The sequence below is a fragment of the Vanessa atalanta genome, chromosome 12 (genome assembly GCF_905147765.1).
Source record: "Vanessa atalanta chromosome 12, ilVanAtal1.2, whole genome shotgun sequence".
NCBI lineage: Eukaryota > Metazoa > Arthropoda > Insecta > Lepidoptera > Nymphalidae > Vanessa > Vanessa atalanta.
Window position 1 is genome coordinate 9,509,347 of NC_061882.1, and position 72,089 is coordinate 9,581,435.

The 72,089-nt window shown below is 32.7% G+C and overlaps 3 protein-coding genes across 3 annotated transcripts; 2 read left to right on the top strand and 1 right to left on the bottom strand.

Moving 5' to 3' along the window:
• Positions 1 to 22,616: 22,616 nt before the first annotated feature.
• On the bottom strand, positions 22,617 to 31,549 carry LOC125067720 (TP53-binding protein 1-like). Its single transcript, XM_047676447.1, has 11 exons — positions 31,254 to 31,549; positions 28,972 to 29,096; positions 28,854 to 28,887; positions 26,678 to 28,781; positions 26,089 to 26,242; positions 25,701 to 25,791; positions 25,467 to 25,628; positions 25,022 to 25,215; positions 24,736 to 24,890; positions 24,367 to 24,586; positions 22,617 to 23,946 (listed from the first exon to the last, which is right to left on the bottom strand). The coding sequence occupies exons 1-11, from the start codon at positions 31,306 to 31,308 to the stop codon at positions 23,614 to 23,616; spliced, it is 3,627 nt and encodes a 1,208-aa protein (XP_047532403.1). The 5' UTR covers positions 31,309 to 31,549; the 3' UTR covers positions 22,617 to 23,613.
• A 5,348-nt stretch (positions 31,550 to 36,897) lies between these two features.
• On the top strand, positions 36,898 to 39,332 carry LOC125067721 (probable E3 ubiquitin ligase complex SCF subunit sconB). The gene is made up of 3 exons (XM_047676448.1): positions 36,898 to 37,003; positions 37,415 to 37,629; positions 39,116 to 39,332. The coding sequence occupies exons 1-3, from the start codon at positions 36,900 to 36,902 to the stop codon at positions 39,199 to 39,201; spliced, it is 405 nt and encodes a 134-aa protein (XP_047532404.1). The 5' UTR covers positions 36,898 to 36,899; the 3' UTR covers positions 39,202 to 39,332.
• A 7,176-nt stretch (positions 39,333 to 46,508) lies between these two features.
• On the top strand, positions 46,509 to 47,769 carry LOC125067791. The gene is made up of 2 exons (XM_047676558.1): positions 46,509 to 46,818; positions 47,585 to 47,769. Exons 1-2 carry the CDS (start codon positions 46,618 to 46,620, stop codon positions 47,723 to 47,725), a joined length of 342 nt encoding a protein of 113 aa, XP_047532514.1. The 5' UTR covers positions 46,509 to 46,617; the 3' UTR covers positions 47,726 to 47,769.
• The last annotated feature ends 24,320 nt before the right edge of the window (positions 47,770 to 72,089 follow it).

The following is a 72,089-nucleotide window of genomic DNA, read 5'->3' on the forward strand; positions in this document are numbered from 1 at the left end:
GAAGTTACAAGATACGAATATTTATATACTAAAACCTTCTCCAAAACACGCTGCATCCTCTGATACTAGTTTTATGTATATTGGTTTAGTGGTTTTAAGTAAAAATTCTCCTCTTTGATTAGTTCTTAATATTTGAGGAGGTCTTACTATTTAAGATATAAGGTATCTATTGGTAGATATAACATTAACTCAATGTATGTGCTCTTGTAAGCACTTTGGATATTCTTTTTATTATATAGTCTGTTGTATTAACCATTGGATAGTCGTCTGACCTCTTATTTTTTTTAAATTAACAATTGTCGAAAACCCGCTTTATTCATTTAGATTTAGATTTGAAATTGTTTACTTTTATTATCGTGTTGCTTAAGCAAACATCAGAATTATAGCAATGTTTTCTTGTATAGGTATGTATGTTTAAAGATTTTTATGTATTCCATGTATTGGGGGTTAAGTATGGAGGAGTGACTAAGAGGATTTTCTTTCCGTTTTAATTCTATTGCGGTACCACGATACAATTTGTACGATGGCCATATTGCCGTTTCTTTTTTTTTTAAGTTGCTTGGTAAAAATTAATACAGCCTAATTTATACTGATATTATAAATGTGAGAGTAACTCTGTCTTTCTCTTTGTTTGTCTTCACTTTCACAGCTAAACCACTGAACTACTTTTGATGAAATTTCGTATGAAACAGCTTGAACCCCAAGGAAGAACATAGTGTACTTTTTTATACCTAAAACCTACGAACGGTCCCATACACGCAGGTGAAGCCGCTGTTCAAATCTAGTATTTTACAATTCACAGTCGTTTTAATAGTCTTTAGCTGACCTCTACGATTTATGCATTAAGATTTATATATTAAATATTTTAATGTATTCAAATGAACATACGTTATGTAGTAATATTTTTTAACATTTTTTTTTTAATCTTTATATACAGTTTACACAGATTTAAAATCATTGTTACCCTTGTTAAGAAGCCAATGAGCAAACGGAAGTCTCCACCAAAGACGGAAAACGAAATTCTTACTTTTCCTATTACACCCACATACTTGAATCTTGTGTGGCTTCTTGAATTAAGTTGGATGACAGCTATTGGCAACAGGAATGGTTTATTTACCGCTAAGAGAACTTGTATTACATACCGCGACCATTCTTGATACTTTATTAACTTATTTTGTATACCTGAGATACTTATAAATGTCATAATTCATTAAACTTCACTTTTATTTCTTTACAAAATCTACGTACATATTTTTAGTATCGTACTTATTTAATTTTTTATTCCATAATATTATTTTCAAGTATCTACATATAACGGCCATAGGAGACAAAATTTTTATTTTTATACTTAAATGAATAACTTAAGACAATTATAGCGCGATTTAAAGAACTATTAACGCCATCTATTAACAACGAAATAAACCAACATTTTTTTAACATAAATATGAACAATAACTAAAGTGTTTGATACATATTAACCGACGGGCTTTAGTCGTTTGTGGAGTCCTAACTGATATGGGTTACATCCGAAACGTATGCAATTCATTGACAATTTACCGCTAAAAGGAAACAAATTATTTTGCAACAATAAATTGGTCGCATGCCGTGGGTGGACCTTTGAATATGTACAAAAAAAAAAAACAGCGGCGCAGCTGTCAACGTGATATTGAGACGTCATATTGACAAATATTTTTATGCTTGTACAAATTACTTTTAAATCCTTATTCCTTTAAAAATAAGGTTGATTTTTAATTGTTTTGTACATTTTGAATTTTATATTCAGTTTGTGAGGACACAAATGGGACAGTGGTCATTATTGTGTAGTAATTTGGGTGACACGGGTGTGAAAGTAGCTCACAATTAATTTTATGGACATTACGTAATTGTCGTGGAAAAAAAACTTATGTGGGCGGCGGCTTTGAGGGATCCGACAGGATAATAAAATAATTATTATACTTTTTCACTCCGGCCATTGATACTTTGTAATTGATACAAAGTTAGTTAACAACTAAGAAAAATGAAAAAAAAAAAGCAATGATGATATATTATTTTTACAATCTCATAAATCCATGAAAGCATAACTGTCTTTTAATATACGAAGCGTAGATTTAACTGAAACTTCTCGAGGAAACAGAAAAAATCACAAATTTATGCATTTTCTTAAAATCCACCCGCGGGACGTAAAATCGCTACCGCGCGGAAGTCCAGGTGTAATAAATCAAGCAGCGTCGTCGGTACATGCCACCAGATTAATTTCATTCCATGGCTAAACTTCACCATACTAATTTAAATATAAAACTTAGACCAATCGAAATTGAACCTTGTTACAATGAGACAAATATCAAAATCCTTTCAATTATCTACTAATTTAAACATATCAAACCAATTTGAACTTAATCTATTTGCATTAAGGTTTTGTTTCGTATAAAGGATGGAATCAGTCAGTAATTCCACTAATAAATATTGGGACTCGTGAAGTCACGTATGCGGTGCATTCGGATTTACGTACGAGTCTCTGACGTCAATGAGGTGTGATGGCCCAGTGGTTAGAAGAAGTGCATCTCAACCGATTCATTTAGAATTCAACCCCAACTTTAAAAGATATATTTACCGATGATTGTTGCTTAAAACCTAGATGAGCACTATTCAATAATCATGAGCTTAGTTTGTATTTTTAATCCATCTCGTTCTCGGCGGTGTAGGAAATGATCGTAAGGAAACCTACACGTGTCATACGTTAATCCTGCAATTTATATGCCTGTGTCAGGTAACAGGCCATCGCTATGTCAAATATCATTGCGATCGCTTCAATCTTTCAATCGTGATATTAGAAAAAAACAGGTATAGTTACTTTCGTATTTAAAAATATTATTTCGAGTGCCAGTAACTTTTGTATGAAATGATTTCCATGTGACTTTTATATGATAACTGAGTATTCAATCCGTTTGAATTTATTTAAATTGAATTATTGAGTCGCTACTCATATAGCTTGCTTCTAAGTTTACAGATCTCGAGTTCTAGAGTTCAAACCTCGGAATTGTACAATAAAAAGGTATTGGGTACAATTATTTCCGCTCGTTTACATCTTATTGGATTCTGTGAGGATACTGGGAATGGAATGAGAGTGTTTAAGCACATACTTGTGTAAAATATGCCCTGAGCAGGTTGCGCAGCGCTTTAGAATAACCTCCGTGCCCAAAATCGGTCACCAGGACATCGTCGTAATACATAATTATATTTTTTTAGAACCAGAAGTAGGAATTACTTAAAAAAAAAACATACAGGCTAACCCCTAAAAAAATGATTTTTAATTTACAACAACCATCAATCAACAACAAAAGAAAAACATTTAATCTACAACACAAACAAAAATCACACTACACAGTAATAACAATAATAACGAAGTATGATACGTCCTAATCCTGCTAGGTGATCTAACGTATCCGCAGTACAACTACCGCCTCCTTTTTAAATTTAATTTCTGTGACGCCACGGAGATGTCGCTCGGCTAAGATGTTTATTCCAACAATATCTATATTGGCATTTACAAGATTCATTATTGTATATATTACACTATCATTACCTTTAAAGGCAGAATAATTCGCACTAATTATAATTATAATTATAATTAAAAAAAAAAACAAACATACAAAGCCAAGCACCTGCATAAATCACTAATAATAATTAGTCGTCTAAATCACAACTGCACGTGTGTCCGTGGGAACGCGAGAACAGGTGTCGCCAAAACGTTCCGACTCACCAGGAAGAGGGTGGTGAGCGGGAAGTGATATTATTATAATATCATTACACAAATCGTGACTTTGTTTTCTCGTATGTAGAAATTGTCTGTTACTCCGCTTTGCTCAACGTTTTTATTTATTTAATACATGTAAGGAAATGATCACTTGATGGTAAGTAAGGTTGTATTATAGTCACGCTGATAATAAATTAAAGATAAAGCGAAATGCTTACTTACTTGGTGGTAGGGCTTTGTGCAAGCCCGTCTGGGTAGCTACCACCCACTCATCAAATATTCTACCGCCAAATAACAGTACTCTGTATTGTTGTGTTCCGGTTAGAAGGGTGAGTGAGACAGTGTATTCACATGCACAAGGGACATAACATCTTAGTTCCCTTATTAAGGTTAGTGGCGCATAGGAATTCCCAAGGTTAGTGGCAATAGATGTAAGGAATGGTTAATATTTCTTACAGCGCATTTGCCTATGGCCAGTGGTGACCAATTACCATCAGGTGGCCCATATGCTCGCCCGCCAACCAATGCCATAAAAAAATAAATAAAAAAAATACATTTAAACGGGATATATAATGGGAGTCTACGTATTCCCAGCCTTGAAACTAATATATTTTACTGTTACTTAATCAATCGTAACTATGTCATCAAATCCTTAGAGATAATTAAGCGCTGCCATCACTAACGCTAAACTTTCACATATATGTCTGACCTTTATCGTTTGAAACAATATAAATATTAAAAAGTTTCCAATTGGTATTTGATATAAGACTTATTCGATTATGAAAAAAAAAATACAATTAAACTATCTGCTAGGCACTAAGCTCAACGTTTTTATTTGTTTAAAAATGTGTAAATGTGCTTCCGTATGGTCACTTTATTTTAATTGTTGAATTTATATTTTTACAGATATATCTTCCGTGTCCGTGCGTATTCATTTCTTATTTAAGTGTGCCTGCATATTTTTAGTAACACGTCAGTGGTCACACCGTCCACAGATATTAACACTACTTAAAAATATTAACAATCCTTTATCGATGCGCCAACAAGGTTGGCAACTAAGATGCTGTGTCCTTGTGCCTGTGGTTACATTGACTCATTCACCTTCAAACTGGAACACAGCAACACGAAGTATTGCTGTTTAATGGGAGAACATGAGATGAGTGAGTGGTATGATACAGCACCAAGTAATAAAAAGCTATAAAATTAATTTGGTAATTTTAAGAACAAAATACCAATCGACGGCTTAAAAGAATTTTATTTCGAATACTAAAAAATGTGTCCGTGATGACGTATTTGTAAAAGTTTCTCTAATCAACAAAATATGAACAATTCTGCGAATTTATAACGGTTACGATACGTTCTCGATTCTATTTCGATCCCAGTTCAACAGCACTGGATCGTTGTGTAAGTAAAATAGAAAAAAATGCTATACGAGAACCAAGAAGTGGCAATTTTATAGTAGAATTGGATCCAGCTATCTACTAAATTTGATACACATACTTATGTCATCAAAGTCTTCAAAATATTAAGCGCTGTTATTACTTACGCTACATTTGCGTACATCTGTCTGATCCTTTATCGTTCGAATGAATATAAATCTTTATGAGTTTCCATTTGGTCTTTCATGTAGGATTTATTCCAGTTTAAAAAAAATGTATATAATTCGAATATTCTAGTACTGTCGAATAGATTAGTAGTATTTATAAAAATATAAATTAAATATGTTACCAACTTATCTACTAATTAAACTAAAATCGCAGTTTATAAAAATATCTAAAGTTCGCTTCTGTTCTGTTCAATGTCTGACATACATCTAAGTTAGTTTCAGGTTTACTTACTTACTATCTTACTTTTGTATCGTGTCGTATAAACTCAAAAAGTCATAAGCGACATTTACTATAATAATTTTATCATCTTAAGATACACGTATCGAAATAGCGTAAATTTTTAAGTCGATTATCGACGTTTCTCAACTGGGATACGAAGTGAGTTCTCATGGAACACCAAGTCTATCCAACCAGGACTCTAATAAAATTGATACAATTGTCGTAAAATAGTACAAATATAAGATACTTTTTTATGTATATTCTTAATTTAAATAGAGAATGTTATAGTCTAATTAAAGTTGAGTAAAATAGCCGGTTACAACGAGTTACTTAAAGTGACTTTACGAAGAGGAAATTTCGAATTTGGAATCGCGAAGTTTTCGTTTTAAATTTCCATATATTAATCGAATAGACTCCTCTTGTTAATTCTAATAATATATAACTTCAACTAATGTTTATTTAAATTTAAAAATGTAATCCAATAAGATATTTAATTTATCACTGAAACAGGAACAAAAACAAATATTTCCTGGTTGAAATGGAGTATTGGAAGCGGTGAGTTCCCACGGGGTCATGTTGTTGTATACAGCGTGTTTTCTAATGACGCTTTATAAACATTATTATTTTATTTTATTTAATTATTATTAATAATTAAATATTTTTAAAATTGGTTGCGTTATTATTAATTACATATGTAATTGTTGCATTAGTTTTTTATATTTCTCAACAATAAAATTATTAATGAATACTTTCCTTTTTTTGAAAACGATGAATAATCATTTTATTGCATTATGTTTTTTTTTATTATATATATTGGTAGAGTGGTAAATATATAGATGTTAGAAATTATTAATATCTCTAACATCGCCAATGTTACATCTACTATGGAAGCTAAAATGCTATGTATCTTGGGCCTGTACTTACATTGGCTCACCCGCCCTTCACTTCGCGATGTTTTTAGTATTTGCAACAGTATTTATCAAACATTACTTTTAGAAGCGTTTAGACGAAAATATGTTTTTAATTATAAAGTATACAGTATACTTTCTAAGAATTAAAATATTTATCGAGAGTATTATCAACAGCCTGTATATGTCGAAATAGTAGGAATTTTGGTTGAGACGCGAAATACACAGGTGGTTCCGCCCCTCGGAATTCCGCGGTTTTTGTACGAATTCCATTAGAAAAAAACATTGACGACATCCTTAACTCCCATAGAAATACAACTTATTGGTTTATTTGATTTTTTTTAATAACAACGATAATACTTTATTGATTGAAGTGGGTTAGTCGCTATTTATAATTTAAAGAAACTTATTACAGTAGATTTATATCTATATAATATAAAAAAGTCAAATTAGACAATTCATTGGCCTCTTCTTAAAAGCAGAAGGTTTGAAGATTATTCAACTATATAATTCCGTTAGAGATCTCAGTCGATAGAACGTAATATGTCACAATGGTGTTTTTGTAAAATGAGGTTTATCAATTAAACTTTAAAACTCGTTTTCCATAAGTACAATTTTGGCGCTTTCGTCTTTCTTTCGTTTTCATTGACAATCAGATTCTTAACCGAATGTGGTTTTAAATCAGGGTGAGCATTACTGAGTTTTTAAGTCCTTAAATTGTGTTTATAATTCAACTTGAGTAAGAATGGTGAAAGATTTTTTTTTAGTAATAGCCGTATGCCGGTAGGCGAACCGGCATATGGGTCACCTGATGGTAAGTGGTAACCACCGCTCATAGCCATTGACGCTGTAAGAAATAATAACCATTCCTTACATTACACCAATGCGCTACCAACCTTGGGAGCGAAGATGTTATGTTCCTTCTGCCTGTAGTTACACTGGCTCACTCATCCTTCAAACTGGAACACAACAATACTGAGTATTGCTGTTAGGCGGTAGAATATCTTATGAGTGGCTACCTATACTGGCTTGCACATAGTGCTGCCACCGAATGAAGAGGTGTAATAACTACCTCAATTTATTCTCATAAAGGAGTATATCTCAGTATAAATTTATTATATATTACTTTACCTTTTGCTACATAAAATAAAATTTGAATACCTATTTAAACCAATTATATACCATTACAGTGTCAAAGCGAATGTTAAAATGATTCACACCACAAAATATTTGCCTCACTGAATACATCAATTTACACAAACTCTTAAATCTCATACGCAAACATTTTAAACACGAGCACTGATCGAAAACGAACGGGGTGGCATTAAGTATCGTGAAAACCCGATATTAAACCACATTCAGCATAACCTGGCCTGTGGATTGACGTGGCATTACCTCGATCTCCCTTTATATTGCAGGGCAAAGGGAGAGGTAGGGGACCGTGATAGATTGGACAGAGTTTTGATTCGAATTGTCGACTCGTCAAGAGGCAGAAAATCGCATCAGATCTGAGCACGTAAGGGATTTGTGATTTTTTTGGCGCTTCGTTTGCACTGGAAGTCTATTACATATATACACATGATATACAATAATGTCTAAAGACGTGTAAGTCGGTTGCAATAAACACGCCGTTTCGATACCGTGGAAAATGTACATACTTATATATATCTAAAACTTCAGTAAATATAAAATGTAGTAATGAAAACTATGATATTTTTTACCTTATATTTTTTAAGTAAAAAGTGTGAAACATTTAAATTTTTACAATTTTGTATATTAAATTAGTTCTAAATTTGTTTCTTCGGAGGTGACGTAGACGAATTTGTGTAATCTGTTGTGTATGATGTTTTAATAGCTAATGAGTTTGCTTTATGTGAGAATATCAATTTTAGTTTTTGTTAATAATTCTATATATAATTCTAAAATAAAAGTAGCCTAAGTTACTCCTTATTACATCCGCTATCTGCCAGTGAAAGTCCCGTCGAAATCGGTTCAGCCGTTCCAGAGATTAGCTGGAACAACAAAAATTGTAAAAAAATATAAAAAGTGTATACATATATAGGCATTTAGTAAAAATGGCTTATTTTAATATTACAAACAGACACTCAAATTTTATTATATGTATAGATGTATAACTAACACTATAATATTATCCTACTGTATAATACAATACTAATTACAATATACTAACAAGTAGATGTTTGGGTGATGCTTAAGCACCAATACCGTATTTTGGAAAATAAGATTTAAAGTCCAAACATTAAACCTCATTTTACAAAACTACCGTTTTGGCGCTTGAGCTTTTCTTCCTTTCCACTGCCGATATATAATACATATATCAATAGTCATGACGTTCGGTTGAGAGCTACAGAAGTTGATGTGCCGGTATAAACAATTGGGCGGGTATAAAAATATTTGAAAATAATTAAATTTTATACGTTGCCATTTTGATACGTGTATCCTATACACGTATCAAAATGGCGTGTCACCTTACGTCAGTTCTCAACGTTTAACGAATAAGATACGAAGCGAAGTCTTACAGAATCGCATGCTGGAGGAGAGCGTTTTCACCAATTACGCGGTTTTCGTTTTTCATCATCATTTATTACTTTTTCTTGTATTAAGATCTTATGATTTATATATTGTAAATTATTAAAATTATTAAATATTATTCCTCATCTTTCCATAGTAGGTATATTTTGATATATGACGCTGATATTCTATTTTGCCACATAATTCAAACAAACAGTTTGTCGACTTTGCTAATCAATCTCGTAAACTAGCAGTGATAGTAAGGGTATAATTAATACAGCCGTGTACACACATCGTGTTCAATTAGTGTGGATCGGTCCGACACAAGACTCGGATGACTGTGAACTACGAACATTACTACGAACATTTATAAAATATATAATATTACATTTTGTTTAATTTTTTGTAACGATTTAAATAATTATAAATTTTATATAATGTCCTTATAAACTTTTTCAATGTTATTAAGAATATTAAATTAATTATTGCAGTTTTAATATTAAATTGTGTTAGGTACTTGGTAGTAGGAATTTGTTTGAGTTCGTTTGGTTAGGTAACACACACAATCGCCAAGCAGTGATACTTCGTATCACTTGTATTGTTGTTCCGGTTTGACGGGCGAGTGAGCCAGTGTAATTACAGACACAGAGATCTTAGTTCCCATGGTTGGTGGCACATTGGCGAATTAAGGAATGGTTACGACATATCGAATTACCGAATATTTCACCATTAGAAGTGTACTTTTTTTATTTTATTTATATGAAGTATGTAACTCTTGAACTATTATCTAACCATTATTACTAGATTAATCAATAATATTAGCTTATAAAATGTCAGTTATCAATTGACATACAAAGTAAAATAATAGAAGTTGTATCCCGCTATTACGACCCTGCATGCTCAGGCTTACCGGTGATTTTATTTTCAATTTCAAATAGGAGCAAATAGGTTGATTAATAAAGAATCATTAAATAAGTTCACGTCCGGCTTCTTGCTGGCACAACACTTTAGCTAGGCTGTTGTAGCACATTGATAGTGTAAGTAATTAATGTATTATTATTGTCAGTATATGGATAAAAATCGGCAGAAGGTTTCGTCGTCTGCTTTCATTGACTAAATAAGAAAAAAAAAATACTAAATATTAAGTAGTGCCTTGTTCTGAACTATAAAGGTTTCAAGCTATTTGTAGACCAAATGTCATACAGTATAATGAAAAAAAAATGAAATATCAGACGCATTCATAAGTTTGCAACTGTTAAATGTCAATTGTTTAATATATTTTTCACGATCGGGATTATGGAATTTCTCTTTTATAATGCTTTTTTTGTAATGTACTTAAGTCCACAGTTTCAGTCGATGGGTTAGATTTGGTTAGCCGATGCATTAGTCAGTTGGACGGCGTTTGTGTTCCAATCGAGATAATTAACTAAACCGCAGTTTATGTATTATTTGACTATGCAACTAGGTAAACGAAAAAATTAAGAAACTAATTATTAGTTAACGAATTTTTTAAGATAATATGATTAATTTTAAATGTCTTTTATGATAAAGGTAGGCATACGGGCACACGGGCGAACCGGATGGTAAGCGATCATCACCGCCCAAAGTCATTGTACAAAATATTAACCAACCTTTACATCACCAATGCGCCATCGACCAACACTACTGAAACCAACACGATATTACACTACTAGGTATTATGTTTGGCTGAAGAACCATCAAGTAAAACTGGTGCAGTTTGGCGCAAAAAAACTCCAAGCCTATCCCTAATAGATAAGGAAATTTTAATAATATATATGTTGTAAATAATAAAGTAGGCAGTGCCGTAAAACATATACAACATGACCTTTTCAGTACTGCATATTAGCAATATTATATTTTATTTTTCGTCAGTCAAGTTACTGAAAACAAAAGAAAGTGCACTGACTTCCGCACACAATTATGAATCATAATTTCAACTATTTAAACTTCTAACATCAATCCTATCACCTATGTATAATTAATATAACATAAGCCTGTTTTAAGCTGTATTTAAAAGATGCTTAAAAACGAATAAACGCTAAACGTATATTTTACAAGTAATTAATTATTAAATTATAAATATATCAATTTAATTTAATAAAAAACTTATAACATTAATTTATGTTTGTATATTTTATTTTACAAAAAACATATTTTTAATTTAGAGGTGGTCGGTTCGTAACATAGGGGCGGTTAAATCGCAGCCTTTGGTAGTCGGCGAGATCAAAGCGGAATGAGAAAGCTTCAGAGGTCTTTCAGGCACTAATGAGGGCGAGGGTAGTTTTTGTTTAGCCGTCTCTTGTTTGTGTTCGTTTGATGTACTGTTTGGAACATTTTTTTATGTGTGTTTGTAATTAAGCCCTCTGTAAATGGAAAGTAAATATGTATTTCCAAAATAAATATATTTCGACGACACTTCATGATTTTTTTTTATTATTTTTAATCATTTAATTGACCATTACTACCTAATTACTGACGTAGAGATTTGACATTTGATTTTATTTAAAACTTAATGTACGGAATTATTTAAATTAGGACCAGCCTTTATGACTATTTATTGTAAATAATAACTACATTAAAATCTTGCATAGGGATTTCAAGCGTTATCTATTTTAAATACGAGATTGCTAATCCTACGTATCTACATTGTAAATGTGAAAGTTTTTTTTTTAATTTTGATGCTTGTTACTCAATTTCGTAAAAACAAACAGACGGATTTAGATGAAATTTAGAATATGATAAATAGATAGCTTCATTTTTTCCTGACTAATTTCTGCCACGGCAGAGAGTTTCAAGGGAGGCCAGCCGACTACGCAGGACATATTATAGTACTAGTACACTACAATTCCTTCAAGATTAATTTCAGTTCATTCATTCATTCAATTCAGTTCAGGCAAAGGAACAGCGGCTTTACGTATTTGTTGATATCTACACACTTCCAAATTTTAGACTCCGCACAGTTAGTGAGAATTTGTGTCCCAACTTAACAGTCTACCTAATCTAAAACCTCCCTCGCTCCTGCGACGCAGGCGACGCCGCGGGCGGAAGCTAGTATATAATATAATCATATTTTAATATATTTCAGAGATATTTTGTGAGACTTCAAAGAAACAAAAGCCTTTGTTTTATTTTTTTGTGTAAAATAGAAAAAAAAAAGCATTTCATTCATTAATAAAGATTGTTTGGTCAATTAAATAATTTCTTCGATTTAATTTTTTTTATCTTTTTTTTACAGACCAAAATCAAAATATAGTACTTTATTTAAGTAGGCTAGTACGAGTACTTTTGAATCGTCATTTTAAATGATTGTATTAAATGTAAAACAACCACCGGTTAAGAATGTTCAATCTTTTGAGAGAAACAGATCAGTTTTTATCGGCAGTTACTCTTTAACACCAATTACATAAAATAGGTATATTAATAAGTAAAGTTAAATTTATATATTCTGTCCAAAAATCTAAATAATAGCTCCAATATTTTTCGACATCGACATAATTCTGTGTTGAGTTGCCTTATTTCAATTTAATTAGTTTAGTCAAAACTCCTACATACATGTAATAAATTAAACATGTATATCTTATGTATATAGAGATAAATGAACAATATAAATAAGGTGTAGTCTAGAAGGAAGGCAGCGTGGCAGTCGGCTGTCGTCTTGCGCGTCCTAAAAATCAATAGAGCGCCCTCCGCCTCCCCTTCTACCCCTCTACCTTTTGTTTTATCTCGTGTTTGGGTCAAGCGGGCCTCATCGTGGAATGAAAAACACTTGAGTTTTATACTAGAGAATATTATGTGAAAATATATATTGCCGCTAGTTTTATAAATAAAGCCAGAAGCGAGTTTTATAACGTTCATTCACACGACAATAAGGCTATTCTGTTACAATTGTATCTGATCACAAATTTATCACGTGGCTGTAAAATATAGATTTACTTTATTTAACGCAAGTAGACTCATAAGATTCTATTAAGGTTTTGTTTCGCTAAAAGACTAAATTCGATGTAAAACTATTCCCAGTTCGGAATTTAGATTCTACTGAAAACCAGCAATGATCAGTAGTTATTATTTTTCTCAAACGAAACGAATCGATACAATAATTAGTTCATCAAACGTCTCACCGACTAAATCTCAGTTCAAATTCAAATCGGCGACTTTAATCACTTCCGTATTACGAATTTATTCTGTTTATTAGTAAAGCGTGTTTAGTTTTAACAGTTAAACCGCTGAACAAATTTTAAATGAAATAATTTTACATGAAGATTATTGACGAGTCTACAGTGATACGCCATTATGATACGTGTATCTTATAAATTTTATAATTATTATAGTCAATTTAGTATATCACATTCTGATATTGCGAGTTGGTGATCTGCGATGAGTTTCAAGTTTGTTATTACAGAATAGCCTAACTGATAATAGACTATTCGTTTAAATCAAACTATAAGTATTATAACATAAGCCTGTGTTTTAGCTACTAGTTAGATCGGTATGATACATTTCAATTCGTATTTTTCAAAGTTAATATATGTAGCTCACCTCATATATATGGATATCTCATTGCTCATTTATGAAAAAAATATTAGACGGATTTTGATAAAATTTAGAACAGAAATAGCTGATTCCCTCATTTAATATATTGAATATCTAATCGTTAATTCCATGTGATAGAAAACGCGTGCGCAAGCTAGTAGGTAAACATATATCTGTATGTTGAGGTGGGCCGTGCCTAAGCAGGTCAAAGACTGAAGCCGCGTTGCACGTTACAAAGCTTAACATTTTCCTTTAAAGACGTACAACGCGTACTCTCATTATGTGGGTATAACTTGTACTTAATAACTAAATCTTATTTGAGTTGAGTTGTAATGAGGTAAGTGTGTTACATTATTGTTTTATATACGATTTCGTATAACGTCGCATTGAATGGTGAGTGTATTACCAGAGCCGTCTCATGCTATGCTGGGGCCCTTGAGCACCCATGAATTTGGGGCCCTTTTGCTATATATTTTTTGGTTTAATTTGATAAATTGTTGTTTCTTCGGGGCCCTCTCAGGATGGGGGCCCTGGGCACGTGCCCTATGTGCCCTATAGTAAAGACGGTAATGTGTATTACAATTATGAAGTCTTTTACATCCGCAAACACTTGAATCTATTACAATACATATTTTAGATCTGGTCACTTACAATTAACAGATGTATTTTAATTTGTATTTTTTTTCAGTCTCGTTTACACAGTCACCTCACGCACGCGAAGATATCTTGTAAAATCGATTCTCACTCATTATAATGTATTGATAAAATTTATAGATAGTGGAGGGGCGCGCCTTCTCGACTGTATAGATCTATAACACTCATACGGTAATACTATTATCTTAAGCTTCGTATAGTGTTGCCAGAGCGATTATATACATACTGTACACCGTGTTATATAATTTTTCAGTCGTCACGTAGAGTTATGAACAATTAGGGCGGGTACAACACGATTGGCGGGGTCGTGACCCGCGGTATCAACCAATCGGGGTGTAACCCGCCTCCTGAACCCGCTGAAACAACTCACCTGGTAATTAGAAGTTAGAAATACGTGTTTATTAAAATAAGTAATGTATAAAAACGGTTTCTTGAGAACGAATTCTTTATTTAAATTCATCTTATAGGCTCGATTATAGTATTCAAAGAATACTTTCGTTAAGTAGCACTACATAGTATAAAACAAAGTCGCTTCCCGCTGTCTGTTCCTATGTATGATTTGATCTTAAAAACTACGCAACGGATTTTGATGCGGTTTTCTTTTATTGATAGAGAGATTCGAGAGGAAGGTTTATAATTATAACACATGCATTATATAGTTGAGAAATACTGATAATTTTAGAGGTTTCTAATGTGATGTCTTAAATAAACACATTTTTTGCGCTTAAATTGCAAACGTGGGCTTAACCCTACGAGATCAAAATAATGTACTACAGTAATCTACACCTTAAAACGATCTTCAAAAAAGTCCGCGATGGTATATGTCTATTTCTTAGGTCGTCTATTGACAGACCGTTACAGCTGACGTTTTCATATATGTAGCTTCCTATACAAAACTTTCTGATCCATAAGTAGCAAGCCAATGTAACTTTTGTACTGTTAGCAAAACGATAATTACTTAAATATTGTAACCCAATATTACGCAATGACGATATAATCTATTTTCAATTAATACTAAGTATTGAAACCTTTACTTTAATTGGAATTATTGTATTGAACAGCTGGTCTGAGGCTCCAGATCATGAAAATGATTTTCATTTTGATTTCCTTACTATTTAATCGTCGGAGTTACCCGACGATGTTTTAAAATCTATGCTATTGTGTTCTGGTTAGACTTTATGATAGCTACACTCTCTCACTCAGGTTGAGTGAGCCAGGCTATATAGCTCAATTACAATGAGCTACAATATTGCTTTCCATGGTGCTCGTATCATAATATCAATGTTTGCTTAACACATTATTTACCACGCATGAAAAAAGTAAAGAGATATTATTTTACGACGAACGAAGTAAAAAAACAATCATCTTTATCTTTAGTTATAAAAAAATGCCATTATCATAAACACAATATTTCTTAACGCTTATCTTAGTCGATAATTCGTGATGAGTGATCCCCGGGGAGTGTTTCCTTCGGTAGGGAGTTTTTTAGTGGTAACTTAGGTTTGCCGAATGTGTTTTGTACTCGTATCTTTGAGATGTCTATTAAATACCTAATGTGTTTTTTTTATTATTTATGGTATTAAGATTTAATTTGAATATTTATTGAATAAAACATTTAACTAATTCATATTTTAACCTGTAGTTATTCAAAGTTGAATAAATTATGACTATTAAGTAGTTTAATTATAAAAAAAGGATAATAATAATCTTGAACAAGCCATGATGGTTTTAAAGCCCTTATTTTTTTATAATTCATATCGGTTTCTATGTAGAAAAACATTGTGGAGAAACGTATATTAAATTCCAAATCATCTCCTCGAGTGGACTGGAAGTCTGTGCCCAGCAGTGAGCGATTTACAGTGGGTGAAAATTCGTTGTCTCAATTTTATCAGATAGACAAATTTTAGTATACTAAATATTCTTTGCATTGAGTGTTATTGAAATAATTAAAATTATTTTTTTATAACATAATTTTCTCGTAAGTGTACTTTGCTTTAAGACGCCACAGATAAGCGGGATGGCCGACAATAAATGGCCTTGTTCATAAACAAGTGTGCAGAACATAGTTCTGTTATCAGCTACGATATGTGTGTGAGATCATTCCTCCTTATAGATTCTAGGACCGCCAATATATGTGGATGTATTGATGTGGAATGAATTATAAGGTGCACTTTACTCGTATATAATTTATTATAGAATATTATGTCAATGAACTCCAAGACAAAGCATTCAAAATTCGTTCATATTTATTTATATACAATGCCTATCTTTCGCCCTTAAATTTTGTATAAAATAATTTTCATATTCTTAACTAAATTATTTTAAATTATACAAATCCATCCATAGTTTCATACCATTGTTAAAATGTTAGGTATATCTTTCTGTTAAGTTTTTGTTTTTAATTATGTATTATGTTAATAACATACGTAATGCTATCGTATCGTTATAAGGTTTTAGCATAATAAGGGGTAAACAACGTTTTCATTGTTAACATATCAAATAAAACTTAAGTACTTATTCAAGACCGGATTTTAAGGTCTGGAGGCCCTGACGCAACAGAGCAGTGGAGGCCCCTAATTATTATTTTACAAATTAATTCGATCAATTTCATTTATGTCAGTAAAGTTTGTCAATAATTTATTTTATCTTGGTAGCAGTAACTTTTAAAACAGTAGAGTTTGATACATATTAAATTATTAATATATACCTAAGACGAAATTGACTAAGTATAAAAAATAAGTATATAAACAGATATACAGATATACAGTGATACCAACAAAATTATACTTGGTGGTAGGGCTTGTAAGGTTGGTGGCGCATAGGTGATGTAAGGAATGGTTAATATTTCTTACAGCGCCTTTGTCTATGGGCGGTGGTGACCACTTACCATCAGGTGGCCCATATACTCGTCCGCTAACCAATGCCGTAAAAAAAAAAATTCGTCCTTAGCCTTGTATAAGCCGCACTTGTGTCTTGTGTCTCAATAAATGCTAAAGCAGGCTAGTAACGCCTTCATGTCTTGACAATTCAACCGAATAAATTTTGGACACTCGTCTTCAGGGGTGCAGATACTAAAACCTTCAGTGGAGAGTGTACTTGCGTTTGCGCACAAACACGTGTGCACTCTTGTGCATCAATATTTCTCGGGCAGTTACTTTTGAAATTAGTCTCCGTGGCCACAAAAATTCAGAAGGACGGTTCAACTATAATAAATCTTTATTAACAGCTTATTTTCGATAACAAAACGCTACTATGCGATAATTTGTTAGTAAGTAACGCTACTATTTGAAAGGTTGTTCTATCCAAATTAGATACACACTATACACTTCCGTGCATCAGAGAGCGCGTACGTTGGTTACGTTCTGAACTCTTTCCGGTCGATTCGGATTTAGCCTCCCATCGGACTATGAGAGATTCATAAATAGTGCACCTGTATTTGTGCACACACTTTTGCATTTTAATATGTCCTGCGTATTATGTTAGTCTTGAGATTTGACCGCCGTGAACGCAATCGGTCAAGTCGGCATCATCATCATCTCCAAGTAAACTTTTTACATTTGTGTGCAGTATAATACAATAAAAGAATATGTATTTGTTTTAAACTAGGTGAACCTGTGCGAAATTTATAAGGATTTGCATATACCTAGCACACAAACTGTCCCATTTTACTCTCTCGACTCAAACTATCTATACATACTAAATTACATCTAAATCGGTTTAGTCGTTTACAGACAGAGTTACTTTCCCATCTATAATATTAGTATAGTTGACATATACGCGATGTATTACGTATCTATAAGTTGTGTTTGTATGGCTTTAGGTATCTACGCGATCTACACCGCGAGCCTAAACTAAAAACGACCATCTTAACTTGTATGTATTACACTTCGATATTCATTTGTTACTTGCAATGGCCGCTCTCATTGAAGGTAATCAAAATCACTTGTTCAAAATATCGAGGATGTTGATCATGTGTCGCATCAGTGCAACATGTGACCGATTACATCACAAGTCGTGATAATGAGGTTCTTTGATAAACTTCGACTTGCTCTTAATAATACCACGTTTTAGTGATAAAATCATTTCGATCATAATATTTATATTGGAGCAACTAAAATATGATTGTGTAATAAATTCCAATGTTTTATTTAAACATATAAAAACAACATATTATTATCAGCTTTGTGCTAAATTATGTCCAATTACATATTGTAAAAAATTATATACAACTGTACTGTGATAATACGCGAATATATTGTATTATTTGACGTAAACAATAAAATATATGTAACGATGCTTATTATAGGTATTATATGTATTAAATAGTACAGTGGTCACGCAACTCGCTTCTGTGTGAACGCTCGCAGGTTTAATAGCAGCTCATGATAAAATATTTGTTACTTAATTTATTTTCTAAAGACCGTTTTCATAATTTATTTATTTCGTTTTAATATTTACAATAAATATAACGTAAGCTTTTGAGCACCGAAAAATAATATGCCATAAATACTTACAAACTATAAATTATAATGTTTCATCGTAAAATTAAACTCAAATGTAATTTCATCGACGTATAATAATAGGTATTATTAAATACGTAGGTTTCATGTAAGAGCCCACTCGCTACGATTATTTCTAATTGATACTGTTAAAGTAAAATAACACTATGTTTACCGAGAACAAATGGCATTCCTTAAGCGTTTCCGAACATACACACAATTAGGGAGACATCCGTAATCCTCATTCATATCACTGACCGTATAATATATGACCCACGCACATTTTCGATCACAAATTAAAAAAAAAACAGGAAGACAACTTCAATACCAGTGACGACCAGTAAAGAGTCTATAACTGGTGTCTCAAATAATTATTATTTGCTTTTATATATGTAACCTTTAACAGCCCTACGTTAAACTAGGGTTAAATGATACACTTTCGTGAGAAGTCATCACATTCACCCCTAGGTCACAGCGTATTGTTCCAACGATAAATTATTAAGTAGGTGCTGTTTAATGTATGCTGTGATTGTATGGTAATTTTAATTTGACATGCAAAATACCTAAAGAGAAACGACTTACGTATACTATTGGAAAATATCGAATGAGTACTAATAAATGGGGAGACGACTTTTTTGTAATTCTTAAATGAAACTAAACTAATATACTTAAATCTTATACTAGATGTACCGTTTTTCGGTGAAGGTTTAAGAATAAAATATTATCATAAGCAGACTGCTGATGTTGAGAATCGAGAATTACATATTGTTGTATTAAATATATAGGAACAATTTACTTTTAATTTTTAAAATATTTCAAAAACGAATTAATTTTATCTAGTTTTCCAAAAAAAAATTAAGTGAGAATTTCGAATTGTTTGGTAATCAAGAAAATTTTTTAATACCTATTAAATGGCAACGCCATCTATTAATTAATATTGTAAGCTTTTCTTATTCGCTTGTTATTGTTCAAGTAACGCCAACACTATAACACAGATGGCGCTATTAATAATTTAATTGCTATAATTAGCACTAAAATAAAAATAAAATTATACTTTTATTATTTATTGATATTTAACATAATACAATGTCTACCTGATTTCTTACAGATACCTCTGATAGAACGCAAAAATATATATAAAAAAAATCGTCTGAAATGCAACATTTTAGCAGTCCTAGTGAAAACGAACACATGCATTGAACAAAAGCAGTAAGGGCGAGTGTATATTTTAACAGCAGCGCTAAAATTTAAACCATCCAGTGTTGCCAACAATCAGAATATTACGGTTGTAATTTTATTCACAAACATAATTTTTGTACTCGCCCTGAGTCACATAGAAGAAACTGCACATCAATTACTACTACACACATTTTTTTTTAATTAACTATGATTATAATTATGTCTATTCAAAATTTAGTATATTCAACGTTTTCGTCTTATATTATTATTTACAACAGATCATAGCTGCTTACCCGAACCTTTTAAATTATACATTCAAAAATTGAATCGAAAATGTACACTGATTCTTAAGATTATATAAATTTTGTTTTTAATTTGAATTATACATCAATTTACAATAAATACCTTATTAGTAACATTGATGACAAAAATGATTAGTTTCTATTTCATATAAAGTCACACAGACAGTCATTCAGAACAATAGCTTCACTACTTACCGAATAAAATTCTTCAAAACCCATTTCGTATGGGAAATAAACATAAAAAACAAGGTTTCTTTGAACGTAATACAATTATTATACAGCGTATGAATGGTGAAAAGATAAAGCTCGGTTACTATATGTAAAAAAAAAAAAACTAATTAAACATTTATCAATAAACCATTTTAAATCCTGGTCATCTGATATTTGTTCGAATCAAGATTTATGATATGATACAGCCTGTATGTAAACCTGAGCATTATATGAAAAAGGCATCTAATTAAACTTTATGGATTTTTAATATTCAGGATTTGATAATTTAAAAATACACGTCAATACTATTCTTATACATACATTTTCTATTGACACAATACTCCATGATTTTTTTATATCTAATTATTTTAATATACAATTAGCACTTTAAACTGTATTAAGAGATTAACCGAAACTTATTTGCGTTATTAAATAACTTTCTAAGAAATAATAAATACTGTTGACACCAAATTCAAGAAAAAATATATATATTAGGCCCAAAACATTTTTCGTGTTAAAAATTTGGCTATTTCTCTTCATCTTCAATTTATCCAGATTGTAAGCGAATTTTTATGTGATTCGAGTACTAATAAATATATTGTAGTGCAATTAATGATTATGAGAGTAATTTAATTCTTTAGGTTACGGAACCAAAAAATCCTTATTTATTTTGAATTTAGAACATTGATATATGTTAATATATTACCTATTGAGGTATTTTACTGTAAACAAAGAAATCCTAGTCTCTTAAACCATAATTGAATTTTTAGATTTTTAATTCAATTATCAAAAAACAAAGATGAATACTCAAAATATTTACTTTAAGTTAATTATTTTTAAACTTTTTAGGCTCAGTAACTTAATACCATGAATTAAAAAAAAAAAGCAATCCTAGTTATTTGATATTTTATCCACCTTCCGTGACTACCTTAAGTCATATACATATCCCATAAGGCAGTCTCTTTTAATAATCACGCTACTGTATAATTATTACACTGTATAATATTGAATTATTATTACGAATAGTAGTAGTACTTCAAAAATATTGTTATAATAAATAATAAATCTGGCAGAAATCGTCACGTAAGGAAAAAGAGTTTTGCCCTCTCTTTCTTTATCTATTATATAAGGTTTTATATATTATTCAAACTTATTTCTTGTCAATGAATTATTATCAATCGTTGTTAATTAATTTAATTGCGTCTGTTATTTAATATATTGTGAAAGCTACTTCTTTCCAACTGGGTGTCCCTCGACACTCTTTTTAGATATGATGGAAAGAAATATATTATATCATATTGTTTAGAGGCTTTCTATAGGCTTCGTCACAAAGGAAACTGGACAGGTTTAATTTATAGTAGATTTGTAGACTCAGTTATAGTCACTTATCAAGAACACAGATTAAATATAACATTTAACATCAAGTCTTAAATAAATCACCGACTATTCTACATCTTAATCTAAATTGTAATATAATCTAAATGAGACCATTTACAATATTAGTTACGATAATAATATTCATCAAATCTTTCATATTATAATGTCTATATAAATTTTGATTTATAATCAATAGCCTTTATTTTTTCTTTTTAATTTCCGGATACGGGTGTATAAATAATACGAGTATAGAATAGAACCTCCTTTGTGCGTGTCCAAAACGTTAATTTAACTCCCCCCCCCTGTATATCGTTCTCGCTCTAGCCTACAGAAGAGTTCAATCATTCATTGTAATATCTAGCACAGTTCAATTTTTTTTTACATTAGCAGCCCGTAAATGTCCCACTGCTGGGATAAAGGCCTCCTCTCCTTTGAGGAGAAGGTTTGGAGCATATTCCACCACGCTGCTCCAATGCGGGTTGGCGGAATACACATGTGGCAGAATTTCGTTGAAATTAGACACATGCAGGTTTCCTCACGATGTTTTCCTTCACCGCCGAGCACGAGATGAATTATAAACACAAATTAAGCACATGAAATTTCAGTGGTGCCTGCCTGGGTTTGAACCCGAAATCATCGGTTAAGATGCACGCGTTCTAACCACTGGGCCATCTCGGCTCACTGTCACAGTTCAATGTTAGTACCGAATTGGTTTCTTTTTTTAAGGCCCGTCTTGTGGGGTTTAATTCCAACTCGTATTATTTTATTTAAATGGGGCATAGAATGTAGTATGCCGAAAACACTCACGTCATAATAAATGTACATATGATAAGTTAAATTTTGATTTACTAAATGGAATGAGCTGATTCCATTCATATAACACCTAGATACAGATTATTTTGTCACAGATACAATTAGACTTACATTAATTCCTAGAACACACATTAAATTCTTTGATACAAGAAAACTTTTATGTCATAACAACATTTTAAATTATCCACATATCGTCAACCTGCAATGTAAACCTCGTAAAGTACAAATTCATTGTTTTATATCTGTTGGATTAAAATTCTATTAATTAATAGTGACAAGGGATGAGAACAGCTTTGAATTGCATATAATAGACAATGAGAGTATTGAGAATCATCAATGTTACTCACAGTTGGAGTTCATTTTAAGAAGTCAACGTAGGTAGCATACAATCAACACTGTATACATTTTTTTGAAGACTTTTCTTTTTGGTTTTCACTGAAGGGCTACGATATGAAGTTTCTTAATGCTAATAACTTAATTAATAAAAATTCAGCCTCAACCATTGTATTTTGTCTTTTTCTACCTACATGATGTAAGTAATGTGTGAAGGGGACAAAACATTTTCTAAGGCTAATATTTTTATTAATAAGTCCATATAAGTTAAAGTCTTGTAAAGTCTATGGAAATATGTGTGCATGACAGATAAGTTCTCATTTGTCCACACTTAATTAAACTCTATTACTTTTAATGCATACCTTATTCTAGTAGTCAAGTTTAAAAAAGTAGGTAAATAACCTTTTATTTTAATTAACAAAATTTTGGAAAGATTATGAATTTTTAGTATAGATTCAAACAATCTATAAATTGTTACTAATATAATTATATAGCAACTTCATTTTGCGAACCTCACATGATTCTTCCAGCATAAACAAAAAAACATCAGTTGGTAAAATTCAATGAGAAACAACCTGTCACTTGTCATAATCCTTAACACTACACAGCGTCTTATCGCACACTCACTATGTGTCAATATTCACGTATAATGAGCACTTTCCTAAAGTCCCAGGATCATTCTGGCTCTGCATACATAAATGAAAACTTATCGTGGCTGGTGGGAGCGATCACTTTAGCTTCGATCAGGCACTGGACGACCCAGGTTGTTGACACTAGAGGTATGTTGTCTTGGTTTGCTTTGTTCTGTACTTCATGCGGGCAATCCCATTCGGTGACTAGACATATTGCTCCAGACATATTCAGGTCTTCTTCGTTGACGACTCTCGTGTTTGCTCCGGCGAGAGTGCAAACTCGTTCCCAGAATTTGACAAATGTGTCTTGATCACCACATAAGAGTATAGTTTTGTCTTTGAAGAATGTGGTGTTGCGTTTTCCTGATGATGGGTTCTAGAACATCGAACACAATTTATTAATGTATTTTTATTAAAAGATTTGTAACATAATTTAATCATACATTGCATACATATTAAATACTTGTTTATTTATTACAAGTTTATTAAATCAACAATGTTTAGATATACATAATATCTTTGTCTAATTAAAGGGGCCAATTGATGCATTACGATTGCGACATAAACACTTTCAAAGTTTTTATACCTTTTATGTTTAAAACTTAAATGTTGTATAGTGTTGTTTTGAATAACAATTATTGCTCTTTTTAAGAACTTAACTACTTTAAATTCTTCATGATAAGTTTTAAATATTTAGTAGAAATTATATTTCTTTTGTGGGTTAAAGGACATACTAATTGTACAAAAGCATTCAATTATTTGAGTATTATATAATATAGTATGATATAAAACTAACCCAGTTAATAAAGCACTTCTTTAGTATTGACCAGCCTGACGGCAGTACGAACGCGTCAACATCGACCAGTCTGTTGTTGGTGCAGCTCATAATGACCCACGCGTGGGAAACCGACCGGATATCCGCTGCTAGGCATTGGATGTATTTGGCAGTAAGGCAAGGACGTGGTGCAATCAGCTTGCAGACAGTATACTTGTTCTTTGGGACATCGTCGAAATGACTGTAAACATACATTTTTTTAAATTAATAAACCTTTAATGACTGTTTATTTCCTTCACCTTAAGCTTTACTAGTATAACAAATGGCTTTTACAGAGCAGTGTTACATTGAAAGTTATTTATTATGCAATGCTTTTGATCTAATACATACCTATATACAGTACCACCACCAGCTTCCAGCTGTTCCTTGAGACGTTCCTTATTGAAGGGCCGATCGGTGAACTCCAGGTCTTCAGTGTCAGTACCAGCCATAGTCGACGTAGTTTCACCATCTTCTTCAGATGAGTAGTGTCGAGTTTCTTGACACTGAGAGGAATTTACAGACATTAGATATTAATTAGGAAAAATATTAAATATTTAAGGTCCTTAATGATTCATCGGACTACGACTATTAGGTAACACTGATAACAGAGAGTTTTCAATGTAGCGGTACATACCTTTTCAGATCGAGCCGGTCGCGGTGGTTCAGTACATGTAAGTAAGAAGCAAAGCCCCGCAAATATCTTGCTATCAGCGCTAGGGATTGGTCCCAATGTAGAGACTGTATCTTCGTCGTTTTCAAATTTCGTCAGCTTTGAGTTTTTCTTTCCTATATTCTGTTTTGCAGCTCCTTTTAGTTGTAGAGGTCCAGCTGAAATTACGTAAAATGGTTAATTTTTATTTAATTGGTGGATTTTATATGTGAGCTCGTCCGGTTATGTTCACCAGCTATTCATCACAACAATTTCGACGATTATCAAAACGACATTTTTTGTGAATCCATAATGAATATTTTTAAAATTATTATTCAAGATCTAGACTGATGGTATCGACAATTTAATGTCAAAAATGTTTGTTTTGCTATACTCCGCTCGTACATGGCATAGATTAGAATGTACTCACCCTTAACGCCGTCGATCTTCCTGGGAGTGCGCTGCACCTCGGGCTCCACGCCGGCCACCTCCTCCAGCCGCACCGGCGGCGCAGAGTTGCTGCTCTCACTCATCTCGCTGCTCTCACTCGCCAGACGCTTCCGTCCGACTGGGGTGCTCTTAGTTTTGACACCTAAATTAAATAATTAGATTATTATAATTGGACATTTTAATAATTAATAAATCACTAACAATGGTGAACGACCTGAGGTAGATGCTTTTGGACTCTTTGGTGATGCTACCCGTTTCCTGGCACTCGAATTCCCCTTGTCACGACTGCGGGCGCTTCGGGGACCCTGAAATCGTAACCAGCGATAAACGTGGGTTGTTCACCCTTTAAAAAAATATAAAAATGTTGTATATATGTATGTAGTCTTCTATGCGGAGCTCCATAACAACTCTGCTATTTACATGGCTTTGTGGACCCGCAGATATACATAAAAATTATAGACTAATAATTTTTTATAAAAAAGTACGAGGCATTATGAAATAGACATTTTAAAACTCATAATCTAAACTCGACGAGTGTGATGATTTATCAAAATCAGTTTATTCAATAATGGTAGCAATCGGAGAGGCGAGCGGGCATCGACCTGTATGATGTTGTCGAGGTCGAGCTCGCGGTGGTGGCGGCGGCGCGGCGTGGCGGGCGCGGCGGGCGAACGGCAGCGCGACGACTCCTTCAGCGAGCGCGCCTGGTCCTCCGTCAGGTACAGCTCGCTCGCCGTCACCAGAACTATCGTGTCACTGGAACCACGACGATCCGAATATACCGACTTTTATTAGATAAAAAAACTGTAGATCCCGAGGTCCTCGATTCAGACCAAAGGTCGAGCCGATAAAATTTTATTGGGTTTTTCCAATCGTGTCGGATTTGCCGTCTCATCGGAATATGAGTGAGGGAATAGTGAGTGCGCCTGTGTTGCCCTGATATGCCCTGCGTGTTGGTTGGTTGTCAGTTGGTTTGCGTTACTTGATATTGATGAACGTGGTTAGGACGAAATTATTATATCTCTCTATCATATATATTACCAATCATGAGGAATGAAATAATCCTATAATCGGTTGAGTAATTTTTGATATAATGGATAAAAATAAAAACGTAATAGGGAAATAAAAATACTAATTTCAGTATACTATAAGAATAGATTAATGTTTTCTTATAAATAATATCAATCTTACCCATCTGTAGTGCAACGGTACGTCACAGTGCCGTTTTCATTCTCTTCGATTCCAAGAACTAGACCTGGCTCATAGTTTTGTTCCTCATCGACCATAGCGTAAACAGACTGGCCTTGTAATGGTAACTTTTTCATATCTCCAAAAATTATAAAATCATCCAGAAGCACTTTGCTTTGACCATCATCGAATTTTATCAGATATTTATTCAATTCAGTTATTTCCAAGACTTTCCCTGAATAGTAACGTTTGTCCACCCATTTAGCTAGCACGACCGTATCTGGTGCAAAGCCTGGATATTCCGGCTTCACAACTACCTTTTCAACTGGCGTCGCCGGTCTGGGAGATGTAGGCCGTCGCTTTTGTTTCAATTTCGAAACAGATTTTGGTGTGCCGACTAAAGCAGACAGCGGTTTTTCTTCCTTTGGAGATTTTACAGGAGACATTTTTCCACTGTCGCCGTTAGTAGGAATCATTTCCGGAGAATTCATACCGTGCATGTATTCAGCCTCTTCGTGCTGTGTTGGTAATAAAGCGCGTTTAGTTTTCCCAGCGATTGGTCGACGTCCTCTCACCCTCGACTTTTTGAGAGAACTCTTTGGAGTTGTCTTGTCACATTTGTTGACTTCTTCTGGACTGGCGTTACCATTGCTAAAGCCTGTGTCAGACAATGTCGCCTGAATACCAACTGATATTTTGTCATCATTCAAGGAACGGTTAATATCAGAAACTGATGCATCCCGAATGTGTGAAAATATATCTTGGAGTTTTTTCATTAATGAGTCGTAGCCTTTGACTGTAGTCGAAGGATTGGATACAGATTTCCTTGGAGGTTGTGGGACTACAAATGCTCCGTCACTGGTACGGTTGCTAGATGATGACGCTGTGCTAATATTTGATGCAAATGACGTTCTGTTTTGTAAGTTAACCATTCCGATACTGGTCACGCTTGAGGGAGAAGTGCTTACGGAAACATCGCCTAAGTATGGATCAATAGTAAAACGTTTCGAGATCCTCTGGTATTCTTTACACATATCCATCCCGACATCGTTATCAGTTCGAACTACATAAAGCGATAAAAATTCGCAGTCTTCATTGTGGCTGACGTGAACATCAAAAACTGGTATTTGAGGCGTATTTATGGGTAAAGAGTGTCCGTTTTGTAAAGGAGATATTGTTGAAGGTGTCGTCGTATTACTTGCTCTAAACGATTCATTTTTAATTCTTTTTTCTTTATTACCATTCAACTTCATCATATCGAGAGTATTTTCTTCAGACCCGTGTTTATCATTGTTTGTTTCAGTTGGCGTTGATGAATTGCCATTTGACAATTTTGTGATCATTTTCGATGCGACAGTCGGAATATGTTCAGGACTATCTAGACTGACGGAGCATATACTATCCGTACTTTCTTGGTCCGTAGTTTTATCCTTCGATATGGATTGGGTGAAATTAGTCAGGTCTGAGTAGTTATATCCATCGCTTTTTGTTTCAAGAACTTTCTCAGCAGCGAGTGTTTCTTCTTCGTCTTTAATTTCTATTGGCTCGCTATTATAGTTAGTTTCTTTCGTTTTATCTTCACTAGTGCTATCTTCAGGAGATGGTGATAGGACTAGTTGAAAGTTCTGTGAATCATTCAGACTTTCAGCATTCTCCTCCGCAATGGTATCAGGAACTTTTGGCTGAATTTCTCTAACAAATTCTAGACTTGAACTGTCAGAGTTTATTTCATGAGCATCACCTTCTATAATCTTAGCTTTTTTAAAATCTAGTTTCATTTCGCTCGGAGTGTTTCGACTTTTAGTTAAATCAACACTAGCTGATCGAGATTTAGTCTTTGGTGTTTTTGGAGTAATATCAGCACTGTTGCTTCGTTTAGTAACTTTTCTAGGACTTGAGCGCCCGGGCGTACGAACGCGAGATGTAGACGGTATTTCATCTTCTAGTTTTCGTTTCGCCACACTCGTTATCTCAGATACCTCGTTATCTAAGGTCTGAGTTGAGACAGCTATTTCCTCATCTTCCAGATCTAGCTTTTGAATTTTTGCGCTGTTGTCAGGGGCTTCTTCAGATAACTTTCTTTTAACGTGACTGACTGGATGGTCATCTGTAAAAAGTCATGAATTATTTCAAATATAGTTTTTACCCTGGAATATTAAGCAAATTTTAAATTATTTACCTTTTGTTTTCGATTCAGCTGTAGTACTATCGACCTGAGGATAAATTATATTACATTATTTTATCCATAATCTGTGTAAAACTAATATTGACAGATGAAATAAAATAAAAAAACAAACCTCAATATTTTGTTCTATAACTTTAGGTTCTTCTTCTGGTTCATAAACTGGACTCTCAGGGAATAGATTTTGCGATGTGTCCTGAACTTTCACAGGACTAGGGTTGGAAACTGTTTGTATACTCCCTGTAAAAATAACTGATTCTACATCATTCAAATATTGACAAAAAATACTTTTATTATACATAAATGCTTATATTACCTAACAATGACTTAAGTGTGAAAAAATGCATTTATTCGTAAAACCACTTGACTGTTAATAACTACTTTAATTTTACTTGCAAATATACAATAACAACTTTGCTAAAAATATTTTTGCCACATACAAATACCATAGATTATTATTCAAGGTTACATATCCAAAGACATTATCTATTCAATCTCCTAGTTTTTTATTTGTCTTTCCCTGTCATTGGATTGTTATTAGTTATTATATGCCGTTTAGAAGTTATTATATGCATATATATATAGATATCCTCTCATTAAGGTATTAGGGTACGTCCCTAACATCTTTATACATAGCTTACCATAGATACCAAGTGAATCTTGACAGAGACATTCATATATATAAAACATTGTACTCTCTGATAAGTAAATCATTAATATATCTTGCTTAAATCCTACATGAAATGTGCATATTATAATAATATAATCATACATTATTATATTACTTAAAAAACAAGCCCTATCTGATATATTACCCCAGTAATATGTAACATTAGCAAAATCAAAGAGCATTATGATTTATTATTATATAGTGTGTTAATATGTTATATATTATTTGAAATATAACTTATTACGCTGATGTAATCTTTAATGCAGTAGCAAAGTATGTAAAAAAAAATCTTTAGTATATACCAATAAGATATAAACATTTTAACCTTTGTATTCAACAAAATATATTGGATGATGCATAGTCCGGACTTGTTCCCAGTCTTTTAATAAAATTGATAAGTACAAAGATAAAATAGATTTCTTTCATAGTCTAAATTGTTTTATTTAAAGTTTTAATTAAACCATTTGTTTTGATAAGCTATCAGTGAAATAAAAAGAGTTTTATATAGATACAAGCCTAAATACAAATTTCCATATTTGTAAGATCAGATTAACAAATTTCCATACAATTATATGCCTTATTGACCCTCCTTAAGAGATGAATTTAGAAAAAATTCAAAAGCTCACTTAAATACATTCCAGCCAGCTTAGGCTGTGCAATATTTAGTGGTGCTTGTTTTGGTTTGAACCCGTAACTTCCAATTACGAATTGAGAGAAAATAGTCATATTATTTTATTATAGTTAGTGGGAATATGTTTTATAACTATGTATTGTATTACTTTATTTCACACACAGAAAGAAAAAACAATCAATTAAATAAACAAATAAGTTAATTGCAATCCTTTATAATTACATCAAATTAAAAAGATTTGTGACCAATGCATATTGACAAAACTTTGTAAGTTTTTTTTGAAGTGCTGTTGCATGTGTGCGTTTAACTCCATTTCAATATAACCTCTTATTTAAAATGAATTAAAATATTAAGAAAAGGTCAAATTCATCATCATCATTTTTACAGGTAAGTATTGGTTAAAATCAATGACATTGACTAGGCTAAGGATTTTAAATTTGTTATTTGTATGAAATAACCTTTATGTTATTTTTTGTACTTGTAATAACCATAATGTACCTTGGACTAATATTTTGTTATTAAAAAAAAATTATTAAATAAGTTTTTTTAAATCACAATATTTATAATGGGTAATAATCTCTTCCATAACCTAAAACAAACATTAAAAAGATGTATACCTTATCTTATTATAATAAGACACAAATTTGTATGAAGTATTTATTCTTAGACAATAATAATGAAATTTTAATATAACAAGAGTTAAAATATTAGATAATCTATTTCCTATATCGAATGGTTCTCGTAATGGCTATGAAGTATCTCAATGTACGCTCTGTACTCCATGTCGGTTTCGTGCGCTTATTGATATTTGGATAGATTATAACGCGACCAAATTAAGATGCAATGAGAATGTTAATCCTGTTACGCAGTAAAACTGTAAATGTTGTTATAACGGTATTAGGAGTTAAATATGAACGATATTTTAGCGTTTTATAATGAAACTAAAGCACTGAAATGATTTTTAAGGTATTTAATACCCAATAATGCAAAAACCGTAGTATGTCAAACGTAACTAGTCGTACTAGTCAACTTTGTCGGTTTACATAAACTATACCGAAAAATTATAAACGATAGGTGGAGGAAATATCACGCTTACCTGGTTCTCCTGTTGTAGATTGAATATCAACGAGCTTTTCACTGGTATCCTCCATTTTTAAGAAATAGTTTCACTTTATTTGATTAAAAACTGGCGCGTTTTAGCGAAGAAACATCTGTCACTTGAAATCGGCCAAAATTACTAGTATTTCCATACGTGAGACTATAGTTGACACTCACTAGAATAACTTTAGAAATATATAGGAATAAAAGTCATCAGAAAGTTGCAAAAACAATTTAAAAAGTCCTAATTTTATATTTTTGCAAAAAGGTGAATGAAGCACGGCCGCTTGTTGATTTGGCCTGTGTTGCCAAACTAAGCTAAATATTATACAAAACATACTTAATATAGAACAAATATAAACATTTTAATTTCCACAGTTGTTTTAAAATTAATTTTAAAACGTGGGAAAATAGTCTGTCCTATATAATTTATTTTAAAATTATATAATTAAATTTTGCAAACATTCATTCTCTATCATGTCAAATTTAAATTTTTGTTTTTGTTGTACAATTTATAAAAGTTCATAAAATTGAACTCAAATCAAACACTTAAAATTATAATATTTTTGTTTACTTTTGTTTATATAAAATATATTATTATAATTGTAATATCGAAATGTTTCTGTGACATGCGCACTAAGAATTGTAAAAATTAAAATTTTGTAATTTTTATTTTTATCTTCTGTTTTTGACGGTAGCATTCATGTTTAGCTATTGATGTCGTACATTATGTTATTATGTAGGTAATTTTCTTATACTGACATTGTAAGTATATTTAGTATAATTATAAGCTAATATACAAGGATTTTTAGAGTCATTCGTCACATGAGAAGAACACCTAGCGTTCCTAGCGGTGCTTAGCAGAAATAATCTATGTGATTATGACTTATAGTTACGGATACGGATAGGTAATGCGTAGAAGAAACCACTAGTTATCGTTTACGACTTACTGTTTTTAAAACAGATTTATGTAAATTTCAAATAAACTTTTCTGATATATAAATAATAATTGTTTAAAGAAATACAAGAATCGAAAACTGACGCCATAAATTTTCAATGCCACAAAAATGGTATACTTTTTCGTATTAAAAAAATATATATAGAATACGCTAATATAAATAATAAACGCTGTTTTTAACGCATTATAGTACGACTTTAGATTATTTAAATATGTATAGTTTCGCGCTTCAAAAAAACTACAATTTTACAACAAACGAACATTTTTATTTTGGCGTGCGTAAACAGCTAAGGATGAAATTCGCCAAGCATCATACTACTTTACTAGTTTGCTTATATTCTGCGGCCAACTGTTGGCTACTATTTTTTAAGACTCGATATCAGCTGTGACTGCCTATCTAGACATATACATAATCAAAGAGTAGGAAGAATCTTTTGGCGGCTATCACCTCGCGGTCGAATTATTTATACTCATATTATTATTGACATTTGACAGGAGCGTAAAAGTTTGATGTAGACTTAGGGTTACCACTTAAAAAGATAAAATCTACTTACTTTTAGGGAACATTCTAAAGCTTATCATCAAGTTTTGTTTAATCGATGGCATAGGAAATCAGATGTAGAGTTATCCAACTGTCTGTTTTAATCTGCCTTCAACTTTTTTTTAATTTATATACTTTTGCCTTTTTTCATAATCAAGTACGTTAACAACTAATTGAACAACACAAAGTAATCCGTCTTTTATACTATATATTTCATAAAATTTTCTGCGTAAGTTATTAAGTAAAGGAATTTAGGATTCTTAATTAGATATTGTATTACCTATCTGTTGCAGCAGCTATCAATATATGAAGCTTGACAAGATTATTTTACTATTATTAGTTCATAAAACTTCTGTGCGTGTGCAAGCAGGAGCATAAATTATTTTTGTAAAAAACATAATGTAAGAATTTTAGGTAGCACTGTGGGAATGAAAGAGTGAAATAAGAAGAAACGCAATGACACAGGTACACAGTTAGACAGCATTTTCAAATGAGGACCTATCTGAGATACTTCTCTTAACCTTAAGTCTAATTTCCTTACTCTCTACCAAATTACCAATCGAGTAAACTTTTTATATATTAATAGCGTAAGCCGATTTTCGTCTCAAGTGATTATGGGACGATAGCTGCACATAAAAAAACGGTTATGGTCTCATTTTTAAGAGCTCCAGTCGTTGATGTGCAGAAAATTAAAGAGGATTCTTTATTGCTATTTGCCAAATTATTACAATTTAACAAATAATCAATTTTAGAGAGCGGAACAAAAGTTAGGGTACAGGCCGGTTAGAGAGCTACGGCAGTACAAGAAAAAAAAAAACATTTGAATAAGGTTTCATCATTTGGGCGCCAAATGCAGATGAGTGACTTGAAATTTTTTAAATTAACATGGTTATTTTTATTACTAACAGAATTTAAAACGGGATATTTACCATGTTTTTATTTTTATTTGGTGGAGCTCGATATTTCGACATTATCTACGAATGTCTTGTTCATGAGACTGACGTTTGCGGGTAGATGTTGACGGTATTAGAAGTGTCCATATCGGACTACCTCCTTTCTCGTACGTTTGGTGCGTAAACACTGGTTACCACTACCACTGTCACTTTCACCCCTACTATTTGTTTTATTTGCACTCGAAACTCGATTCCGTGTTTTACAAACGAAACTCACCGTATCGATTCGCGAATTTTTTATATTATTATTCAAGGGTTTGCATAACTTTATCACTGGATTCCATACTTTCGACAGTTGAAACCCATCTTCCCTATTGAAATTACTATATTTTGTGATTTCAATGGCTTCTCGTACCAGTCGGGGTAAGTAATGGCGTTCTGTCGCGAGTATCTGAGCATTATGAAACTCGATCCAATGGTCACCACATCTTCTGGAAGCCGGGCCGAACCATTGGTAAAAAACATGGTATATATCCCGTTTTAAATACTGTGAGTGACTTGAAGTTTCCAATTAAATGAAATCTTAGCAAAACCTGTCTAATAGGTTTTGAAATTCCTAAAAAATCTTTTGAATAAGCGCGAAGTTTCGCGGGCGAGTCACTAGTTTAAGTTAGTCATAAAACAACAACGATTCCATACAAAAAGATCAAACGACACGTGGCCAATATATAGACTTTTTATATATTTATTACGTTTCAATGCAACGTCACCGGCGCGGGCGTCTTAATTTATGTTAATTAGGGTGAGCTTGCATAAAACCCCAATGATGGTCAAGCCTTGGTGTACTTGTGATGTGTCCCAGAAGATCTCTTAAAAACTTTTTTTGGGCATCGTCGAAGACCTGACCAATGCTTACACCCGTGAGTTTTTGTGTTTAAGATAAGGTTGAAACTTTATATGATGTTGTCGCTACGAATTTTGAAGCGGGCAACATAAAAAAAAAAGAAAACATTGGCGGGAAATTTAAGCGCTCTTCTGGATACGCTGGAACCGGGAACATTGTTATAATATTATCTTACATTACTGTATTGTTTTACTTTCATTCTTAACTTAACCAATAAAGAAAAACGCTATTAATTAATTTCGAGAGTGATACATACAACTTATATAAATACACCGTACAAATAACTAGCAGCAGTTAATTAACAAATAACTTTCTTTTACAATAATTTAACCATAATACAAAGGTATGGTATAGACAGCGTGCCTTTATTGTATAGACTATTTACTATGATAAAAAAATCTACTACGATAATTTAACACTTATAAGTTATGTATCGAACATCAACAGTTTATTGAAATAAAACTAGTTTTTTAACGGATTTAATCGCGTATATTAATTATTTTATTTTAACATCCCGACGTTTCGAGCACTTTGCAGTGTTCGTGGTCACGGGCAGACTCCTGTCTGGGATGTTAAAATAAAATAATTAATATACGCGATTAAATCCGTTAAAAAACTAGTTTTATTTCAATGTGTAATAATCACGAAAATCTAAGACAACATTATATCAACAGCTTAGCAAACAGTAAAAGTAAAAAAAAAAAACGGTTTGTTTTATAATTATTTTATAAATCGTGCAATGAAATTAATAATATACGATTTCATTTATGAAATTAAAATAGTACTTAAAAAAATTACTAAGTTTTTTGTTAAATTAGATATACTTTTATTTTATAAATAAGTAGTTCGTTTTCATAGTAAAATCAGCGGGCTAATTCTATTAACTTAAAATTGTAATGATATCCCCTCATAAAAATTAACCTTAACTTAGTCATAACTGAGGAACAAATTTTATGTATCGGTTACGAAACGATCTCGATTATATTCCAATCTAACTTTGACCGAACCGCAACTGGATCGTTGCGTTTGTAGAATAGGAAAACAGCTGAACCTGAACTACTACGATTCAATAAACTGCCACTTTCCCAGTCCATACGCATTGTCATCGAAACCTAGCAAAAATTAAAAAAAACAAATCGGTCGTATAATAGCTTCTAATTCAGCTCGCAACAATTGACCAAAACAGATTAACAAACGTACATTGCAACGTTAATAAAAGCTTGTGTTTGTAAAAGTTAATACAATATGATTGCTGTGCTGTAATTAACACATTCTTAAACATTTAATTGAATCAAAATATACCTTTGCCAAAAAAAAAGTTTATTTTTGCAAAAAGGTGTCTTTCATCTGTAGAAGAACAGATTAGCTGTCTCCCATAACACATTTGATTTGTTAACGGTTTTCATTTTCAAATATCAGGCTTAAGTTTTCTATGATGATAGGTAAATAAGCAGCACTTCATAATTTGGTTTAGTGTATTCGTGTCGAAATGATACTTTGAATATTTTGTATATTCGAAAATATTATAGACAGATGCTTAGATGGATTGATTTTAATCAAACAAAGAACGGATTTGAATGATCTGTAGATAATAATTGTTATATATGTCGAGTTAAAGCCAGATGGCCAATAAAAATAATAAAAACCTTAAACAAAATGGTACTTTTATTATCTTGTAATAAATTCTTACAATTAACAAGAGGAAAAAGCTCCTTTTCTTGAAAGCATTGAGAGTTAATTAAAGTATTCACTTAATTTATACTGTAACAGTAAACAACATAAATAAACGTTTTAATTCAGTTCATCGCTTTGTCCTTTGTTAGGTTTTTACTAATTTGTTAAAAGCATTATTTTTTACAATTAATTAAAAATATATATAAAACCTCTTTCTATGGTGTGGCGAGATCCCTATTTCATTATCCATTCGCTAATAATAAAATATTTGAAAAAAAAAATGATTCCAACTGGATTTATTTATTTATTTATTTATTTTTTTATACTTCGAAAAATTACGATTTAGAGATGTGTATAAAAATATTTAGATGCATTATATAGTTTTCAAATTATAAGAAAACTCTTTTTAATTTAAACATTTATATCAAAATAAATATACTATGAAAAGGAATTGAAAAAATAAATTAAGGCCTTAGTTATATAAAAATAAAAATAGATACCGTACAAAATCATGAATAATTGAAAAGTTATTCCGTGTATTCTATTAAATATATCTAATCATTAAGAATTATTATAATTAAAATTAATGGGTTTCAAAACAAAACAAGGCAATTTCGGTTTAGAAACGTGAATAGAATAAATATTTATCTACCCACATAATGTAAGCTTACACAATGTTCGACACAGGGATTTTTGTTTTTGGCAGTAAGATATTCGAAGTACCGCGTCGAGACGCCATTTCTTGCCTGCCTCTCGAGGTTTCTTGGAGAATATTCTCGTAAGTTTCATTCCATGTATAATTTAGAAACACTTTAGTATGTATATAGAGTAATCCGATTAGTCGAGCGTGCGCAACGTGCTATTTTTTATTTATACATAAGCAGGGTATTTCGATTTAAATGTAAAGGATTTTTTATGTATTGTTATGTTGGTACAATTGTGTTTTTTAATATGTTTTTTTTTTCATGTATAGTATTCAACGTAACTATGAAAATTAAGGCAAATTCTAGAAGACAGATTTTTTTTTCTAAAAAATTATGTTATCATAACCTGAATATTATTGATAAAATACGTCACTTTGATAGTTTATTCAGTAAAAGTATTACTAAATGTTCAACGCCTGTAAATAAAATCACAGCTTTTTTTAACAAAGAAATTAATACATGTCTATTTTTTCCAATTGCTATAGATATTTAGACAAGGTATCCCTTCGTAACGCTTGCCACGCCAGTAAAACATGGAAAAGGATTATTATAGTCAATAAGAAATTAAGAAAACGTATTAACCAGTTCGAACTAGTTTTCAAATTGGGTTCGGAAAAAATGGCTAATTTTCACAGGCGTAACAAGAGATTGCTGAAGAAGTTGACGGCTAAAAATTATTTACCTGTTGGAAAGACCGTAGGTAGGAAAATTTAAATTATTCATTATGTGAATAAGTATAAATTACGTACTATAATAAGTTTTACCGGGAGTTATAACAAGTTGATTGACGAGTATTTTTTTTTCAAACGAAACAATCTGTGGGTTTAGATTATTTCGCCAATGTCACAAACGATTGAACGGTAATGTCAAGATTACAGATAGTTTTAAATTGAAAATAAGTTGATGAACGTTAATTCCAGAGCAAAATAATATAAAAAAATGAGTAGTACAAATATACATTACAATATTTGAACTCTTCCGTTTAAAACATTTGACTGGCAACGTAGTTAAGGGCACTTATTTTATTTTAATTTATTTAACCATAGTATTTACCATATTTATTGTTAATAATTACAACAAATTGTTTGTTTAAATATATCAAAATATACATGCATAATACAGTAAGCATTTAACGATGAGTCTACTTGTAAATTTAAATTATTTTTTTGTGTATATATTGTATATATACATACTTACTATTATTTGTTATCGTTGGCTAGGATAAAAAAATATAAACAAGTCTTTTGACATAGTATAGCTATTCGTCACGAATGTATTTTTATGTCGAGTAAAGTTTGTACATATACAGACAGCTTTCTATGTTACAATTACTAATTAACTTTTTCTACATCGACTCGGCCGGGAATCAACATTCGACCACGGAGGTCGTCATTACGACACTGATCTAACTACAATCTACATTACATTAGCAGCCTGTAACTTTCCCTCTGCTGGGCTAAGGTCTCTCTCCCTTTGAGGTGAAGGTTTGGAGCATATTCCACCACGCTGCTCCAATGCGGCTTGGTGGAATACCCATGTGGCAGAATTAGATACATTAAGATGAATTATAAACACAAATTAAGCATATGAAATTCAGTGGTGCTTTCCTGGGCTTGAACACGAAATCATCGGTTAAGATGCACGCGTTCTAACCACTGGGCCATCTCGGCTCATTTATCACATATTGCTGCTGTTTTTTGGTAGAATATATTTATCACATATTCTACCAAAAAAAAACAGCAGTTCTTAGTATTGTTGTTTTCCGGTAAAAACAAGGAATATAATGTCTTTGTTTTCAAGAAATGTGGTGAATTGGCGTTGTAATAAATGGCTAAAATAGCTTACGGCATCAACGTTTATGGACAGTGATGACTTACCATCTGGTAGCCCGTAATCCCGTCCGCTTAGGTATTTTATAAAGAAAAATAAGTAAGGTCGTGGTAACAAATTCTTTTTTTGATTTATTTAATATACGCAGTAGGGTGAATTTATCATCAGTTGAGATGTTGAAAATTACTTTGTACAGCGTTACTCAACGTGGCCGATGCACATTTATGTATCAAAAATCACACGTGACAGATGTTTTTTTTTGCTACTTTTGCGTCGAAACTTTGCGTTCAATTGTATTTAAACTCTTCGTGACCAAAGAATTTTCTCTTCTTATAATCAACATGTTTTTGTTTCAGTGGAATCAACGACAAAAACTGTCAGTAAATCAAAAAGAGGCGGCGAGGATTTAGTGTTATGTACGAAGCGATTCAAATTGTTTTAACTTTTATAGTTCTATGTATAATTCAGAGGATATAATAAATCATAACAACTGACAACGCTTTTATTATTTCTGATAACGGGATCATTGTGTGCATTTTCGACTAGACCCGAATGCGGGTTGTTAGATACATAAGTGGCAGGTATTCATCTGACACCTGATCTCACGATATTCTCCTTCACAAATTGGACCGTGTTTTGCAACCCAGAGAATCCTAATAAAATGTTAAAGTGACAGTAACTCCATTAAATTTGTAAAATGCGTAAACTTTAGTACCAATAACAAAATAAAATTTCAAAAACGAATTATTTTATTTATTTCACTTCTTATTTCCCTCATCTGAACACACTCCACTCGAATCCACTTTCAAACTCTTCTCTGCTCATCTCAATATCACAGCTACAATTATAGTTGCATATAAATATAACAAGAATTATTTAAGACATTTTAAACCTTTCTCATTTACATCACATCTCATTTACATCACATCTCATTTACTTGGTGGTAGGGCTTTGTGCAAGCCCGTCTGGGTAGGTACCACCCACTCATCAGATATTCTACCGCCAAATAACAGTACACTGTATTGTTGTGTTCCAGTTAGAAGGGTGAGTGAGCCAGTGTAATCACAGGCACAAGGGACATAACATCTTAGTTCCCAAGGTTGGTGGTGCATAGGTGATGTAAGGAATGGTTAATATTTTTTACAGCGCCTTTGTCTATGGGCGGTGGTGACCACTTACCATCAGGTGGCCCATATGCATATGCTCGTCCGCCAACCAATGCCATAAAAAAAAAAAATCTTGTACTTGTTGTCTATAAACTGAGGGAAGTTGTGTGTTGCGGTGAGGTGAGGAAGGAGAGGAGTGGGGTTTTGGTGGTCGTATATTTGAATTGTAATTTTTTGGTCCGCCAGCAGAACTTGGCAGGTGATAGTTTTAAAATAAAATAAACCAAGTATTGAGTCATTGCTAGGTACCCTACTATTTTATATGACCTTTTTTATACTCATTCATTAGTATTAGCATTAGCAGCCTGTAAATTTTCCCACTGCTGGGCTAAAGGCCTCCTCTCCCTTTGAGGAGAAGGTTTGGAGCATATTCCACCACGCTGCAACAATGCGGGTTGGCGGAATACACATGTGGCAGAATTTCATTGAAATTAGACACATGCAGGTTTCCTCACGATGTTTTCCTTCACCGCCGAGCATGAGATGAATTATAAACACAAATTAAGTACATGAAAATTCAGTGGTGCCTGCCTGGCTTTGAACCCGAAATCATCGGTTAAGTTGCACGCGTTCTAACCACTGGGCCATCTCGGCTCTTATTACTGCCATTCATTAGTGCGTGCAACAAATTAATTGATTACATTTGATAATGTAAGGTGCCCAGAAAAAAAGATATACTGTAATCTATATAAGTTATATCTAAGTTATTTCCTCTTTTACTGCAAAGTATTATATTGTTATTTATACGTGAACAAATTGTAACTAAAATAAAATAGATTATCACAATGCTAATATCTATAATACAGCAAAATGCAGAGCGAAGCTTACAGCAATAGGACGTCGCATTACCGGGACTAAATTGGTAAAACATTTCATGTGTGAACCGCGGCCGTGATATACGGACGCCACGCGGCGCTACGCATATCGTGTGGAAACTGAAACGGTACAATGAGTCCACACTAACGCGGTGCGGTTTTATTGTTCGCAAAATCTTTTTGTGTTTGCGAAAAGAGATATGGTTGTGAATTTAAAAGTTCTCTATAGCTTCGATGCCAATGGTCGGATAGATGCGAGGTTTCTTAAATGAAAAACTTGGATACGAATGCGTAAACGCTTCCATGTGTATATATTTTTTTAATTTAAAATCAACTAGTGCTCATGAAACTTCTAGAGGAATCTCACTTGCCTTAGATATCTATTTGTATCGTTAGTTTATCAATTATTACATTAAAAATTATTCGACTTCTTATCGACTTACAACGTATTATTTGATTTAATTCTTTATGAATATGATTAAGTAAAACTACGTTTACATTAAAAGCGATTTTTCTATTGTATCATTAGGTAACTTCCGGTGCTGGACAAAGAGGAAATTAATAAATATTTTATTTTATACGCACAAATCGACATAAAACTACTAATGCACAGAACACTAATATTTTTAGTGCTTATAGAAAAATACTATTTATCGTTGATAGGTTACTCGTAACCGAACCGAATAGGTTATGTAAAAAGTTTCCTTCGTGGGGTATTGCTCGTCTCCCATTTCGTCTAAATTGGATGGCGGCGAAGTAATCTGGTGCGAACCCGCACTACTAGACTTTTAGTCACGGCTAACTCGTAATCTGCATACTTGGGGGGCTTCGCGCTGTATTGCGGAAGATGTGATCACCTTCACACCCTGAGAAGAGCTCAATAGTCCAGTCGAATTTCCTATACAATCGCAAATAAGTATAAGTAGAATCATAACCCTCAGAGCGTTAGCCCGAATCGCACGTCAAACATATGGTCTCCAAGTATATGCAATTACCATAAATTCTTCTGATATTCTTAGTTCTACGTTTTAATATTGAGATTACTTAAATTTACCTCATAAGGTCCCCAAGGTCTCTTAAGGATTTAATTTAGTAGATAAACAAGTAAATTCAATAATTTCTATATATGTATCTATTAAAATTTTCAAACTAAGTAAATACGAGTAGGTACTTAAATCTCGCGACAAGCTTTTATACGATAAATTGTGTCAAATGAAAATTGATCTTATAAGTTAACAATAAAAATTTTAGTGTAAAAGATTATATTTTTTGAGCGCATTTCCATAAAAGTGTGTTTTACTTTTAATTTATTTAAATTAGAATTCGAAATTTATTGTATACTTTATAAAATTAAGAGGAATTCAGAATAATACTTCAAATGGGAGATCCAACCGGAAATATTATTCCACACGGCTTATAGATAAATATAAAATTAAAAGGTCAACAATAGATTAGCAGCCGATGTAAATTCTGAAACTTCGATCCAGACGACAACAAAAATAAGAATCTTTAAATAAATTTTAGTCAAATTATTTAAATATTGAATTATTACGTAATATGATTATTGTACATTATTACCTGTTTTTGATAAAAAATAAACTCGAAATAAACCTTTTAGATAAAATATTCGATTATCAAAAAGTATATTGACAAACGATGAAAACCATCGGTACCTGTGATGCTTATATATTGCGAGATATTTAATATTTTCTATTTATTTAATGCTAGCTGTGCCCGCGACTTCGTGCGCGTTTGAATTTAAGTTTTAATTTTTATTTTATAAATAATTCTAAAATAAAATAGCCTAAGTTACTCCTTATTACATCAGCTGTGCCAGTAAAAGTGCCGTAAAAATCCAGCCGTTCCAGAGATTTGCCAGAACAAACAGACATACAAGCAAAAAATGTAAAAAAAAAATATTTTGGTACCGTGTATACATACATACATATGCATTTAGTAAAAGGCGGTTATTTTACTATTACAAACATACACTCCAATTTTATTATATTTATAGATGTATATTGGCTGTCCAATTTTTGCAGTGTATATACTCAAGGCATAACCATTACAAAGAATTAATCGACTTACTGCAACAGCAATTTTTTTTATTGTAAACAGCACTTTAATACTCCAGAAGAAGATTTTTCATTCTACATGAACGGTTCTCGGTGTGCTTTAACCTTTTACCTTAACTTGGGTGGTATTGTAAGATTCCATTAGAATGTGATACTTGGTATTGAATATTGTATGATTTATTTTATCTGTGAACTACAGATGAGTATCTGTCACTTTTATATTAATTTTATTATAGTATTGTCATTTTAATCTGTATCATAAAATTTTGACAGATACTCGTCATGGCGGGAAATTGTGTGTGGAGATACATAATTATATGGGGCGCCGTGTAAACATTAACGATAATTATTTTAAAATACTATAAGAAAACACAAGAGATATCGTTTTATTTTGAGTTAAGCAAGCTATTTCAGTATACCGCTAAAGATGATAATTTATGAATTGTCTAAACTCTATAATCCGCTATCTCGAAACACTTTGTACAATTATAAAGCCCTTTCGTTTGATGTCCCTTTGTCATATTAAGTGGATTGAAGCGAATATCACATCTGCCATTTTGTATCGGCGGCCATCTTAGAGTTTGAATTTTTCATAGTCAAATACAGTACGTATTCTACTAATAAAGCCTTTTAATTATCAAATCATTAAACCCATGTTGTGAGGGTTGTGAAAAAAAGTGTAATCCACCATTTCGTGGCGGCCAGCTTGGATTTATAATGACAACGAATAAATTTAATTGTATTTTTATCAGAACTAAAAGTGTGTAACAAATATTAGATCAATTGGTTAATACGAAGGGGTAAAAATTCAATTACCAAATATGGCCTAAAGAATAAAAGGACATAATATAAGTTAAATAAAACCGTTTACTTAAAAAAATTTTTTATGAATACCTAACTTAAAGTCTTGTAGATAATAGAAGCAAAAAAAGCAACAAGAAAAAAAACAATCCATTCAGAAAGAAATTCGTATCATAACGTTATCAATGAAATTATTTTTGGAAATAGCAGTTTTATTTAACGTCACCACTCGAGATAAAACAGCGTCTTGAAACATCCAGGTCAAGTTTCATCTATCAAAATCCTTTCCGAGCCTCATCTCCAGCTTCAAGATGGCGTCAAATTGACACATCCGCCGGAGTCTTTGCCGCTTTCACCGGAAGTGCACTTACAGCTTTCTGATATCCACTCCGTATATCCTTCCTGCGACTGTCTTTTCTTCACTTTTATCTTTTGAAAGATTTCAGGATACTTTTTGGTTTTATAAAGTGTTACTTGAGGTCTAAAAGAAACAATGACTTTTGAAAAAAATATGAATTATGTTAATCATGTTTTTTTATTATTCTTTTATATTTAGAATATAAGTGGAAGTAAAGAATACAATAAATTAATCCAAATATTAGTAAAACAAGAAAGCAAATTGTCTTTTTCCTTTATTTATAGACCATTTGCGTTACGACCTTTTTATATCGCGAAAACTGATAAATTGCCGGACAGATGATAATAATGTTAAGAAGTAATATTTTGACAATAGAACATATTTATAACATATATTATATACAAGAAGAAAAAGCATTATGTGGTAGGCAGTTAAATACGTAACTACTTTTATTTTTTTTTCGTTTACGAATGTACTTACATTAGTATTCTTTTCACAAAATGTATTTGAGAGTAATATTAAATATTGTATAAAAGTACAGTCCTACAAATTTTACATGGGTAGAGGACGACTAGTAAATTTATGAGCTATGCAGCTATTTGTATGGATAGTCCAATGCACGATGACGCGCTTCACTCTTTTTCGCTACTGTGCAAGTGTGTGATTTAAGCTGTTGTAGTGTAAGTTACATTGCTTAGCTAATAAGAGTATTTATGTGGGCACTCACACTAAGTTAAATATGCTGAAGAGTACTTAACTGGAAATATGCTCTACTACATATTTCCGATTTCAAACGAAGATATTATTTATTTTATGTGACGTATTCTTTTTTATTACTTTCAAATAATAGTATTATTATTTACAATTCTATAAATCCTCAAAACTAGGACTCTGTTATTGATGTATAATATCAAATATAATGTTAGAAAACGAATTATACATTTCTTATCAATTTTCTGAATTAATAAATTAAATTAAAAAATATATATACAATTTGAAGTCTGAATTTCTTTGAGCATCCAAAAAAGCAACGTACAATTCATCATTGGAACAACTTGGAATTTAGAATCGGCGACCAACCGCGGATTTCCAATCGACACTCAACTCGAAGGACAATTTAGAGGAATTTCGACAATTTAAATTGTAAAAAAAGGCAAAGAATGATAAAAACTAATTCCAATATTTTTTTTTATTTTTATATATGTTTATTTTAATCTGTGATCTTTTTTTAGGAATACAATATCACGATCGAAAGTCTAAAACAATGAAGAACGAAATATGTATTGGCAAATACTATTTAGTGAGTTGGTTGAGCGGCGCCGTTTAGTAAAATGGTGAGGCTGTTATTCAATTAAATATGTTATCGTAATAACATTTTATTTAACTCATTAATAACTCTTTGTAACAAAGTAGTTCAGACCACAGGTTATAAAACTTTTTGATTAAACGATCACGAAGTTACGAACATATTGTTATTACTAACTATCGGAGCAGAACTTTTAACTATTTCATCTGTTTAGCTTCAATTTGTTTCGTATAATACGCTTGTAATTTCAATTTAAATGTAAGAATTAAGTTATACAGCTTTTATAATAATTTAGAATCAACAAAGTCGCGTTTTCAAAAGTCGATTGAGTTCTTATTCGAAGGCGATTTGAATCTTTTATACAGACTTTAATTTAAATTGAATCAATAAATATCGGTCTGTTCTAATTTCAAAATTGTTTGCTTGTATTGTCTGTAATCACAAACACACGCGAGAGAGGTTCCTTTTTACATATGACAAGAAAAAAAAAATCTTTGCGTTTATTTTTAGGTATTTCCTTTTTGTTTTTTTAATTTGAAAATCAATAAGTAAGTGTAATGCTTCTATATTAAATAAAGGAGTTTGATTTGATTATTATTAGCCATTTGGTTCCATATTGGGTCTCAATGTTAATGGATCATTGTCGCTGTAGGCGTTAAATATATCAATAACCAATATCATAGCCAATATAAAATAAATATTATTTATTTTATATTTTATTTATCTATTATAAATAAATATTGGACAACATCACATACATTACTCTGATTCCAATGTAAGTAGCTAAAGCACTTGTGTTGTGGAAAATCAGAAGTAACGACGGTACCACAAACACCCAGACCCAAAACAACATAGAAAACTAATGAACTTTTTCTTCATCGACTCGGCCGGGAATCGAACCCGGGACCTCATAGTGGCGTACTCATGAAAACCGGAGTACACACTACTCGACCACTGAGGTTGTCGAATATCAATGTGCTTTGAAGACCACTTATTGTCAGTTGGTCCATTTGCATAGAAAAACTACAATGAATAAAAAAAAACTTTAACTGAACCTTATAAGCTACTTCGGTTTTTATATATATTATTATTATAATATTATTTTAGAATGAAATGTATAATATATTTAGTTATAAAATGTTTTATCACTAACATCGTTATCAGCATTTTGATAACATTAACTGGTTTTAATGAACAACCTAATGAATAATAATGTTCAGCCGGGCACTTGATAATATTTCGAACATAAAAAGGCTGATTTATTTATTTCCTCACATTCAAGTTTCGAACGTTAATCTGAAACTCTTTTTTTTTTTTTTTGATTTCCAAAAAGTATTATGAGGCTGTGTATATTTTTTTCTGCGCTAATAGCAGCTATTTTGATAGTAGAATGTACGCACACGTTTATGGGCACAAATGTATTCAAGCAATTAGTGTATCATAAGAATGCGCGTTACAGCTCCAAGTTTTTGAGGAAACGCGTTGAAAATATCACCTTTTCCATTCCACCTTCATACGGATACAGGCGTACTATTCAGGTAAATCTTTTTTTACAAAATTTTTGATTAAGTACGTTGACTGTGGATTCACAATAACGATACAAACTAATCTTCTGTAAGCGTGGACTTCTGGTTGTAGTCAACGTCCTTTACGGAACTACTGAACAAAATATGTTATATGATATTAGAAATGCATATTTTGTTTTTTGAGGAGATTTGGGTCTTATTTGCTTACAAATAAATTATATTGCACCAGGTGCTAGTGCCCAAAATATCCAATTAAATTTCCGAACATTTCAACTGTCAAACAAGAATACTGAGTACTGTTGTTTGGCGGTAGATTTTATCATGACTCGGTGTTACTAACCCAGGAGGGCTTGTACAAAACTCAACTACCAAGTAAATATAGTATATCCATACTGTATTTACTTGGTGGTTTACAGACATTCCATAATCGCAAGAAGGCAAATAACACCAAATTTAAATTGTGATACTGCCTGGTAATAAAATTATGCAGACACACAAAAATAAAAATAAAAATTGAAGATAGATAAACAAAAGACAAAAGCTTGTATAACATTATATATACAATTAATAAAAATTATAGACGTTATTCATAATTCGCTTGCGTTAATTCAATTTAATTTAAATATGATATGGGTATGTGTACGCTGTAGCTTTTTTAAAAAAGGTTATTTTTTTAAAAAAGGTTATTAGAGTTGTCTTTTTCGAACTATACGTTTAAATGAGTTCTTAATGATATGATTGTTTTTTATTTTTTATTTTAACAACTCTTTGTCTTTAGGGTATTCTCGCCTATGATCTATCTAACTCAAGCGCGTCAGCCAACGTGACAGCGGGTGGACTCGGCTACTCCTTCGTTACGCTGCGTATGAAAAGCGCGCGCGGTAATGAAATTAATTACGATATCAACATTTTCGCCTAATTTAGATATTAGATGGTCACGAAAATAAACGAATACATCAATTAGAATGTTTTTACTTTCAATATCCCCTAAAACATATTAACAATGAACGCTTTATTCATTTAAATTTTTTATACAAGAATTATTTATTTAAATAGTCATACCATCGTCTTATAACTAAACACTTAAAATTAACAATGATATATATAGATAACATTCGAAGTGTAAAGTATAAATGTCTTTAAGGTGTAAACAACATGCAAAAATATAATTTCATCATTTAGCTCGATCGACTGCTTAATTTAAAGCAATTGACTAAATGTTCAATCCGTTGACTTTCAGTCAAATTCTTTTTTTTTTTTTTTACAAAATAGTAGCAATGCCCCAAATTAATTAAGGAATTGCTAATATTTCTACTAATCCTCCTTTTAAGCACTTGTGTTCGGAGTGGGGACGACAATAGCCAAAGGGACCAGGATCGATCCTGTAACTTTTTACTTCGTTAGGCGGCCGCGGCTATTAGATAGATATAGCGGCTATTGACTGACGCTTAAAAATTTGCGAAACAAATGTCGACTCAATAAAATTGTGTCATAATTTAAGTCTTTATTTTTATATATACAATTCCTAATTAATATTTCATTACTATTTGTGAGCAGCCAGACGAATCCTAGGACCAAACTTTCCCCCAAACACATATGGAATGCAACCGACAATATTTTTTACGTTTTTGTATAAATGACAGAGTTTTTTTTTACTCTCACTAATAAGTATGTACAAGTGAAGTTTAAATATAGAGTAGATCTTAAGTATAAGAGAGAGAGAGAGAGAGTGAGAGACTAGATGTCTCATTTTCGTTCCATCCCCGTTGAGTGCAGCTTGATGTTTATAATAGATTTAGGCTTTTATGATGTCGTCGTGATCGTTTTCGCCAATGTGACCAATCTCGAGGGAGAACAACCGACGCAGGATATATAGGTGCACTCTCTATTCCTTTACTCTGTCATAATCCAATGGGCCGGCAAGGCGGGACGAGCGGAAAGAGTTCAGGCGCAGGACAATCATCTTCCAGACTCCGGGACTCAGTAACAGAGTTTTTTCTACAGAAAACCCGGCAACTTTTTATCGGCCCGATTATTTAAACATAGGACTTCGGGTCTGCAGCTTTATATCTAGCCACTAGACCAAGCCATCTTCCCTATACCTGCATCATTAATGTCTGTTAAAGTGAACCTGCATTAAATTAGAATTATTTAAGTCTGTTTCATCCACGTTGTGGATACGTGCTTACACTAAATCAAATATAATATCACTCGTCTAGTGTCATCTATTGAACTCGTAATGTCATAAGACCAATGTCACTTCAGGCCATAAATAAAGGATTTGTTATAACGCGACTACAGCGCCTCCGGATGTTGTAAAAAAATTACAATTTAACTGAAAGTGGTCCGTAATGTTGAATCTTGATGATTGATTAATTTCCGTACAATAATTACAGTAGAACGGCTTTTATAATAGCTTAAATATTATAACACGATGTATTTTATAACTACAAAATTAATCCCTGTAAACATACATGCCTCCTCTAGCTTCCTCAATTATTCATCAGATTGCAATGAAACTTTAGTGAGAGGGTCTGCGTACGCCTGCGAAGGTTCTTGGCCCAAAAAAGGGCCTTTCTTTTTTAGCCTTTCATATATCTAAACGTTTTGTATAGAACTTTATTCTTCCCTTTCGAAGTCGAGACGGGTAGCTATTATTTTATAAAACTCGTTGTCATCCGCGACTTTGCTCGTATTTTAGGGTTTTGTCATCAGGTTTTGGATGTCAATAAGTACCCTATGTTCTTGAAATTCGATTCAGATGTTCAGCCGTGATAGAGTAACATACAGATAGACAAACAGATATTTGAAGTTACTTTCGTATTTATTATATTAGTGTAGATAATTTCTTACAGAACATTTTGACTGATATAGAATTTTAATTATGCATTGTACTGACTGGTAAGCAAATCTACGTATACAATTAAAGTTATGGTGACGTTTGGTGGCAAACTTTAGAATTAATGTTAGTGTAAGTTGCTTCGTAGTTTGTAAATTAAATAATACTAAAGTTACTTATTAAATATTAAGGTCAAAGTGACAGACGCATTGGGGTGTCTTGATAAAATTTTTAGTCTGTTTGATAATGTTCAAGATTACTTTGTACTTCTTCGGATTTTATGGTTAATCCTGTATAACGTGATACTTGCAATTCTTGCAAAATATAAGATTATGTACAGATTGCAACTGTATTTCTGTGTAACTAAATTTATGGGTCTACAGGAGTCATAGATGACCCTTTTAATTTAATCAATATTTCTTTGGTTTCATAATTAATTTCGTGAGGTAATCTGCATAGTATACTATATCCCAAAATAGTTGGTCTGAGGCATCTGCCATCCTAAGAGCAGCGAGAGGTCTGGACTACATCAAATAAAAATTATGTTATAAAATAACATTTTACAAATAAACATTCAATACTTTCACCTACAAATAATAACAGAAATAAATCTCCGTTGTATATCTGAAAATTCCAAATAACACGCATCATACATTTTTCAGCGCTTTGAGATATGCGGGCAACGTGATGAATCTGAATGATATTGGCGTAGAGGCCACACGAGAAGTTTAACGTGGAACGATTGGAATGACAATTCGTTGCCATGCCATAACATGAGGATATGCCAAATGATAACTATAGCTATTATTGAAAAATCGTAGTCGGTTTTAAAACATACCTTCGTTAGTAAATGTATATTTGTTATTATGACAATGAAGCAAGAAAAAGAAAAAAAAGTACGGTGGTGGAGAATAGGTGTCACGCTGTTTACCGTCACGGCATACGATTCGATCTAACATCATCATAACATCTTAGGGGTGGCTGTGCATCGACTATAATAAGATTATAATTCTTAAAGTACTGATACTTACAGTCTTTCTATAAATGATTTCCATCCCGCGTTAATGTAAAGCAGTTATTTTTTTTCAATATATGTAGATAGATAGACCGCCAATAGACCCTTGCGAAATGCACCGCCAATTAATCTTAAATTGGGCGCTGACCTCACAGAAGGCACCCTGGGCCAGGAAAACTCTCCTATAAAGAAAGTCCTTTGGAGCTTATTTTATCAGTCTATATCAGCGTATTGAAATACTCCTACTGCTGGGCTAAGGCCTCCTCTCCCTTTGAGGACAAGGTTTTTGGAGCATATTCCACAACGCTGCTCTAATGCGGGTTGGTGGAATACACAAGTGGCAGAATTTCGTTAAAATTAGAAACATGAAGGTTTCCTCACGATGTTTTTCTTCACCGCCGAGCACGAGATGAATTATAACACAAACTAAGTCTTTGCAGAGTCGGAAAGTTTTCATCTTATGTTTATACAATTTTTGTAACTGTTTCTATCAAAATAAGCAACACTAGTGTGGAAATATTATGTATTGCTGTAAATATATTGCAACGACAAAAATACACAAAGAATTTGTTCGAGTACAAAATTTAAATATCGGACTTAGTACGACATCGTCCATTAGGAAGATTTCTGATTTTTATATTTTTCATAAGATTTTTTCATAAGATAGGTAGGCGGACGGGCAAATGGACCATCTAATGAAACGTGGTTACCACCACATTGGCACTTAAAGAAATATTAACAACTCCTTACATCGCCAATACGCAGCGGGCAGCTCAGATGATATTTCCTTTGTGTCTGTAGGTCACTCACACACACGGAAGAAATAACAAAAAGATACTAAGTATCATCAGTCCAGTGGATAGGTACGACCCACTATCCAGATGGGCTCGCGCAAAGCCCTAACACCAATAAAAATATACAAGTCCAAACACGATGGGATTGATGCCTTTTATAATTTCGATTCAATCGAATTTTAATTTTTAATTTCAAGGCATTAAAATGTTAAAACGAAAATACAAATTGTAAAAACCAAACCTGACAAGGCATACAGAATACAGAGAAGTAAAAATGGAAATAAATCTACGGTACACTAATGGATTAGAAAACTGTATTCAAATTTTATGCATAAAATTGTTAACCAAAAAAGTATGGATTTTGGACGGAGCTTGGAATGGGTATTGTGTTATTCGTAAAATGCTCTGGTTTGGTTCGGAGTTATTCAAACATGTATAATAAAGTTGTAAGGGCAGTCTGTCCAAAATGTATTTATTTTGTTAGACGAATCACCAGTTTATTAGTATTATCAAACACTATGTGGAAAGCATATTTTATATGTTTAACTTTATTCGGTAAGAGCTTTGTATTTGCCCCGAGATTTCAAAATACAAATATAAATGTTTTGTTTCTATAAGTAGAATTACTCGATTACAGGGTTTGCTAGCCAGTCTAATTTGTGGTTTTCCATTCGTTGATTGATTGGTCGATGGTTACCACTTAGCATCAGGTAACCCCATTTGCTTGTCCGTCTAGAATTCTTTCCGGGTCCGTGGTTTACGTTTAATCATCAAATATCACTTTTGGTTGAAAACTGTTTGAAAAAACGTTTTTACGTCATTGTAAAATATTTCCATATTAAATGGACGAAGTCGCGTGGCCAGCGATTTCCAATAAACAAAGAGATAGAAAAAACTGACGTATGATATGTGAAGTTACGTTCATTGATCTAGCTGGAACGTTTACACCGAAGTTTTGCTATGGACTATTATTTAAACAGATCGTTCCACTACTACTAGAACTACAAGGCAACTTATTTATAAAATTGGCGATTATGCTCATTGGTTAGGGCTAAGATTTAGGATTTATTGAAGAAAAAATAATCCCGCCCTCAGAATTTTATGGATTGAATAATCTTCTGGCCTGATTTAAGATTTCAGGTCAGGATCTGTTATGTTATGTAAGATATACAATAAAGAATATGCTTATTCCAAGCTAGCGTCTATTTAATGTTTTCCTATATACATTTTGATTTTCACTTAAACAAGTATAAATAAATCAAAATTAATAATTACTACTGTACACATTCAGACCATATGGGATGTTGAGATGAATGCTATTAACAATTCCGATTCTCTGTCCGAAAAATTAAACTTCCCTGACCGGCCGGCCCTTTCAAAGGCCGGCAACGCACCTGCAAGCCTACCGGTGTTGAAGATGTCCATGGGCGGTGGTAGTCACTTTCCATCAGGTGAGCTTCCTGCTCGTTTGCCACCTTTTGACATAAAAAAAAGACCTGCCTTGGAAATGTCCATAGACCTTGTGTTTAAGCTTGAAACGGCAAATAGATATAAATTTCCGTCGTGGATTTTCTTTAGAATTTTTCGCTGCACCTTTATTAACATTGTTTCCCTGATATTAGGAGTCGGGGCCAATGCAAATAGAATCTTGAAGTCATCACCGTTTCAGGGAACCAATGCCAGTTTAGTACGGTATTATAAGAGCAGGAACGTCGATGGAATGATATTAAAAAATTAGAGGCTTTTTTTGTTCTCTCACTGAAAAACTTATGTCTGCTGACGATTTGTTTTATATATGAAGTAATGTGAAAAATATGTAAATATATTTATGGTCAAAAATCTTCCAATATATCCATGCAAGTGAAATAGCGGGCATGTCAGCTTGTCTTAGCTGTCACTTATAGTTTGCAAGACACGGCCCAGAATAGACAAGCTAATTTCTTGAACGCCAACGTTCCGTAGGCGTGTTAAGTGACGTTGTCAAGTTAAAAACTACCTTTATTATCCTTGTAAAACAAGAATAGTTTATTTTTAGGAATTTACTTTTCAATATAAATTATCTAAACACTCGGACACGAATAATGTTTTCACTTCAAATATTTATTTCAATACGCCTATTCAGTAATATGATTTTGATGAGCCATTTCTTTACCGATACTCCATATAGCTATTTATCTTACAACTTTTGGAAGTCCAACAATTTAATTACAGGGTTTTCTGTCTACCAAAAACTGGGAAGTACGATGATTTTGAAAAGAGTGTTCATTATTGTATTATAATAAACCATATCCCATCAAAAACATAAATGTAAAAATGAGAGCTAAGTTAAATATTATGATATATACCTTGGTTGTTGTCTTCAACGACAAAAGAAGTGAGATCTAAATTTGTGCCAAGTTAAATAGTCCTTTCTGAAATATATTTATAACTACATAAAATATCATTTCTTCTTATAACTTGGGGTAATATATTGTTGCCTAAGGTCTGACCTGACTAGTTCTAGCCAATTTGATACATTTATGTCAAATAGTTTTTGAGTAATGAGGAGGTCAAAAGTGGCTCCAAATGGTTCGTGTAATATTACACACGGTGCTGCTCGCCAGTTCTGTTACTAGAACTTGGCTGACACGTTATCGCGTGTCTAGATAATTGTTATAACTTGTTCGAGGTTGGCGCAGTCCGTAAGCTGAATCTAAAGGTTTTGTCAGACTTTTACCAGCCACCTGACGCTTTGGAAGAGGATTGGTCCACGTTTACGCAATCGATTAATGGAAACGCTTAATAAAAAAATCCTTAATAATAATTAAAAACCCTCCATCCAGACATCCACACGAATATCTATGATGATATTCAATATCAAAATAAAATATATATATATATATATATTTCATGTCATCAGTCAGTCTGTCAGTATGAAGTGAATAAATTATTCATCCTGAGGGCCTCCATGTCAGCCGGAATGGACTTGCGCTGCCGTACGCATTAGCGAGTTGTGTGGAGGAGCGTATGACTCTCGCCTCATAAAGAGCTCCGATTGAAACCTTGGAGGGACCGTCTAACTAAATCGTAGATACAAATGGATGGCTAGTGGACAAGAATCACACATAATACCAAGGTGATGGTTGGCTGCAGTTATGGTAGCTAAAATATTAACATAATTTATTATGGTTTTATTAAAAAAAAAGATAATAATTATGTAGATAATGTACTAAAAGCCATTATCATTAGGTAAGTCCTAGGTACAAATCGTCACACTACTTTTCTCATCAATCCAGGAATAAGTGGATCAGAAAAAAAAAAAGTTTCATAATGTAATGTATCCTCGGCACCCGCCATTTTGTGGGGGCGGTCATCTTGGATTTACAGCTACATTCTGAATGCATTTAATTGCATTATCATCACAACTAACGGTGTGTACCAAATATCAGTTCTATCGATCAAAAGGAAGGGGCTATAATTTCTATTACTAAATTTAAACCGAAGAACAAATATTGCAAGCTAAATAAAACCGTTTAATGAATAATAAAAATAAAAATACTTACCTGTATAACAATGGACGAATTTATAAAGTACGTACTACTATGTTGAGCTGTTACGCTACCGTCTGAGCTAACCCCAACTACACTCAAACGTCCGGCTCTAGCCGCAGGTGGTTTCAAATTAGAATTTAGTAACAACAGGATTTTTGGGTCCTGATCTCGAAAGTTTGACCGCTACCAAATGCGAGCCTGAAGCGCTTTGCCGGTCCGTAATGGAAGCTAAACTAAACAGCATTACCTCGTAACTATGACGTTTTGAAGTTTTGCAATTGGATTTAGTTTTTTTTAAATCTATGTATGATATATTTTATTTTTTTATGATATAGATAGGCAAACAAATGAGCTACCCGGTGGTAAGTGGTCACCAGCACCCATAAACAATATCGGTGAAAGAAATATTAACCATCCCTTCCATCGCCAATGCGTCACCTTGGGAACTGAGATATTATGTCCCCTGCGCCTGTAGTTACCCTGATTCACTCACCGTTTAAAACCGAAACACAGCTGTACTGCTGTTAACCGGGAGAATATCTAATGAATGGGTGGTACCTACCCAGACAGGCTTGCACAAAGCCCTAGCACTAAGAATATCCTCTATTTAATTATATGTAGATGCTCTTTTTAATTTTAATAGTTTTTTCATCTGTTTCTTTATACTAAAGCCTATTTTGTTTATTGTACTCAATTAATGTTTTGTTTTGTGGTAACTAATTAAACTTAGTTTATTTTTATTAAAATAGTTTCTGGACTGCAGTATTATTTGTTAAAATTCTACATCAACGTTTAATATTGTTGTACATAACAAATAAAAATGTTTATGTGTGTGTATATACAGATGTTTGTTGTATATATATGATATATAATGTAGCACTCTAGATATTATGTGACTACGTGATAGTGAGTCAAGTACTTCACAGTCAAGAGTTGTTCGTCATTTTAATAATATTTATAATGAGTTGGCCTAGTAGTTGGAACACGCACATCTTAACCGATGATTGCGGGTTCAAACTCAGGCAAGCACCACTGAATTTTCACGTGCTTAATTTGTGGTTATAAATCATCATCTCGCGCTCGGCGATGAATGAAAATTTCGTGAGGAAACCTGCATGTGTTTAATTTCAACAAAATTTTGCCATATGTAAATCTACCAAACCGCATTGGAGCAGCGTGGTGGAATATGCTCCTAACCCTCTCCTCAAAGGGATAGAAGGCCCTTAGCCCAGCAGTAAGAAATTAAGAGGCTGTATATGATGTTGTTGGGGTAAAATATATTATATATGACGGCGGAGGGCCATCACCACAGTTATAGTTCATGGTTTTCTTATGTGGGCGTCTATCGGTGGGTGACGTAGGATCAAGAAAACACACTTGTAGAATCAACCACAGTATAATGACTCAGTAACAAAGTTTAAGTAGGTGACCGGAATGCGCGGGGTACATGTCAGTCACCTCCTCGTGGTGTACCCTGGGCAACGGGGCCGGCTTGAGTTTGCTCGTCGGCCACGGCTAAGACTGGCGGGAGGGATGCCGCGGGGCTGCTCCTGGTACGTCCCTGATCGGCGTCAGGGCGGACCATGTGAGTGGCCTCGTTGGCTAGGAGGGAGTGGGAGGGCTCGCTACTCGAGCCTCCCAGGTGTTTTACACCGGCGGTCAGCGGCGGAGCCTACCATCTTATCCGCCGCAGGGCGTCAGCTTCGTTGACGCCCAGCCTCCAGTGGCGAACTCGGGGGAGTTCGCTACATTCTTACGTGGAGGATGAGGGGGAAGGCGCGCACTAGGCGCGCATTCCATGAATATTCAGCCGCCTTACGGCGGCTGCCGCTGGTGGGGTCGCGGTTGCATGCCCTTGGCGATCCCGTGGCCTCACCACTCGGCGGCATGGTGGAAACCCGAGGATGGTTTTAGTGGGTAGGACAGGGCATTAGCACTAGCGTGCCCTGGCACGGGGCATTAGTTCCCGGTTGAGTCCCACATACCCGTCCCGGTCCCCCGACCGGGCGGCATGCGTAAATGCATTTCCTCCTCGTTAAACAAAAAAAAAAAAAAGGTGACCGGAATGCGCGATGATTCTGTGACTGCACGCGCCGAACGCTCGGAGAGTAGTGATGTCCGACGTTCCCCTCTGGCGCATGCTTACACAAACTCCATCGAGTGCCGCTACGTAGCGCTGGCGTTCCGGAAACGATTCCATAACGTAGTCTCGAACGTATACCACTAGATGGCGTTGTCAGAAATAATTCACCCGGTTGCGACATATAATATTATACAGCATATTTTTTATTTTAGAAAAGCTTTTTATTTTTTAATGTATAAACATTAAAAAATAAAAATGTTCTTAAAAGTAAAAAAAAAGTTTTTGCTAAAATGAACTTAGGCTGAAAATAAAGGAGCTTATACATTTTCGGTGTTAAAGGTATTTTAACCAAAATATACCTCTACAGTAGGTATTTTTTCATAGTATTTTTGTATTCATATGACCATGTATGAATATATATGTGTGCCTAATTTCAGCACGATAGCTTCAGTGGAAGTGGGTAAAATATTGACTGCAAGATTTCACGACATACACACATACATATTTACATACAAGTGAAGTTAAATAAAAGCTTTTAAAAATATATATAAAAAAGACACCATATAATAGTACAACTAACATTATTATAATCTGGTAAATAAATTAATTACAATGAACAGTTTATAGTTTAACGCAGACGGTACGCTTCAAATAGAGGCCATTAGTGATTTCTTATACCTTATCAGATATTCTGGGAACAGGGTTCTACACTGTAGAACAACACATTTATTATTATCCTCGTCAGAAAAACAGTGTTTATTTTATGTTGATTTATTTTTATCTAATACGTACGAGGACGGGCAACCGAGCGCTACCGAGCCGAGATAGCCTAGTGGTTGGAGTGTACATCTTAACCAATGATTGTGGGTTCAAACCCAGGCAAGCACCCCTGAATTTTCATGTGCTTAATTTGTGTTTATAATGTAATTGTGCTCGGCGGTGACGGAAAACATCGTGAGGAAACCTGCATGTCTAATTTCATCGAAATTCTGCGACATTCATGCCACAATAATCGAGAGAATATTTCTCTCTATTATTAAAAATGAATCCGAGAAGTCGATTAAAAAAACATTAAAGTTTACATGTATTTAAAAGCATTAACCTGCGTGTTGGCTAGATGGTCCATTTGCGGCTTATCAACATAAATATTATTTTCTATCATACTATTTTGTCATATCACAGATCTTATGGAGTTCTGTATTTTTTGTTATAAAATTCTTATCTTCGCCTACGCATCTTTGCCTACGTATCATTTTTAAATATATTTTTTTTAATAACTATTATCGGCCAACATTTATTTTATTTATTTAGAAAAACATTGCAAACTTATTAAAAGTATCCATTTGAAAGAAATCCTGAACTCTTATGCAGTAATCCTCCTCCTTTGATTATATTTATATGCTGTATAAGTAATCATAAAATACATGTATTAACAGTGATCACAAGAAACGTCGATGTGAGTAATTAATCTATAATAACTCGTTGTTTGTCGGTTCGCCACACAATGTTCTCGACTTCGACAGGTATTGGGCAACTTATACAAATTAAGTTGCCAACTTAAATTGACTCTACTATCGCCTATCGACATAAAGCTGCTCTCAAACTAATGAGAATCACCTATTTTATTTGCATTTATCTTGCAAAATCGTATGAATGCACTAGGAGCATATAATATAACATATAACATACAAATTTGCTTCATTATATATATAAATGAATTTTATGTGGTTATAAATAAAATTATCTTTACTATAAAACTGTTTGGAAAAGGTTCCAATTCATTAAGTAAATCTTCTTTGCAAATTCAATCCAAGCAACTTCCCTCCAACCGGGTGTCGTGAGATACGCGGGATTAATTTTCATTACATATTGTGTATTGAATAAAATACACAATACAATAAATTTGAAAATGTATGACGTCATTAAAAAAATTGCCATTTAATATTCCGTGTGAATTAAAACAGTTGCAAAAATTAAGTTAAAATAACCGTATATGTACAATAGAAAGAGTGGGAATTGTTCCTGGAGGGGGCATAACACTTTTTCCTTACATGAAGATTTCTGTTAGATTTTACGAGTCATCTACTAAAACTAACAACGTTCCAAAAAGAAACCGTCATTATAATTTTAGTATCAAAATTCTATAGGTTTGTGATCAGCCCTTATTTATCCAAAGGTGCTTTAAGTTAAACTTCGATATTGTATGGGACAAACATTGTTCGAATGTTAGCCTGAATTACTGCTGCTTGTTTACCAAATTATGCGACAACTACACAACCACAATACGTGCACGTATTATGTACGTGCAAATATATCAAGAAAGAGTCATTTGAAGTCTTACTATTATTAACTTATCTTTTGTATTTAGTGTGACACTGTGTGTATGTGTGTATGTGTGTATGAAGGTATGATGATTACAACTGATGATATTGCAGATATAATAGTTGGACTGGCCCGTAGACAAGGCTGCCAACAATATGGTCTTATAAAACTGATTGGTACTTCGTAGTAAAATCTTTCTAGTCATAGAAAGAAAAGAGTGATTTGTAAATTGTTATATATGTTGAATGTGAGGTGGGTTAGGTTAGGTTAGGTTAGGTTAGGTTAGTAATAAAAATAAAATAACATTAATCTCATCTATAATATCAATACATATAAATTACCAGTATATAATCTAAATACACGCTATATTCGATAAGTACGAATATATACGATATATCCTCAAACATAACGAGAAAGACGGCCGGCCGCGAAGACGGTTACAGGTTATCACTTAAGGAAAAAGCTTAGAACAAAGTCTTTTTCATATTTTACTGTATCTCTTTCATATATAGTATTATTATTTAGTAACTAGAATGTATGTGCATATATAAAACCTCATTAGTTTTCAAATATCTTGAACCAAAAATTTTCTTTGAAATTGTCATTAAGAAACAAAACCGAATTTTGTATTAAATTTCTGCTTCCAGTATATTTTTTAATTTAATTATATTTTCAATTCGTGTAAGGGTTTAATAAAACTAATTTTAATATGAACTATTATTCGTTAATTACAATTTTATTCGCTTAGAATTTCCCTTTACGTATAAATTTCAATTACATCATAAAATACTAGTTACATGAACACGAGAATTTTACAAAACATTTTCTTAAAAGCTCTTTTAAAATATATCAAATTAATTACCCCTCTCTAAATGTTGGCAGCCATTGCAGTCTCTTAGAGAGATGTAGAAATGTTCGCGAACCGAAACACCACAAAAAGGCCATTAGGGGCCAGACAGATCGCTATCACTTAAACACGTGCCAAATTCTCGTGACTTTTTAACTTCATTTCCTCTCAGGCCTCAGAGTCAAATGGTCTTGGCACTGGAGACGTAACATCGAACTCTACAACTGATTTAACGGAATTTCATCAGTTGTTACCCAAGATGTGTATGAAAATAGAATTTTAATTTTACACGGAGTTTTAGTAGAATTTTTTCTTGCTAAAATTTCTGGTATGGTATTAGTACCACCAATTATTTATAAAAATTGTACCGCTAATCAGCAATGCTCGGTATTGTTGTGATTTTCTTTCAAGTAGCTGAGTCTGCCAGTAGCAGTCACATTACAGACCCAAGAGACACAACATCTTAGTTACCAGGGTTGGTGGCGCATCATGGTTGTAAGGAATTGTTAATGTCTTACAGAGCTTATATCTATGGGCGGTGGTGACCAGGTTGCCAGACCACCATTGATATGTGTATAATTCCTTACATCGCCAATACGCAACTATAAGATCTAGGATATTATGCAGTTTGCTAATGTACTACACCGTTTAATGCATTCTTAAAAGCGTACCACAGATGTTATAAAACACACCACAAGATTAACTTAAACGCGCTCTACATATAAACCTTAGTCAGTCTTCCCATTGTGATCACAATCATTATTACTTTTTCTTTTAAATTTATTATTTTTAAAAGTAAAAGTAAAAATCATCATCAATCTAATTATTCTCCATCAGTTCCGTTTTACGAGCTTATATTAACCTTACCGTGTTTGTTTGTTCACTTTGCAACTTAATTTAGATACAATTTTACATGGGACGGTGTTAATAATTCCAGAAAATGTGGCCACTATTCATTTAAAAAAAATATCATTATATGGAAGCGTTTAAACTGCTTACTGTTCTATTTAAAATTTAATGATTGTAAAATTACTAATGCATTTTGATGTTAAGCATGACCTGACGCTACACCCAGATTTGGCTCCAGATGAAGGACCTCTTCAATGATCAACAGCATAGATAAGAAATGTTGTATACTTACTTATTAAAGATCGTTTTTAAAAGTTTTTTTTTACGATACATTTATCATTAACTAGTTATCGTCGCAGCTTTGTTAGCGTTTTAATGGTTAGTCGCGAGGTGGTTGGCACGAAAAAGTAGCCTTTCTTCCTCCTTGGAGTTCAAACTTGCTTCATATATAATCTCATCAAATTCGGTTCAGTAGTTTGGCCGTGAAATAGAAACAAACCGACAGATAGACAGACTTAACGATATTATCTTTATAATATATTTTACGCAAGGAAGCAAAATGTTACATTTTAAGGTATTTAAGTTTAAATATATCCGTATAAAATACAGATTGTCAGGAGGCATGCTTGTACTTCAAAGTATACGAAATGTTTCAAAAGCAAAAGTTGTTGTATTAGTCTCAGTTCGGCCGTGTGGAAACGTCTGTTAATTCCAGATAACTCGGAAACTTTTCCACGTTGATTGTTTCTTGGTGTAAACTGCTCGGAGAATTTATTGCAGGTTTCGTGGTATTTGAAAAACATTCTTAGATTCTTTACTCTTTGCTATGCACTTAAGACATTGTTTTTAAAGTATTTACAAATGTATATTGTAATCTATTAATTTTACTTCGTTTTAGGTCTTTATACATGCCCAAGAGTAGGACAACCTTCTCATAGCATCTACTGCTAAATACCAGTGAAACCCTGTGTAACTACATGCACTAGGAACATAACTTCTTATCCCTGCATTGGTGATAAAATAGTTAATGTTTCTTATGGCTCCAAATATAAATGAATTCTATTATAATATATTTTTTTAAATTAGCACTGAATAAAAGTAAGGCTTCATCACCGACTATAGACATTTACACTGAAAGAAATAATAACCTTGGGAACTAAGGATGGTCTATTGTGCCAGTAAAACTGATACTGATTCACTTCACTTTCCAAACGGGAACTCACCAATATTAACTAGTACTTATCGGTGGAATAAATGATAAATGGGTACACCTACCCAGATACACTTGTATAAAGTCATACAAACAATTAAAACTTATATAGGTATTAAGTTTATCAAAGTAATAACAATACTTATTGTCATAGTATATTACTCTGAAACAAATAAATATTCAGACAATATGAATACTCCAATCGTGGCAGTTACCATATTTCGCTAATTCTACAAGTGCACCAGCATTCAGTGGAAAGTAAAATATAAATGTTAAGCAGTATCCCGACATTCGCGTTTGTGACATTCCTGCACACGTGCTACTTCAAGTTATAGTTTAAAATAAAACATTTAGAATGAACGTGTTCTTTATGGTTGTTGAAAATATTAGGGTTAGGTATTGTTTGGACTGATTTAAAAATACGTATAATGCTGCATAACAGTTTGACATTAATTATAATATGTATAAAATATATATTTAAACTAGACACAAAGACAAGGCAGACCAACTAAAATCCAATGTGATATTCCGGCTCAGCTTTACTGAGCAGGATTCTTTTGCCTCTCGACATTATAGCACTTACGTCAAATTTTAATAGTAATTTTTTGTTAATTTATACATTATTTGGCAACAATAAACTTTTTTATTATTTTTATGTGTTTACAAAATTACATACTAATATGTACGCTTAAGTAAATACGGTATTGTCGTTTAAATTTTATTCGATCCGGTTCATTATTGAGCGCCTGATTTTATAGAATAGCAATAATTACTATTGAATGAATTGTCGTAGCATTTGTATTTGGACAATAAGTTTCAACAGTAATAGATCTGATTCTACTCATAAAAGTAAGTGCGGAATTCCGACATAGAACCAAAATCTTGCATTTTGCGACAAAAAGCGTCATTAACTATTATAAGGTTCATTTGATGTTTTAATCCTGAAACTAGGGATCTTCTAAGCTACCAGACCACCGTGGCAGCGAGCATTTAATATATGCAATAATTTAATATTACCTTCCCACTAACGTTAATAGCGTAATTACAATAAAGCAGACCGCACGTAGAGATGAACATAACAGTATAAACGTAATGGACTGGCAAGATACGGAAGAGTTTCGTAATTTTTAACCTAATTAAAACTGTTATGGCATCAGAGACTACACTTTCGGTTGCTTATTACACTGGCACCCGTTTACATTGCGACTGACGACATTTATTTATGTAAGTGTCAAGGTTAAACGAATATCACAAGTGGGAATCCAAGTAAGCATTACTGTTTTCATACGTTTTTTTTTTATTTGAATAAATATACGCAAAGGTATTGGTAAGTAATGCCAAATGGCATACTATTTCAGCCAATCGTAATTTGAAAATAGAATAAACTAGGAAATTTATTTTTATAAATCTTTACGATATTATATAAACGGTATGTTTCATACTAAGAGAATTGCGCTGTAAACGTAATACTTGATGAGTTTTTTAAAGGATTAACGTTCTCTGGTACTTTGAGAAGAAGCCATGGTAATTTACGGATTGGGGTGATAAGAGAATGACTTAACAGAATTTTTTCTTTCGCATTTCAACTCGATCGAGTGTTTGTAATTTTTCCTTTGAATTAAGTTGTTTCAGTTTATTTATTGGAATTTTTACTGCTTAGAGTGGCAATATAGTTGCGAAAACATCTTAACGTTCATTTAAGACGAATAACTAACGTAATTATACTTAAAATAAATTATGAAACTACTCATAGAGTTTAATTTTTTTTTTGATTATAATAAATTAATCTTCAGCATATAATTCAGTATAGCAGTCCTGTTTTTATAATTCGTTATCTTTGCCTGTTTTTAATCAAATTAAAAAAAATATTCTTAATGAATATAAAGTTATTTTTATTTTCGATATAATTTTATTACATTAAAGAAGTTTAGAATCTACTAACGTGTAATATGTGTTATGTCAATGATATTAAGAAGGTTTTTATTTCGTTTATACATCAAAGCGAAATCATTTTAGATACGTATTTGATGTTAAACAGATCTCATGGAAATTAATTATTTATGGAAATATGTATCAGACATGGATTTACGAAGGCGTGGTGTAGGGTTGAAGGATATTGTAATTTCCATAAAAAATAAGCTTTTATAAAGGTCGTGTTCGTTTGTCATGTCTTTTGGAATTTATATGCATGTACATATGTAGCTTTCAGTCTTTTATATATAAGTACTTTTCGCTTCTTAAGAGTTGGGTACATGTCATTGACCTTGCTTGATTCCGTTACCGATAAATAAACCACATGTGTCCTGTATTTGCGAGAATTCTTGCACCGGTTCGTTGATCACAAAGTCTCGTCCCGCACTGATTTATTTTATCAATAGCGTAATAATAAAAAGTTAAAGATTAGTATATTGTACAAAAATAAGGCGAAGATTCCATTAGTATTGTGTTACTTTATATTCCAATGCAAATAAAAAAAAATCTTGCAACAGATAGCTTAGGAAAAAAACCTAATAATAACAAATTCAGAGGGTATTTGTAATTTTTTTTTAATCTTTTGTAGAACAAGTGGAATGTTATATATGGTGTAAGTTGACATATATTTTTTTAAGGTTTTCCGATGACGATTAGCGAAACAAAAAACAATCAATCTAACTCCAATGAAGACACTTCACGTATCCACGCCTCAACATATTTTATGTAAAGCAGAGTGTGCTATGTGCTATGAGCTATATAAATAAAAAAATACAATTTTTACCTAGATATGACTGATTATTTTTTACCGACGTTTCAATGAATATGAAAATATTTGTACCCTTTGATTAATAAAATGTATAACAATAATAAGATTTGTATGTATAAGATATATTATATTCGAAAATGCAGTTCAAAAGTCATTTAGTATGATAATATGAATCTTATTCTTAGATCCGCAGAAGAAAGTTTTATTTAAAATTAATTAAATTAAAAGTTAACAAAGACTTATTAAACACTTCTAAAGATTATTTAAATTAAATTATTGAAATAAAATTAATATTTTTTATTAAAGTCATGCTTTTTAAAAAGTATATTCTATTCAGGCTTTTTTATATATACATTTTAAAGACTTTAGTTCTATTTATAAAAAAATAATGAAGTCGTAATTAGTTAGCTCCATGATTGGTACGTTGCATGTTTCAATTCAATTAAGTTTCAATTCAATTCAATTTCAGTTCAATTAAGAATACACTGACTCCCTCTGCAAACCTCAAAACTAAGAAACTAGATACTTATAAGTATAATTTTTTTCTGCTGGGTATAAAAATATTTTATTAGTAGATTCTAGCCCAGAAGAGTATGCACAAATATTTAAAAATAACCAGTATGTTCCACTAAACTTGAATAATAAAGACACTTGGACTTCGTCCGAGGAATCCGCGTATAAATTGCTTGATCAACGGTAGTTCCGTCTATAAGGACACGAGACGTAAACTAATAATACCTCGTTTCCGAATTCGCACAGTTAATAGACCCTTCCCGGGGCACGAAATTCGTTTTTATAATAAGATATCACGGTTATTTTTAACTTGGGCTTTTAAAAAATTTAATTCTCTTGTTAAAAAAACATTGATAAATAAGGCATACTCGATACAAGATTATATTAAAGATAAAAAAAAAATTGACTTAGTATTTATTGATTTCTAGGCAGGATATATAAAAAGTTTAAAACTATACAGAGATAGTCTGTAATTAAAATGGTGGAACCTACCTACTAAGTTTTTTGCCGGTTCTTCTCGGTAGAATTTACTATCCGAACCGGTGGTGGGCTTACATTTATTTCAACGCTGCAATATGACGATTCAAAAGATGCTTTTATGAGCCTACATGAATAAAGTATATATTGATTTTGTTTTTGATTAAGAATAATTCCAATATAACTTCTATCAATTGATCATTGGAATTAAATAGTAAATCTCAGTGATCATCTCGTATCCCATTTGTAAGTTCTTCATAAAAAAAATAAGAACCAGTATGTTTATTCCCTCGTATAAATAATCCGAGGAAAAGTAAGGCATCATACATATTTACATCCTCAGCCTCTACTTCCCAATATTTTAACTTCTTTAGTGAGTTTTCTTCGTACCTCCACACGTGCTGTTAATATTTAATAAAATCGTTCCTACGAGATATGACTGTTTACAGTTGTCAAATATTAAAATCTTTCCTGTAAAGGTGCGTTTCCATTGATATTATCTTATTTTTTTTTTCGATTTTCGTTCGACCGTAATTATAATATTTGTTTTGTTATTCATAAATTTAAATTCAAAAATAGAAAGTTTCTATTTTCAAGTAGGCGTTTTTATCAAATGTGACTACCAGGTTCAAAATATAACTAATAAAAAGGCGCTGATTTGACCTTTAAAGAGGTAAAGAGCATAGTTGGCCGGCAGATGGCGCGGCAGATTCGCAATTACGGAACGTCGGGGCCAGCGCAGGTCGACAGGGATATGTTTTGGGTCGATAGGCGTTGGGTGCGCTCGCATTTCTCCGACGGAACGTTTGCCCCCGTTACTCTGGACACCTTGCTATCTAATTACTATATACTGCTGATTATTCTAATTATTGCGAATATTATTGTGATTGCTGTTATTGTTGTGTTTAAAGTTCGTGTTGTGGACTGAATTGGATTGTAGGCAGTTGTTGTGATTGTCTTTGAACCTACTCTAAAGTGTCGACAGTGTTACCATATCTGACGCAAAGGAAAATTGTAGTCGTGGCGATCTTCCTACATATATGAATATATATGTATTGAAGGATGAGTCAGATAACGTAATCACAGACACTAGGGAATTGCTATCCGACGGATCTAAAATTTTAAATGAAATGGCTGTCAATATACTTTATGTTTCAAAGAGTTGATGTTCTTTTTTTAGTCATCAATATACCACAAATTAAAAAAAAATATTAAAAAACTTGAGAGAATACCGAAAGATTTTTGTATAATAATGTCTTTGACAACCAATTCTCCATCTAAAGTCAATGACTTGCATCTCCATCTCACCTCACATCACCTCCATTCCAATTCCAATTCCAGGCTACTGTTGAGAATGTTTGGAAAGTCAATCACATAGTTTTTGTCCTGATCCAAGATCTCGATTGCTACAAGGTTCATAAATATGACAAACAAAATGTATCATAAAGTCGTAGGTACCATTCAAACACATCGAAGATTATACGACAAAATAAATCAACGCAAATTGCAACAATAACAGCACAACAATAAATAAGTAAACATAACTTTTTTTGGGGAAATAAACCGATATGGTTCGATAAACAATTTTTATTGTTTCGTCAGTAATAATAACCGAAAATAATGAAATACAATACCATATAAACTAACTACATCGGTATATTTATCAAAGAAAATGGCAGTTTCACTAGAGATGTTTTGGGTCATAAGTTTTAGGTATATATATATTATATCGTTGGGTGTTGAACGAAAATATTTATTACCTACGTGTTGTTCAGGGAATTACTAAATAACTAAACAAGCTATGTTTTTACTAAGAACTAATTAACAAGAATCAATTTCTCAGCGCTTAAGAAGTTTTCATGGAATTTTATGCCTTATTAGTTTAGTGGCTAGCTTATAAGGAAGTCAAATTTAGATCCTGCTTTCAAAACTCGTGTTGGCTTTTCTTTAGATTGATTTAGATAGCTTAACTACCTGATTCGATGCAAATGACATGCATTTTAACGCAAAAAGTGCAGTGTGTTGTAACAGACTTACGGCAGTGAGATTCGTGACGTAGACGTTACGTTGGATATTAAACTTCGGTCACTGTCCGTTGTCGTTTAAAATATTGTGTTGCGGGGAATCCCTTTTATAAATCTGTAGTACTAATATGTAAATATACTCGAACGCATTCAGACACGTTTCATGTGGCATCCTTCGTTATTTAATGACATTTTGTGTCCACAGTTACTCTCACTAGTCTAGATAATAGTTTCACCTAGAAATCTTCTTTCAAGCACTTGGTAGTAGGGCTTTGTGCAAGCCCGTCTGGGTAGGTACCACCCGTTCTTCAGATATTCTACCGTCAAATAACAGTACTATATATTGTTGTGTTCCGGTTAGAAGCGTGAGTGAGCCAGTATAATCACAGGCACAAGGGACATAACATCTAAGTTCCCGAGGTTGGTAGCGCATAGGTAATGTAAGGAATGGTCAATATTTCGTACAGCGCCTTTGTCTACGGTGACCACTTACCATCAGGGGGCCCATATCCTCTTATTTATGCTATTATTTATTCTGTAACCTAATTTGATATCTTATTTAGAATAGAATAGAATAAGTCTTATTCCGGAACATGTACACGTATACAAATTAAAGAAATAGACAAAAAAGCATAAAAATTAAAGTAATCTTAACAAATCTTAAAAGAGAAAAAAAAGCAACATACAATCATTAAAAAAAAAAAAAACAATATACCTAAAATGATGAAAAGAAAGATAATAAAAAACTATAATAAAATATGAAATATAAAAAAAAAATAATTAGGTAATGAAAATAAAATGCTTATCTATATATTTCCTTTCTTTGCACGTAGAAGACTACAATGTACCATAATAAAATTAAAACTACCTTGATTTGAGCGGTCCCTGTATCATTTGAATTTCGATATTACCTAATTTTTTTTTTTATAGTATTATTATATTACTTCTTAACTGGGTGTGTTCTTGTATTGCATTGTATTAGTGAGAATTTTTGGTGATCTAATAAATAAATTGGATTATCCTGTCTAGAATATTTATCTTTCACATCCCGAGTAATGAAATCGGCAGTGCTTGCAGCGCGTCAGTTAAGCAGTCGGTTCTGAGTCTGAACTCTTTCTTATCTAGTCTCACATATAGCTCCGTAAGTGCCCTGCTAAAAACCAGTGGTACCTACTTTATCTTTTCAGGGATTAGCACGGGATCGCTTGCGTATGGTACCGTGATATGCATAATACGTTCTGTGCAGACTAACCGTCTACCATGAGTCTGTCTTTCGAGACACGTCGTTCTAAATTGTTTAAAAAGACTTAATTATAATATATTTCATGACAAAATGAAAACAGTCACTATTTCTACTACATATAATTATGTATTCACATCAATAAAATATTGAAAAGTTATAAAACGTGTAAATTAAAAATACTCATGCTAGCTTTATGATGATGACATTTCATTTTGTAGGATAATATAGTGTACCTTATTGTGTTCACAAAAACTTTGAAGAAGATCCATCAATCTGTTCGAATTATCTGTAAACTTATTACTTTAACTAAGAAGTGGGTCGATTTATTTATTAGTCCACATCAAAGGTCCAGGTGTCAAAGTACTAACGATAAGCCCATACAAACTAAGGCTGAGGTTTAGGTAAAACTTGTTGGAACAAGTTGAAAATATCAAGATTAATTGAGAGTAGGTACTCAATGAAATGGGTCTTGCGTGACCTGAATTTTGCGATTAGTTATACAAGTATACTCAAGATACAATTTTTAAGAGAACCTTTGATGGTTTAGTGAATAAAAAAGAAACAGACGATCCTGGTGGTAGAACTTTGGGCAAGCTCATCTGAGTAGGCACTGCCCACTCACATGATATTCTACTGCCAAACGATATTTCTCAGTTTTATCGTGTTCCGGTTAAAAGGATGAGTGATGATGATGAGCCATTCTATAGGCACAAGTGTTAGAGTTATTTCTTTTACGTATTGTATAACTATAATTTATAAGAATAATTTAATTAATAATATGCCGATTGATTATTTTTAGAATATGTTGTAATGTAATATTTGAATTTTTCACGATTAATACTCGCGGAATGTCTGATACTGGCCGGTAAGAAAAATAATGTCAAGAGATCGAACGCGGCGGCAGTGTTTTGTTTTGGAGAATGCGGGATGTATTGTGAAACACGGATTAGTGGGTAAAATAGTGTTAATAAATGAATCTGGAAGAATAACGTTGTTTCAACTTGCGACCATCCTAAGACAAGGGACATGATATCTTAGTTCTAATGATGATAAGTATTTCTTGAATATTGGTTGGTGGCGACAACATACCATCAAGTGGTACATCAGTCAACCTAATGATCGTAAATAAAAAAAGTAAGCTTTTCATTAAGGATACCGCATTTTCTTATAACTTTATATTAAACAAAAACAAATTCTGAAATAAAATAAAACAAGAAAGTGTTTTTATTTTTAATGTTTAATTATAAAGAAAAATACTTTTCTTTGTGGTTAAAACTCGCTAATGGAATGAGAAATGGTGTTGTTTCAAACTCTGGTTTAAATAATCTCTCCCGGAATTCTTGTTATTCATTTCGAAGGACAAAGACAAAGACCGCGTCAAAATCATGTCAGATTTTAATAATGAAGTACGTTTAGTTGGAGTACGCGAAGAAATCGCGAACCACCATTGGTTGGTCAGGTAAATGGGTTCAATTTTTAATTATATCAGAAAATAAGTTACTCGAAGCTAAAATTCCAATCAGCTGCTACCCCATTGGCTTACAAAGGATAAATTTGTAAGCAAAGACCGATGACTTGAATTTAATTCAAGATAGGATGCCTGTGAAAAATATCAAGTTATAAAATGAAGCGATTAAGTAACAAGAATATATATATATATAAAATAAATAAAAGTTCAGTAAAATTAAATACAGGCTGTATTTAAGTCATATAAAAAAATAACATATGTATTAAAATATAAGTTAAACTCAATATCGAGCCTACTGATATATCTATACTAATATTATTAATATCGAAATTCACAACTCTGTCGGTCTGTCTGTTACTCTAACACTTACTCATAACATAATAACATAAGCAGCCCGTAAATGTCCCACTGCTGGGATAAAGGCCTCCTCTCCCTTTGAGGAGAAGGTTTGGAGCATATTCCACCACGCTGCTCCAATGCGGGTTGGCGGAATACACATGTGGCTGAATTTCAGCAACACTTACTCACCAAATCTCTAAGCCCCAAGGAAGGGCACAGGCAGTAGGCTTACTTTATAAATAAAAACTAACTTTAAACGTGTGCAAAGCTGCGGGCGACGACTAGTCATTCTATTATAGTTAGGTTAAATTTATTTATTAAATTAAGGCTAAGCTATAACAAGAAGTCAATTATTCTAGGCCTTAGTGACGATTAAGGTCTTCACCTGAGGAACGCTGTTTATTTTCTATAGTCCTAAGTAATTGGGGTTTACTTTACGTGAAAAAGAATAGAAAAACACTAACGTGACTCGCCCGGCTTCGCATGGGTACAATTTATAAAAAAAATAATTATATCTTATAATAATAAGGAATAATGTTGTTCGTTACCAATGAAAATGTTTTTAGCATTTTTTTACACTACATTAGCAGCCTGTAAATTTCCCACTGCGGGGCTAAGACCTTTCCCTTTGAGGAGAAGGTTTGGAGCATATTCCACCACGCTGTTCCAAAGCGGGTTGGTGGAATACACGTGTGGCAGAATTGAGTTGAAATTAGACACATGCAGGTTTCCTCACGATGTTTTCCTTCGCCGCCGAGCACGAGATGAATTATAAACACAAATTAAGCACATGAAAATACAGTGGTGCTTGCCTGGGTTTGAACCCGAAATCATAAATTAAGATGCACGCGTTCTAACCATTGGGCCATGTCAGCTCTTATTTCAATACTGAAAATATTTTTAAACATTGGATCATTAGTTAAGGAGATAACCTCCTACATACAAATAAACAAATTTTACCACTATATAATATTAAGTATATATTATAGA

Bases quoted from the DNA above. Each gene is read 5' to 3' on its own strand.
- LOC125067720 (XM_047676447.1), bottom strand. From the start codon at position 31,308: ATGGAGGATACCAGTGAAAAGCTCGTTGATATTCAATCTACAACAGGA. The intron at 29,097-31,253 runs GTAAGCGTGATA...TTATTTTTACAG, and splicing joins ATCTACAACAGGAGAACCAG to GGAGTATACAAACAGTTTCC. The intron at 25,792-26,088 runs GTCGATGCCCGC...TTACGATTTCAG, and splicing joins ACCTCGACAACATCATACAG to GGTCCCCGAAGCGCCCGCAG.
- LOC125067721 (XM_047676448.1), top strand. From the start codon at position 36,900: ATGTTCGACACAGGGATTTTTGTTTTTGGCAGTAAGATATTCGAAGTA. The intron at 37,004-37,414 runs GTAAGTTTCATT...CAATTGCTATAG, and splicing joins GTTTCTTGGAGAATATTCTC to ATATTTAGACAAGGTATCCC. The intron at 37,630-39,115 runs GTAGGAAAATTT...TTTTTGTTTCAG, and splicing joins ACCTGTTGGAAAGACCGTAG to TGGAATCAACGACAAAAACT.
- LOC125067791 (XM_047676558.1), top strand. From the start codon at position 46,618: ATGAGGCTGTGTATATTTTTTTCTGCGCTAATAGCAGCTATTTTGATA. The intron at 46,819-47,584 runs GTAAATCTTTTT...CTTTGTCTTTAG, and splicing joins GATACAGGCGTACTATTCAG to GGTATTCTCGCCTATGATCT.